Below are 72,089 nucleotides of genomic sequence, written 5' to 3'. Positions count from 1 at the left end.
TTCATTCCAACAGAAAAACGTTCCAAACTTCGAAACAGATCCATGGAAGGAATATTTGTTGGATATAGTGAAAATTGTAAAGGATATAGAATCCTAGATCCCAAAACAGACAAAGTTACGTTGAGTAACAGTGTGACATTCATTGAAGATTTAAATGAAGACATTATGATTTCAGTTGAAACAAAAAATGAGAAAAACAATAGTGACATAGCTGAAGAAATATCTGATGAGAAAGAAGAAGAAATTAATGAAGAACAAAATACTGAAAGTGAAGAATCACAACTACAAACAGACACAGAACCAAGACGTTCAATGAGAGAGAACAAAGGAAAACCACCAAAACGTCTCTCATACAAGACAAGCATAAGAAAAATCTATGAGCCTACCTCTTGGGAAGACATATCTAAACTTCCTGAAGAAGAAGCTAATAAATGGATAGAAGCAACAGAAACAGAAATTAAATCCATGCATGATTCAAATACATGGACACTAACAGATTTGCCAGAAGGAAGAAAAGCCATAGGATGTAAATGGATTTTTAAAGTAAAATACCAAACAGATGGCACAGCTGAAAGATACCAAGCAAGACTCGTAGCTAAAAGGTATTCTCAAAAATATGGAGAAGACTAAGATGAGACATTTGCTCCAGTTGTCAAACACACTACAATAAGAACTTTACTTACAGTTGCAGCAATGAAACAGATGGAACTGAGACATCTGGATGTAAAGACAGCTTTTCTGAATGGAGATTTAACAGAAGACATTTAAATGGAACAACCTCCAGGATTCAAAGATGAAAGAAATCCAAACAAAGTTTGCAAACTACAGAAAAGCATATATGATTTAAAGCAAGCAGCTAAAGTGTGGAATGACAAAATCACGGAAGTACTTACAAATGAAAAATTTCAAAGAAGCAAAGCTGATCCATGCTTATACACAAAAAGGCTGATTAATAGATGGATTTATGCACTCATATATGTAGACGACATTTTGATTTGTTTTAAACAAGAAAGGGATAAAGAAAACATTCTAAAAATCCTGAAGCAACATTTCGAAATCAAAGACTTGGGAAATGTAAAACAGTACCTAGGAATACAGGTAGAAAGAGAAGAAAACGGAAGTTTCCTACTGAATCAAAATCACATGATTCAAGACATAACAGAAAAATTTGGATTAAAGGATGCAAAAACAGTAAAGTCTCCAATGGAAACTAATTATCTCAAAGAGGTGAACAGTGAAAAAAATATGCTACCAAATAATGAAGAATACAGAACAGCAATAGGAAAACTACTGTATCTAGCGACCGTTACAAGACCAGACATCGCAGCAGCAGCAGGAATCCTGAGTATCAAAACCAAATAAAGCTGATTGGAATGCCGTGAAGAGAGTAATGCATTATTTGAAAGGAACTAGCAATGTTAAGCTGCAATTACCCACAAGTGATAATTGCATTTTAACAGGATATGTTGATGCAGATTGGGCTGGAGATCCAACTGACAGAAAATCTACCAGTGGACATATTTTTTTTCTCTCAGGTAGACAAATAAGTTGGACAAGTAAGAAACAGTCAATTGTGGCACTGTCTTCAACAGAAGCAGAATATGTTGCCGCAGCACATGCGAGTCAAGAAGTACTGTGGTTAAGACAATTGTTGACAGAATTAGGACAACCACAGTTGGAACCAACAAAACTGAAAGAGGACAATCAAGGATGTCTTGTTCTTGCTCAGATGGAAAGAGTCAATCCAAGAACCAAGCATATTGATGTGAAATATCATTTATTGAGAGATCATCAGGAACAAGGAGTCTTGAAGGTAGAGTATTGTCCTACTGAAGAAATGACAGCAGACATCTTCACGAAGGCGTTGAATGCTGATAAACACCAGAGACTAATAAAAAAGTTGGGTTTGATTGAATAAGTCCTTACTGTTGAGAAAGGGTGTTGGCATATGCAACAGATTAGGACTTATTATAAGTGAAAGGAGGACTTTATACTAACCAGACAGCAGATGGCGATAGTGTGTAAAGTTATATGCTTGCTGTAATGTGAGGAGGGAAGCTCTCAATTGTTGGTTGTTTTCTACTTCCTGTGTTCTTCTTTTTTCTTTCCTGAATGTGTTATGTCAGCAGCACACGGACTGTGTGACACTGAATTGTATCTCATGTTCATCCAGTATGAAGTAAATACTGTTTACTCAAGATATCTTGCTGATTGAAGCTCTCATAACTATAGTGGTGATTGTAAGAAGATGCACTCCGCGACAGTACGCACATAAGAACGGAATCTTTCTGATTCCCACCTCCCAATCCTCTTGATCACCTCCTCACTCAGCCCCCCTCTCCTGGCTGCCTCCATTGCCGCCCCTATCCTGAAGGAATGCTCACAGCAGTCCTTTGAGGGAATCCCACCCTTATCCAAACACCGTTTAAATATGGCTATAAACTGAAAACGCGAAAGAAATGAGACATCAGCGTGAACCAAAAGTGGGGAGTTGAAATCCCCGGACCCTCCACCAAAATTCCTGGCACAATGAGCTGGACAAAGCTCCGAACCATGCACTCTAAATAACACTACTCTACAACCCTTCCCATTTATGTCTGTTTTAGATGTATGGATAAAAAGCTCAATTCTATCATCGTAAATATCGAAGTCCTGCTTAACAACCCCCCTTTTTTGAAACATGAGGGGCTAACCAACTCTCCTATACGTAGTGCCCCAAAAAATGCCAGAGAAAAACCTAGTTTGAACAAAGCCACCTCCCACTCTCTAACACAAATGTTTTCCAACTGCTCCCCAAACGATAAAAGTAGCTTGTAAGAAACCGGTTGCCTCCTATCCAATACCTTCCATCCTCTCCTCCAACCCTTCAGTGCCTGGCGAACAAAAAATAATTTAGTTTGATCCTTAAGTCCTCTCGCTTTATAGCCAAATGCCAAACCTGCCAACAGGGTATTTATCCTTGAGACTGACCAACCCAGTTCCCAACCATGCCCCAAAAGCAATAACAACAAGAACTCCTACTCCGCCTCACTACTGAACACTAATTTCCACTCCTCCCACATACTCCATGCCTGGTTGTAATGCCCCCATGTCCTGTCCGCTAAGGATAAAAAGATCAATTCCCCCACTGCCCTGAAAGGACTTTCCATACATCCGTAGGACATTGCAGAAGCGCCAGACTGTCTTGTTCTGCCGAACTCCTCCAGTGTTCCCACTGAAAATGAGAAACATTATGACCAATAGGATTACCAGTCCTACCTCTGGATTCGGCTACAATCCACAAACTTAGTGACAAGCCTAACAATACTAAACGTTGCAGAACCCAAACCACTGGAGCTGAAGCTGTTGATAATAAATGAATTGCCCTCAAGGCCCCGTCATGCTCACTGAAGAATCAAATGTTTATAAAGCTGGATAAAGTGATGAGGAGCTCTTATGCCCACCGTTGCCAATGACAAACGCAGACAAAATGCTCTTCCCATTGGCAGAATCCTGCAGGCAAAGTTCAATTTTCCTAGCACCAACTGTAACTCTCTCAGTGTCACTTTCTTCAACTTACACACCCTTGATACCTCAGCTAAGAGATCACTCACTTTTTCAACGGGCAGCCTGCACTCCATCGCAACCGTATCTATCTTGATCCCCAAAAAACTAAAAAAAAGTAACAGACCCTACCGTCTTCTCCGCCGCTAATGGGACACCAAACCTCTTTGCTAAACTTTCCATTGTATGTAACAAAATGGAGCAATCCGAACTATGTGCCGAACCAATGTACAGGAAATCATCCAAGTAGTAGATGCAAGAATTTAAACCGGAAACGTCCTTGACTACCGACTCCAAAAAGGTGTTAAAGGTTTCAAAATAAGCACAAGAAAAAGAGCAACCCATGGGCAAGCAACGATCTACAAAAAATCCCCAATTGCATAAACAACCCAATAGATGTAAGCTATCCGGGTGAACTGGTAATAACCGGAATGCTGCTTCTATATCCGTTTTTGCCAATAGATCACCTTTGCCATAAACGCACCCATTCAATAGCGTAGTCAAAGGAAGAGTTGAGGGTTGAGGTCCCAGGAGGAGAGCAGAACCGTACGGTGGTGGGCCTTAGATTATCCAGATGCCACCTTTGACACCCTGAAGGACATGGCTATTAAGGGTCTACAGCCCCTGGAAACATCAGGGACTGCTATCCAGCGTTACCAGGGTGGGGCCACCCCAGTGGCCGCAGCACCCACTGCTCCTTCATTGACGGCTGAAACAAAGATGCAAACAGTGCCCCCTAGCGAGCTGGACAACCTGCGCTCTGAAGTGCGTCAGCTGAGTAAAACCCTGGCCACTGTCCTGAGCACCCTGCAGCTACAGATGGAGCCCGAGCCGGAGGGAAGGATCCTACTCGCCGACAGTCCTGAGGATGTCCCCTGGATGAGGAGAAGAAGGAGGACAACGCCACCCTGTAGGAGGACAATGCCACCACGGAGGAGGACAACACCACCCCGTGGGAGGACCAACGACCAACGTCGCCCTCCAGGAGACTTCATCTGCTACCGTTGCCACAAGGCAGGCCACACAGCGCGGAACTGTCCTTTAAACGGGCAAACCCAGGGGCCGAGGGCCGACACCCAGGAGTAAATCAACCAGGCCCATCAAGCTGGTACCATCAGTTCATAGGAGGAAGGCCTTTCCTGTCCACCGTGCTGGACGGCATAGCTACACCTGTGACGCGCCCCCTGGGCCGTGGGGTACCCGGAGCCGGGCCAGTAGATGCTGGGGGTTGTAGTCACAGTGGCGGTGACCCGGTCCGTGACCCAGGGCGGTCAATCCAAGGGTAATTTGTATGTATAGGTTTTATAATGTTCGACTACGCCACCTGTGGAGTGCGGCTAATGGAGGCCGCCGCTGCGGAACAGTCCTCTGAAGCTGATGGTTTGGCAGCAAGGGTGGTATAACTCCCCACAGGAAGAGTGTAGCTTCAGGGCAGTGTGTGTGGATGATGGTGGTTGTGCAGGGTGTCACGGTGCAGAAATAACCACAGAGTCCGTGCAGTGCAGTCCCAGGGTCTCCACTGATGACACTTTAAACAGGCCTGGACTGGAGTATTGGCTAGTGATAAGAGTCCGGTCAGTCTGGGAGCAAGCATAGAGTCCTCCTGGACAGGTGGAGTTGTAGGCCTGCCGTTCTTACTATACTCTTTGGCTATTCTGCTTGTAGCTGTGTTGTAGCCCACGTCCCTGAGTGTAACGTGCTGTGCTCACACGTATGGCTGGCAACTCGGGCCTTGTGGATGCCTCGCTCCTCCTTGGCGGTACTGGTCCCTCGATGCTGCTGAGCCTCCGTGCGTCTGATGGGGGCCAGGAGACCTGCAATCTCCTGCCCTACGGTATCTGCTGCTGGGTCTGGAATCCCACACAGCCTCGGACTCCGGTGTCCGGTTCTTTGTGTGCATCAGCTAGGACGAGCTATCTCCAGCTCCAGGGGTCCTCCCCTTGCTGGTATAGAGCCAGGAAGTGTTGCATGTGTTATGTTCCTGACCAGGAAACCCCTGCTTGCCTCCAGACATGGCATTACTTCTTTTGAGGGAAGCAATACCACTGTGGCAACCAGACCCTCTGGGGTGCCACATTCCCCCCTAGTTAATTTCAGTACTCCGGGACTGAACATATTTTTCAAAAGTAACAATAACATTAACAATAACAGGCACATTAGAATATTTACAAACATTACAGTCCTTAATAGGTTACAGTATAATCTGCAAACAGGTGTCCATTCCACTGTGCAAGGTGTAATTTGAGGGACCCGTCCAAAACCCTCCACGGAGGCCCTGGGGTGGCTGCAGGGCATAGATGATCCAGGTGTTGGACCACGTCTTCGGCCACCTCCAACGGGTTTTTGTTCAGTGGTCTTTTAATAAGGGGCACTCTAACAAGTGCAACTATTTATAAGGGAAAGTTCTTTGGTTATTCACCGTCCATAACCTAAAAGTCTCTGGATCCCTTTGGGGTAACTGGAAAAACACACATTTCAATACTATTACACTTTAAACTTTGCATTTTAAATTCTCCAACGAGCAGGGAGCTGACCTCTTGTACTTCTGGTGGATCTACGGAGTACACTATCTGTCACTGCTCTACCCTGGTCCCTTGTGTCTACCCCTGGTGTGGTGGGTTCAGTGTGAACTGCACTACTAGTATTTTGAGGTGACACTGGTAGGTTGGGCAACTTCCTATGGATTCTTTGGCTTACCGTGGCTACGACAGGTTCGCTATTAGCAGAGGGTAGATTCTCCTGGTCTGCTGTTGATGAAACTTCTGCCTCTGGGGCCAACTGTTCTTCCAACTCTTCTGGGACTTCTGCAGCTTCCTGAGGGGCTGGTTGGAGAAAGGTAAGGATTGGCACAACAATTGCATTGTTCACTTGTGTCCACGACCGGGGAAATTCTCCGAGTACTGTTTTGACCATTTCTTCCACTTCCTCTGTGGGTTGAGGGCTATCCTGGTCTTCTTTAGTGTGTTGTAATTGCTCGGGACATTTCTTCAAGTGGTCTCTTGAAACTGTTGCTGATGTTTCTCCTCCATCCTTACTAATGAGGCACACCTTGGTGTTATCATGACTCGAGGGTAGGATGGTGTACGGCTCTACCTCCCACTGGTCATCCAATTTGTGGAGTCGTCTCTTTCTCTTAAGGACTTGTTCTCCAGGTGACAATGGAACAGCAGGTGCGTGTTGATTGTAAGTCTTCTCTTATTTTTGTCTTGCTTGGGACAGACTTCTTTCAACACTCTCTTGCACTTTGCGATATTGTTGGTGCCGCTCAGTGTCCCAATCTGCATCTGGTGAGGCTGTCTCTGGTGTTAGGACTCCCATATCCAGGTCAATGGGCAGCTTACCAGGTCTTGCTCTCATCAGGTAAGCAGGTGTGTAGTTGGTAGAGTTCACTGGGATATGGTTGTAGAGGTCCACCAGATCTGGTAGCTTTTCCGGCCACAGGCTGCGTTCCTCAAGGGGCAACGTCTTCAACAGGTCTATCACCACCTGGTTCATCTTCTCACACAACCCGTTGGTCTGGGGGTGATAAGGCGTTGTCCTGATTTTCTTGCAGCCGTACAGGTTGCAGAATTCCTGGAACACCTCCGCTTCGAAGGCTGGACCTTGGTCAGTAAGCACACATTCTGGGTAACTGTGCGGGCGACAGAAGTGCTGTTGGAATGCTTTGGCTGCTGTCTGAGCCGTCTGGTCCTTTACTGGCACTACTACCAGGAACCGGGAGTAGTGGTCTACAATGGTGAGAGTGTAGACATAGCCTGATCTGCTTGGGGCTAGCTTCACGTGGTCCAAGGCTACCAGTTCAAGTGGCTGCTTGGTGATGATGGGCTGCAGGGGAGCCCTCTGGCTGTCACGGTCTTTTCTTCTCAGGTTGCATGGTCCGCATTCTCGACACCACCTCTCGATTGCTTTCCTCATGCCAGCCCAGTAGAACCGTTCACGTAGCAGGACTTCCAACTTCTTCCAGCCAAAGTGTCCTACTCCATCGTGGTACGCTTCCAAGACCATTGACGCATCCCGCCTCGGGACTACCACCTGCCAGACCAATTCATGTGTCTGGGAGTTGATGGCTCTTCGACACAGCTTCCCTTCATAGATGAATAGCTTGCCCTTCTCCTTCCACAGCTGTTTGGTCTCCTCTGGAGCATCTGGATCAGGGTATGAGTCAGCTCGTGTCAGCAACTCCTTGACTAGGCGGACAGCCGGGTCACTATCTTGTGTCTCTGCCCATCCATGGATGGGCATAGGGGTCCTATGTGCAAATGCAACATCACCTAGAATAAAGTTTTGAGTTGAAAACTGTTTGATTTCAGTTTGTAATAACCTGCTAATGTGTTACGGATCCGGGTGGTGGAACCTCTGTGCCGAGGTGCAAGGAGGGACCCAGAGGGGCGTGACTAAGTATCCACCCGAACCAACCCTGATCATACGGCAGCAAACGACACCGTGACCAGGGAGGATCCAGGCTGAGGGACCAGGTGCTACTCTGGGGACGACCTTGTAAGAGAGCAGGTGGCTCCCACGGGTCAGATGGCTGGGACTGACCGGTATGGCGGATGGACACGGCAAGCAGGCGGAAGTCTCTGGTAGCTGACAGGTGGTCACAGTTGGAGAAAGCAGGGCAAGTAGCAGTCTTTAGGTTTACCAGGAAGGTGGTCACAGCAAGTGACGGCAGGATCTCCAGGCTGGCTGGCAGGAAACAGGCAGGTGCTCCCAGGTGAGCGGGCAGACAGATGAGGCGGGTAACTGACAGGTAACTGGTGGGCGCTCCCAGGTGAGTGGGCTGACGGACACAGTAGGTAACAGGCAGGTAACTGGTGGACGCTCCCAGGTAAGCGGTCTGACAGACGAGGCAGGTAACAGGCAGGTAACTGGTGGACGCTCCCAGGTGAGCGGTCTGACAGACAGGGCAGGCGGATGCTCCCAGGTGAGCGGACAGATAGCCAAGGCAGGTAACAGGCAGGTAACAGGTGAGCCCTCCAGGTGAGCAGGCTGGCAGGCTCGGCAGGTAACGGGCAGATAACAGGCTGGCAGGCAGGACGAGAAGTCAGGCTATCAGCGGGACCTGAGGGCTGAAGTACAGATCAGACACAGTGCAAACAACTTTGCTCGGGCACCTCCATTTTGGAGGAGGTGCCTTATATATGGGAAGTCCTCCGGCAATTGGCCGGGGACTCCTTAGGACGACGCGCGCGGCCCCTTTAAGAGAGGGCGAGCGCGCGCGCGCCCTAAGCACAGTGCCCGGGAAGGAGCGCGCGCCGGCAGCAGCGAGGGAAGGAGCGCTGGAGGACGCCGCGCGCTGAACAGGAAGGTGAGAGGGACGGCGTCTCTGCCTAGCAGGAGGCAGAGACGTCGATGCTACATAATGCTTATAATTTCAAAAATGACCCATTTTTTTGTTCTTTATTAAAATGAAAAGGTTGAAAACTCTGCTGTGCATAATAATTTGGAACATGCATTTTGAGTGCAGTTTGAGTTTTTTATTTTTTTAAAAATATACTGTTATCATAGGCAGTTTGTACAAAAACCTTTCAATTGTACTCTAATAGTTATTTGACTGGAAAATTACAATGACTGCAATTCATATAGGGAATTTGGGAAAATCTGAGAAAATATTATTTGCATAATAATTTGGAACACAGTGTAGAATTGTGGCTGACGGTGAATAATTTGGCAAGGGTAGCATACCGGGGCAAATGGACTTCTTTCTCCCCAATATTTAGGATGCGGACTGGCACTCTCCCATGGCGGACATCAACTACCCCCCGGGCTGTCAAGATGGTGGGCCTACTGTCAGAGTATACGGGCTCTACCAGGGCCTGGTAATCTCGACCCCTGAGACCGATTGCTGCCCGACACCATATCAACATTTCACTTCTTGGGGGCATGGCAATGGGGAACGGGTCACTCATCCTGACACTGCCAATTTCACCACCAGACAGTTCTACCTGTTGTCTTCTCATCAGGGCTCTGATTTCTCTCTGCAGAACCCGCTGCTGACTGGAACTGGCAGTCTCTGCAACCTGCTGTAACAAGACAATAATTTCTGAAAGACAATTTTCAATAACATTAGTGCCTAAGGTTATCATGGGGTGACTTTCTCGGCGATCAATGTCAACAATTATCATTCCTTGCGCCGGTAATTCCACTTTGCCAACCTTTATGGTCACTTCTTTATACCCCACTTGAGGTACAGGTTGACCATTGCTGGTGACGCGCCCCTGGGCCTGTGTCGCGCTGCGTTGCGCACGCGGGAGCTTACCCGGAGCCGGATCTCTTGAGGGTTGTAGTCTCGTGGCGGTGACCCGGTCCGTGCCCAGGGAGTCAAACTGAGCGGCGATGTAACAGCGGTAGATGTAGGACGACTACGCCACCCGTTGAATGCAGCTATGGAGCTGCCGCTGCAGGACAGTCCGCTGAGGCCGGTGGATGGATGGTGCAGCGTAGATGGTATAACCCCCAACAGGAGGGGTATGGCCTCAGGGCAGCAGATGGATGATGGGGGTAGCAGGAACCACTCAGAGACGGTGCGGTGTAATTCAGGGTCTTTACTGGTAACAACGATAGACCCTCCCGGAGTACTTGCTAGTGAACGGGGCCTGGTCAGTCCTTGAGCAGATGGGATCTCCCCTGGCCAGGCGGAGTTGTAGGCCTCCCAAACTGACTGCACTCTTCTGGCTACCTTGCTAGAAGCGGATATAAGTAGCCCACGTCCCTGAGTGTACCGTGTGGTGCTCACCCGTATGGCCGGTGACTCGGGGCCTTCTAATGGCTTCCGCTCCACGATGGCGGTGCTGGTCCCACGCGTGTGACCGTGCCTTCGGGTTTCTGGGCCTGAGGACCTGAAATCCCCTGCCGGTCGGCTTCTGCTGCTGGGTAAGAGTTAGTCCCCACAGCCTCGGACGCCGGGTCCGGTAAGAAAGCTTCTCAGTCAGGGCGAGCTCTGCAGCTGCCAGCCCCTGACTTGTAGTAGTATTGCTCCCACTGAGCTTCTGCTGTTTCTTCCTGTGACTGTTTCTTGTCTCTACTCTCCTTGACTACTCACCCTGCTTCAGCCCCGGGTTTATATAGGGGAAGTTCTTCCCCTCCCAAGACTGGGCAGGAGGTGTGGCATGCACAGGATCCCTGACCAAAGGACCTCCCACCTGCTCTCAGACGTAATATCTCTATCACTGTGGCAACCAGACCCCTGGGGTGTCACATTCCCCCCTAGTGAAATTTAGTACTCCGGGACTAAACATATTTTTTAGAAAAACATAACAAGGTATAACAATAACAATACAATAAGAAAAACACATAAGATGGTTGCGGCGTGTCCGCAACCGGGTGCAGTCTTTGAAGAAAGCAAGGTGTCCATTTCACCAAAACAGGGAGACGTAACCAGGTAGGGGTCTGTCCTACCCCGAGTCCTTAACAGTCTCTAGTCCATCCTGGGTTACGCTCCAACTATGTACAAGGATTCCCGGTAAATCCACCAAGGACTCCTAAAAATAACGCCGGAGAGTTCCACCTGTTGCCGTCGCATCAGTGCCCGGATCTCTTTCTGGAGCACCCGCTGCTCGCCGGAACTGGCGTTCTTGGCAACCTGCTGTAGAAGGAAAATCACCTCTGCAAGACAATTTTCAATTACATTAGTTCCTAGAGTTATTTTTGGGTGACTCTCATGTTTGTCAATATCTACAATGATCAGTCCCTGTGCTGCCAGTTCGACTCTACCGATTTTGATGGTCACTTCTTTAAATCCGATCTGTGGCACGGGCTGGCCATTGCTGGCGATGATACTCAAGTCGTCGTCAGGGTAGCGGGTAATATCCGAGTCATTCCAGTATTGCTTAAAGAGCACGTACGGGATGGTGGTGACCTGTGACCCGGTGTCCAGTAGGGCACTCATGGGAATGCCATCCAGTACCACAGGCAAGACTGGACGTCCTCCCACATATCTGTCGCGCCAGTTCGATGGGCCTGGTGATCTTTTTCCTGGGGGTTGGCCCTCTACCCCAGGTTGTGCCCGTTTAAAGAACAGTACCTTGCCATATGTCCGGGTTGATTGCAGCGGCGGCAGATGGGTCGTCCGTCCTCGCTGTATCGGTCACTGGGTCTTCCTCTGGCCGGTGGGGTCCTCCTTGGTCGACGCCACGGGATGTCCTCCGGTCCGGATGCCAGCTGGATCTTCCCTGGAGTGGAAACCTGTAAAGACTGCACAGTTCGGGTTAGCGCAGCAACGCTCTTAGCTAGCTCTTGGACCTGATGGTGTAGGTCTGGAGCCGGGTCATTGTCCAAAGCCTGCGCATCAGCTCCCACAGGCCCTGCCGACAAGGGCGCCGCCTCCTGGTGGTAAGTGGTAGTGGGGCGCCTGTGGGTCACAACGCCACCTGGTGCCGGTTCTCGGAGCACCCGGATGGCTCTGTCCTTGAACTGTGCAAATCCCAGATGGGGATCCTGCAAGGCCATTGCCCGCAACTGGGTTCGGTGGGTATTACAATATAGTCCCTCTATAAACTGTTCGGTCAACAGCCTGTCCTCGTTTCCCACTCCATCAGGGTCGGTCTGCTTAATGGCCCTCAGGGCCTCTTGTAGGTTTAGTGCATAGTCCCTTATACTCTCATGCGCTCGCTGCTTGCACCCGTAGAATCTAAGCTTAATCTCGGCTGAGGTGCGGGTATCAAAGGTGTCCTTCAGCCGGGTTAGTATCCCTGCGACAGTCTTCCTCCCAGGTGGCCAGGATTTTACTTCCCTTTTGGCTGCCCCGGTTAGTTGGGCCACCAGGATGCTCACTTTTTGCTCTTCTGTGAGGGGGTACACCTGGAAGAGGCTATCCAGCTTTTCTCTAAAGTCATGCAGGGTATGTGACTCCCCTGAGTACTGGGGTAGCCAAGCTGCTCCCGGGATATAGGGCATGGTGAAGGGCATAACTGCAGCAGCGGTAGCGCCGGCGGGGGTTGAGGCAGTGAAGCTCTCCTCCGTATCCGACATCTTCCTCCCCCCTAGTGGACCGTGGCCTACCTTGCGATGATCCTCTTCCGTAGGCCGCGGCTCCGCAGTGGATCGTCAGGGTTGAGGACCTTCCGTCGCGCTCCTGTGACGTCGGCGTCTGCTGGGCTCCTTCCAGGACCTTACGCAACGACCGGACGTGAGGCGGGGCTTCAGTTCTCGCGCGCTTTCGGAGTCCACGCCCCTCTTCTTCCCGCGCGGCGTCCTCAAGATGGCGTCCAATGGCGGGAAAACTCCACGGATGGCGGGAAGAAGGCAGAAGATGGCGCCGGATGGCGGGAAACTTCACCGATGGCGGGAAGAAGGCTGAAGATGGCGCCGGATGGCGGGAATCTTCACCACAGGTAAGTTTGAAAAGTCTCTTTTTCAGGCACGCAGTACCCGGTGGTTGCGGGCACGAAATCCTGCCGACTACGCCAAAGTTGACGCGCCCCTGGGCCTGTGTCGCGCTGCGTTGCGCACGCGGGAGCTTACCCGGAGCCGGATCTCTTGAGGGTTGTAGTCTCGTGGCGGTGACCCGGTCCGTGCCCAGGGAGTCAAACTGAGCGGCGATGTAACAGCGGTAGATGTAGGACGACTATGCCACCCGTTGAATGCAGCTATGGAGCTGCCGCTGCAGGACAGTCCGCTGAGACCGGTGGATGGATGGTGCAGCGTAGATGGCATAACCCCCAACGGGAGGGGTATGGCCTCAGGGCAGCAGATGGATGATGGGGGTAGCAGGAACCACTCAGAGACGGTGCGGTGTAATTCAGGGTCTTTACTGGTAACAACGATAGACCCTCCCGGAGTACTTGCTAGTGAACGGGGCCTGGTCAGTCCTTGAGCAGATGGGATCTCCCCTGGCCAGGCGGAGTTGTAGGCCTCCCAAACTGACTGCACTCTTCTGGCTACCTTGCTAGAAGCGGATATAAGTAGCCCACGTCCCTGAGTGTACCGTGTGGTGCTCACCCGTATGGCCGGTGACTCGGGGCCTTCTAATGGCTTCCGCTCCACGATGTCGGTGCTGGTCCCACGCGTGTGACCGTGCCTTCGGGTTTCTGGGCCTGAGGACCTGAAATCCCCTGCCAGTCGGCTTCTGCTGCTGGGTAAGAGTTAGTCCCCACAGCCTCGGACGCCGGGTCCGGTAAGAAAGCTTCTCAGTCAGGGCGAGCTCTGCAGCTGCCAGCCCCTGACTTGTAGTAGTATTGCTCCCACTGAGCTTCTGCTGTTTCTTCCTGTGACTGTTTCTTGTCTCTACTCTCCTTGACTACTCACCCTGCTTCAGCCCCGGGTTTATATAGGGGAAGTTCTTCCCCTCCCAAGACTGGGCAGGAGGTGTGGCATGCACAGGATCCCTGACCAAAGGACCTCCCACCTGCTCTCAGACGTAATATCTCTATCACTGTGGCAACCAGACCCCTGGGGTGTCACACTGGCATAGATGCTTAAATGTTCATCTGGACTGCGGGTAATGTCTGAATCAGTCCAGTAGCGTTGGTAGAGAATGTAGGGGATAGTGGTCACCTGGGATCCAGTGTCCAGCAACACGCTCATCGGGATGCCGTCAAGCACGACAGGTAGGACCGGTCGTCCCCCCACATACTTGTCTCGCCAGTTGTGTGGGCCTGGTGGTCTTATGCCTGGGGGTTGGCCCTCTGCCCCAGGTTTTGCTCGTACCTTGCATAATGTCCTGGCTTGTGACAGCGGCAGCAGATGGGTTGTCCGTCCTGGTCATAGCGGTCACTGTTCCTCCCTCTGGTTGGTGGAATCCTCCTCTGTTGTCGCCACGGGACGTCCTCCGGACTGGAAGCCAGCTGGATCTTCCCTTTGGGGGACACCTGCAAGGACTGCACAGTTTTGGTTAGTGCAGCTACACTTTTAGTCAGCTCTTGGACCTGAAGGTGCAGGTCTGTAGACGGATCATTATCCAGAGTCTGTGCATCAGCTCCCACAGGCTCTGGGGAAAAGGGTGCCACCTCCTGGTGGTAGGTGATAGCTGGGCGCCGGTGAGATGTAGCGCCACCTGGTGTTGGTTCTCGCAGCACCCGGATGGCTCTGTCTTTAAATTGTGCAAAGTCTAGATCAGGGTTTTGCATAGCCATTATGCGCAGCTGTGTCCGGTGACCACTGGACAGTAGACCCTCAATAAACTGCTCAGTTAGCAATCTGTTCTCATCATGCACACTGTTGGGGTCTACCTGTTTGATGGCCCTCAGCGCCTCCTGCAGGTTTAAAGCATAGTCCCGTACACTGTCCTGCGACCGTTGTTTGCACCCATAAAACTTCATTTTTATCTCAGCTGTAGTACGGGTGTCAAAGGTGTCCTTTAGGCGGGCCAGTATCTCTTTCACAGTCCCTTTGTCTCTGGCTGACCAGGACTTCACTTCTCTCTGGGCTGCTCCAATTAACTGGCCTATGAGGATGCTCACTTTCTGCTCCTCGGACAGGGGGTACACTTTAAACAAGCTGCTCAGTCTTTCTTTAAAGTCACTCAGGGTGTGTTACTCTCCTGAGTACTGGGGCAACCATGCCACCCCCAGTATATATGGCATGGAGAATGGCATTACCGCGGCAGCGGCCGCGCCTGTGGCTGAAGTTCCCTCCATATTGGGCATCTTCCTCCCCCCTAGTTAACCGTGGTCTACCTTCTTTCACTTTGCTTCCGTAGGCCGCAGTTCCACAGGCGATGGTCTCCTTTGAGGACCTGGAGTCGCTTGCTTCTGACATCAGCGCTTGCTGGGGCTCCTTCCAGGACCTGGTGCTGCGTCAGTGCGTGAGGCGGGGCTTGGGCTTCACGCTCTTCCAGCGGTTATGCTCCTCTTCTTCCCACGCGGCGACCCGGAAATGGCGGACAATGGCGGGAAACAGCGGTAATTGGCGGGAAACTTCGCCACGGTATGTGACACAGTTCGTGAAGGCGCACAGTACCAGGTAGTAACGCGCACAAAATCCTGCCAACTACGCCAAAGTTGACGCGCCCCCCGGGCCGTGGGGTACCCGGAGCCGGGCCGGTAGATGCTGGGGGTTGTAGTCACTGTGGCGGTCACCCGGTCCCTGACCCAGGGCCGTCAATCCAAGGGTAATTTGTATGTATAGGTTTTATAATGTCCGACTACGCCACCTGTGGAGTGCGGCTAATGGAGGCCGCCGCTGCGGAACAGTTCTCTGAAGCTGATGGTTTGGCAGCAAGGGTGGTATAACTCCCCACAGGAAGAGTGTAGCTTCAGGGCAGTGTGTGTGGATTATGGTGGTTGTGCAGGGTGTCGCGGTGCAGAAATAACCACAGAGTCTGTGCAGTGCAGTCCCAGGGTCTTTACTGATGACATTTTAAACAGGCCTGGACTGGAGTACTGGTTAGTGATAAGAGTCTGGTCAGTCTGGGAGCAAGCATAGAGTCCTCCTGGACAGGTGGAGTTGTAGGCCTGCCGTTCTTACTATACTCTTTGGCTATTCTGCTTGTAGCTGTGTTGTAGCCCACGTCCCTGAGTGTAACGTGCTGTGCTCACACTAGCTCCTCTCTCTTCAATGTCCTAAACTCAACTCCTCCTACTAAACTAAACTAACCCCGCCTCCAGATCCAGTTGCCAAGGGGAGGGTCCTCCCCTTTCTGGTCTAGAGCCAGGAAGTGTTGGATGTGTTATGTTCCTGACCAGGAAACCCCTGCTTGCCTCCAGACATGGCATTACTTCTTTTGAGGGAAGCAATACCACTGTGGCAACCAGACCCTCTGGGGTGCCACACCTGCGTTACTGGACACTGGCTCACAGGTAACCATCATACCTGATGTACTCTACAAAAGGTACTGGTCCATAGATGAACTCCACCTGCAAGCCCCGACGTGACAGTGAAGGTGGGGAGAGTGGAACAAAAGGACCAAGGACTAATTGTCATAGAATCTAAGCCTGGTGATACAGACTTGTATATGATAGTTGGTACAAATATTGTTGGTAACTGTTTGGGAGAAGTGTTGTTTTTGCTCCAACAGATTGCTGACACTACCAGACCAGGGCACAGGAAGGTGCTCCAGAGAGAGTTTCGAGCCCTCCTGTACCAGCAACAGGTAAAGCTAACAGGTGGTGAGATTGGTAATGTACGGGTGACAGACCCGATACCCATTGTGATTCCCCCAATGATTGAGATGCTGATTTGGTGTAGGGCAGCAATAGGTCTCAAGGGACAGAACTACCAGGCGGTAGTGGAGCCCATTAGCTCGGAGCACAGACCTACACTCTTAACTGCTAGAGGGGTAGTGGATGTACGCAATGGGAGGGTACCCATACGTCTCCTAAATTGTGGGGAGGAGGAAGTTAAATTACCAAGATACGCCACTGTTGCCAGATTGTATACTGTGAATGATGATGCCGTACACACAGTGGAATACTTGATCCCACCAGATACAGTGGAGGACAATGACTCCGAAGCTCAGCTGGAGGATTGGTGTCAACAGCTCCATGTTGGGACTGACGCCACTCCTGTCCATCAGAAACACGGTGTTTACAGAGTGGTTCAGGAATATGAACAAGTGTTTAGTAAACACCCACTTGACTTTGGAAGGGTTAAAGGGGTACAACACCACATACCCACCGGTAACCATCCACCCATTAAGGAGCGTTACCGACCCATACCACCAGCACATTATCAGCAAGCCAAGGAAATGCTACTTGCTCAAGCAGAAGGTTCAGTACCTGGGGCACATAGTCAGCTCGGAGGGAGTAGCACCAGACCCGGAGAAGGTCACTGCCATCCAGAAGTGGCCTGAACCGAGAAGCATCAAAGAAGTATGGCAGTTCCTGGGACTGGTCGGGTACTACAGGAGGTTCATAAAGGACTATACCAAAAAGGTAGCACTTCTACAAGACCTCCAGGTAGGACAGTCCAAAAGAGGAAAGAGTCCCCCATTCCAGTGGGGCAAAGAACAGGCTGAATCCTTTGCAGTAATGAAGGAAATCCTGACTGGTGAAGAAATCCTGGCTTACCCTGACTACAGTCAGCCTTTCCTGCTGTACACCGACGCCAGCAACGAGAGACTGGGAGCTGTGTTGTCCCAGAAGCAAAATGGAAGAGAGAAGGTAATTGCGTATGCCAGCAGGAAGCTACGCCCTACCGAGAGGAACCCGGAGAACTACAGTTCCTTCAAGCTGGAGTTCCTGGCCTTGGTCTGGGCTATTACTGAAAGGTTCAAGCATTACCTAGCCTCAACTAAGTTTACAGCTTTTACTGACAACAATCCCTTGACACACCTGGAGACAGCCAGGTTGGGAGCCATGGAACAGCGTTGGGTGGCCAGACTGTCAAATTATCAGTTCACCATCAAGTACCGGGCAGGTCACAAGAACACCAATGCTGATGCCCTGTCAAGGATGCCTCACCAGTCAGACACGAAGAATGAAGTGGATGATTTAGAGGAAGTTGAACTACCTGCTTTCCACCGAAGCGGAGTGGTCCATGAGCAACACATCACCAGAAGACGTCAGGGATGGATGCTGAATCCTCTACTCCACCACAGTTGGAAGGAGACCCAGGACAGTGACCCGGTTGTCAGCCTCATCAAAAGACTGATCACCCAGGAAGGTTCTCACCTGGAGAAGGATGCTCCTCCACAAGCCAAGCAACTGTGGAATGAGAGAAGCCGGCTGTTCATCTATAGAGAGAAGCTGTGCAGAAGATATGTCAACCCCAAGACCCATGAAATGGTGTGGCAGATTGTTGTACCCAGAACGGATATCCAGATGGTGTTGGAGGCCTACCACGATTAAGCAGGTCACTTTGGCTGGAAGAAGCTGGAAACCCAGCTGAAGGACCGGTTCTATTGGGTTGGATTGCGGAGCTCCATAGAGAGGTTGTGCCGGAATTGTGGGTCCTGTAGCCTCAGAAGGAAAGACTACGGCAGCCAGAAAGCACCCTTGCAGTCCATCAAAACAACCCAGCCCCTGGAGATTGTCGCTCTGGATCACGTCAAGCTGTCACCCAGCAGGTCAGGCTATTCCTATGCACTGACCATGGTGGATCATTATTCCCGGTTCCTGGTGGTAGCCCCTGTCAAGGATCTGACAGCAGAAACTGCAGCAAGAACATTCCAAGCATACTTCTGGAGGCCCCATGGATACCCGGACAAAGTGCTGAGGGACAATTCTGTCATCTGTATGGGTGCAAGAAGATCCGGACTATGCGGTATCACCCTCAGACTAATGGTTTGTGTGAGAAAATGAACAACATCGTCATAGACCTGCTGAAAAGCTTACCCTTGGAAGAAAGGAACCAGTGGCCAGACAAACTACCTGACCTGGTAGATCTGTACAATCACATACCTGTGAGTTCTACTAATTGTACCCCAGCGTACCTCATGAGAGCAAGACCCGGAAAGTTGCCCATTGACCTGGAACTTGGAGTGGTAGAACCTAAAGCAGATATGTCCACTGAAGACACGGATACAAATCGGCAAGAGCAGTACAGGAGAGTACAGGCCTGTGTCGAAGACAGTCTAAACAGAGCAAGGGAAAGACAGGAAGAACAGTACAATAAACATGCACCAGCAGAACCCTTGGCACCCAGAGAGATAGTGCTAAAGCGGAAGAGAAGAAGTCACAAGCTCGATGACCAGTGGGAAAGAGAGCCCTACACTGTGCTAAACTCCAGATTTGACAACAGTAAAACTTGCCTGATTAGCAAAGAGGGAGGAAAAACAACTGCAACAGTCTCAAGAGACCACCTGAAAGTGTGCCCAGGTCTACTGAAGACAACGGAGGAAGAAGTACCTCCTATAGCACCAGAGGAACCCAAGGAAGAAGTGCTTCACACAGTTCTAGGAGATTTCCCTGCGGACTGGCCTCAACTAGATGGAGCAGTTATAATACCGGTGATACACTTCTATCAACAACCAGAAGAACCTGTAAGCACCCCGGAAGAGCCTGCTCAGGAACAGGAAGAGTCCCCAGAAAGAAGAGAAGCACCAGTTGAAGCAGAGCCTGCAGGCCCAGTGGACAGTGCACTTGCCAGTCCCATAGAGAGATTAAGGCAGTTCTATAATCTACCAGCACGTACACCTGCTAGATTAACAGAAAGGGTACGCACAGATACTAGTGACACCCCATTGCTACGAAGGTCCACACGCAGCACACAAGGACAGATCCCTACCAGATTTAGGGAATAAGCACAAAGTGCCTACACTATAAATAGTTACCCAGTGGGTATTACTACTGTTATTGTTTATTATGTAAACTGAAATAAATGTGTGCCTGTAGTTACCCGTCAGGGTATAGAGACTTGTAGGCTGAGGACTGTGAGCAGCCAAAAACTTTATTTGTAAATAGTTGCACTCATCAAAAGTGCCCCCTTATTAGACCACAGAACAAAAACCCGTTTGGCGTGGCCGAAGACGTGGTCCAGCACCTGGATCACTTATGCCCTGTAGCCACGCCCAGGGCCTACGTTGAGGATTTTCAGGCGGGTCCCTCATGTTTCTCATGTTCTTTCTTCGGTGAAATGGGCACCTGGTTACGGGACATACTGTAGCTTAATTGTTATTATAATTATTTTTGTTATTGTTTTTACCTGTTTTAACAAAATGCTTCAGTCCAGGAGTACTGAATTGTACTAGGGGCGAATGTGGAAACCTGCTGTGCACAGGTACCACAGGACCAAGGGTGCATGGACGGACTTCTCCACAAGAGGCCCTTATTACATACAAACACCTCCACCCTTCCACCTTCAACCTCACACCACCAGAGTGAGCCCGTTAGGGATATATATATGGAGGGTGGAGCCAGGCAGTTCAGTTAGTAGATCAGTCAGACTGAGAGAGAGTCTGAGAGCGTGCTGACGCTGAGAGCAGCGAAGACGCAGCTCGTCTGCTGCTGAGTTCTGAGGGCCCCGAGTGTGGCCGACGGCAAGGAGCAAAGGAGAGAGGAGTTGAGGGGGCAGAGGAGCATCATAGGCTCACCCCGATATACAAACTGGGTCCGCGCCTACAGGGTCCTTTATACCCAGTAGGGATCACCGGCATACCAGGAGGACTACAAGTCCCTGGCCGACCTGAAGCTAAACCCATCACAGGACCAGGAACCACGAAGGCCCCAGCGTTACCAGGGATAGTGGTTGCCAGCAGAAGGTCCTACTACCGAGCGACAGGTGAAGGAACAACACGACACATAAGCTAGGCCCAGTTGCAGGCTGGCCAGGAGCATACAGAGAGGCAGACACGGACCAGGAGGCCTTATACCCGTTCACTGGGGAGAAGTCCTGAAGTGCACCCATCCTACTGAGTACCCTGGACCGTACCTGAGATCCGCACGAGTAAAGGTATTGAAGCAAATCCCCTGTCTCTGTCAATTACTCCTGCTGCGCCATCCCGCCTGCACTACAAGCCCCAGCATCACCACCCACCATCAAACTCCACACTGCCCCGGGTGCCAGCTCCACCTGTGGGGAGTAGAAACATCCCAGCTGCCGTCCTATCACCCCCCGGAGGTCTGCAGCAGCGCTGGTAATCCTTACCATGTACCACAGGTGGCGTCACAAACTATTTACTTTATCTTTATTTTCTATCCAAGTTATAATCCCCCTTTTTGGTTGACCGCCCTGGGCCACGCACCGGGCCAGTCACTGTGACATACCCCCCCAGCATCCATAGGCCTGGCTGCCAAGTACCCCATTGCCCCGGGGGTGCGTCACCAGGTACTTGAGGTAACCAAACTCCTGACCAACTTCAATGTGGTACTGAAACCAGATCCCACAACCACCGGGGCCTCTTGGTCTGCAGCTGCTCCGTAACCGGCGCCGGCTCCCGAAACCGGTCCCACTGGAAGAGAGACAGAGCATCAGCAATAGAATTCTGTACGCCTGGCACATGGGCAGCATGAAACCATACATTATAATCTAGACATCTGAGCACCAGATGTCGCAGCAAGGACAGAACCGTCGCAGAATCCGCAGACAAGTTGTTAATGCAATGGACCATGCTTAGATTATCACAGAAGAAATACACGTTTTTATTCCTCAGTTCCATGCCCCAGACCTCCAGAGCCACCACAATTGGAAACATCTCTAGCAAAGCCAAATTCCTCGTCAAACCAGAATCCTTTCATGTCTCAGGCCACTCGCCCACACACCATCTGCCATTGAAAAATACCCCAAAACCACAAGAACCGGACACATTGGTATACAAAACCAAATTCACGTTCGACGTTTCCTGATCCAACCAAACGGATTTGCCATTCTACAGATGAAGAAAATCTGCCCAAGCATCTACGTCGGCCTTGTGATCCGCATTCAGTCTCACAAAATGCAAAGGGTGTTTTACGCCTGCCGTAGTCTGGGACAACTGACTCGCCCCCAGGGCCGTGGGGTACTCGGCAGCCGGGCCTTATGGCTGCTTTTGGGGGAGATCACGGTGGCTGGCCCGGTCCGTGACCCCGGGCGGTCAGTGCAAAAAGGGGATATTTGTAGGGGATTTGTCGTGACGCCACCTGTGGTGTCTGGTGAGGATCACCAGCGCTGTGACAGTCCTCTGAGGCAGATGATAGGGCAGCTAGAGATGGAACGGCTCCCCACAGGTGGAGCAGGCCTCAGGGCAGTGTAAAACAGTGCAGGTTGCGCTGGGCGTTGTGGTGCAGGGGGAGCGATGGCGCCGCCGAAGTAACGGACAGAGACAGGGGATTTGCTTCGTTACCTTTACTGGTGCAATTGTTAGGTACGGTCCAGGGTACTCCAGGTGAAGGGCGCACTTTTGGACTACGCCCCAGTGAGCGGGTATAGGGCCTCCTGATCCGTGTCTGTCTCTGTGTATGTTCCTTGCCAGCCTGCAACTGAGCCTAGACTATGTGTCCTGCTTTTACTTCACCTGTTGCTCAGAAGTAGGACCTCTGGTTGGTAACCACATTCTCTGGACGTCGGGGCCTTCGTGGTTCCTGGTCCTGTAGGTGTCTAGTTTCAGGTTTGCTAGGGACTTGTAGTCCTCCTGGGATTCCGGTTAACCCTACTGGGTGTAAAGGGTCCCTGTAGGCTCGGACCCGGTGTCCGGTTTGTATAATGGGGTGAGCTTACTATGCTCCTCTGCCCCCTTAACTCCACTCTCCTTTTCTCCTCGCCATCAACCACACTTGGGGCCCTCACTACTCGGCAGCTGGCGTGCTGTGTCTTCACTGCTCTCTGAGCGTCGGCATGCTCTCGGCTCACTCTGAGCTGTGTTCCTATCTGAACACTCACTAGACTCTGACTCTAGACTTCTCACTAACTTCTCACAGACTGAACTGAAACTGACCACACAACTCAACTGAGCTGCCTGGCTCCACCTTCCCTTTTTATATCCCTATCAGGGCTCCCTCTGCTGGTATGAGGTGGAAGGTGGAGGTGTGTGAATGTAGTGAGGGCCTCTTGTGGAGAAGTCCATCCATGCACCCTTCTGGGATCTGTGGCACCAATGCGCAGCAGGGCGCCACATTCCCCCCTAGTAAAACTCAGTACTGCTGGACTGAAGCATTTTTTTCAAAACAGGTTAAACAATAATAATAACAATTACAATAATAACAATATGGTTACAGCAAGTCCCGTAACCTGGTGTCCTTTTCACCGAAAGTGGATGAGTAGCATGAGGGACCCGTCCGAAAACCCTCAACGTAGGCCCTGGGCGTGGCTGCAGGGCATAGGTGATCAGGAGTTGGACCACGTCTTCCTCCACGCCAAACAGGTATTTGTTCAGTGGTTACTTACAAGGCACTCCAGGGAGTCCAATTATGTACATGAACAGTTTTAGTGTTAGAACCTTGCTCTTAGGTGTTTTCCTTTGCTGGTCACATGACCTTGTTGGCCTATTTAATCCTGCTCCGCCCTTCTGGCTTTGCTGGACTTCATTGTATAACTACTTTCTAGCTAGCCTGTGCTCTGTATCTATCTCTGTTGGTTTGCTTGGTCTACGGACCTCTATGTTCTATATATTTTGTTTGTTCGTCTGTCTGCTACTATTTCTGTTAGGAGGTGTCCCATTTTCCTCCCAGTCCTTAGTACTTGTAGGGATTCCTTCCCCACATCTATAGGTCTCCGTACAGACTAGCTTAGGACTTTAGCAGGTCTGATCGCAGGATCAGGTTCCCTGTTACATCGTAGGGATTCAGCTGAGTTCTATCGTAGGGACAGATCTCCTCTCTTTCCTTAGCTCTGGTAGCAGAACATAACAGTAAGTCCAGCCTGCAAATTCTCTAAGGAAAGATTTTTCTGTTCCATCATGGTGTCGGTTCAGGATTTGGCTCATCGCCTGCAGGGACTCTCTCTGGAGGTGACCGAGCTCCGTCAGCACGTGAGTAACTGTCCTGGAGCACATTTCTTGGAGCCTAAGGTATGTTTGCCGGATTTATTTTTTGGTGAACACCGAGAATTTTTTTCATTTAAAAATGCTTGCTTATTGTATTTTCGTTTGAGACCCAAGTCCTCTGGGGATGAATCCCAGCGCATAGGGTTCATAATGTCACTTTTGCGCAAAGAGCCTCAGGAGTGGGCCTTTTCTTTGCAACCTAGTGATACATGCTTCAGATCAGTGGATAGTTTTTTTTCTGCTTTGGGACTATTATATGATGATCCTGACTGTGTCGCATCAGCTGAGACTGAGTTGAGACGTTTGAAACAGGGATCAGGTAATGTGGAAAAATATTGTACTCATTTCCGTCGTTGGTCTACTCAAACAGGGTGGAACGATTCTGCTCTGAAAAGTCTATTTCTTGCTGGGCTCAATGAAAGGGTTAAAGACCTGCTAATTGCTTATCCTACACCTGAAGATTTGCAACAGGCTATGCAATTAGCTATACGGGTGGATAGGAGACTGCGTGCAAGGGTTAATGAGAGCAAATCCTCTGCTATGTCAGTTTCTGGTTATGAGAATGTGTGTACTAACAGTGGTGAACCGATGGAGATTGGATCGGTGGCACCTCGCTCTCAAGAAAAAGACCGTAGATTTTCTGAAGGCTTGTGTTTCTATTGCGGAAAATCTGGTCATTTGATTAAAGGCTGTGAGCTTCGTATGAAGAAAGAAAAAAAAATGGTCAGTCATGCCCGTATTGCCTGTTTAAATTCCAAGGGTGTATTTTTAGCTGCTTCCACGATTGCTCAAGAAAAATTAATGGAATTTCGGGTGTTTGTTGATTGTGGGTCTACTCTGAATGTAATTGATGGGGGATTCTTGGAAAGACTCAATTTAAAACCCGAACCTTTATCATCCCCCATTGCTGTGGTTTCTGTGGATGGTTCCCCTTTGAAGAATATTACTCTCAAGGTCTGTGAATTTCCTCTCACTATTAATGGTGTTCACCATGAGAAATTGGATTTGGTAGTTTTGAATAACTTGCCTTCTCCAGTAATATTGGGATTGCCCTGGTTAAAATTTCACAATCCTGTACTGGATTGGTCTACCAGTGAAATTAAATCCTGGAGCCATAAATGTTATGACAAGTGTTGTAACGGGCGTATTGCAGCTTTGGATAGGGGAGAATTGCCTGTTCCTATTCAGGATTTTTGGAGAGTTTTTTCTGAGAAGGAATCGCAGGTTTTGCCTCCCCATAGAGACTATGATTGTTCTATTGAATTTGTCCCTGGAGCGACTCTTCCTAAAAGTCGTTTATTTAACCTTACTATTCCTGAGAGGAAGGCTTTGGAGGAATACATACAGACAAGTTTGGCCGCCGGTCACATTAGGCCCTCTAAGTCTCCTGTGGCGGTTGGATTTTTTTTTGTAAAAAAAAAGGATGGCGGTTTACGTCCTTGTCTGGATTTTCGTGAGATTAACAAAATTACTGTACGCAATCCTTACCCACTGCCATTGATTCCTGATCTGTTTAACCAGTTAATGGGGGCCAAGTGGTTCTCTAAAATTGACCTTAAGGGGGCATACAATCTGTTGCGCATGAAGGAGGATAACTCTTGGGTGAGGTCAGATGATGTTTCCGCGTCCAGACTTATCAGAGGGTTTCACAGGAGATTTCCTGATAAGCCTGGTCCTAGGGGATCCGGAGGATCCTCTTAGAAGGGGGGGTACTGTTAGAACCTTGCTCTTAGGTTTTTTCCTTTGCTGGTCACATGACCTTGTTGGCCTATTTAATCCTGCTCCGCCCTTCTGGCTTTGCTGGACTTCATTGTATAACTACTTTCTAGCTAGCCTGTGCTCTGTATCTATCTCTGTTAGTTTGCTTGGTCTACGGACCTCTATGTTCTATATATTTTGTTTGTTCGTCTGTCTGCTACTATTTCTGTTAGGAGGTGTCCCATTTTCCTCCCAGTCCTTAGTACTTGTAGGGATTCCTTCCCCACATCTATAGGTCTCCGTACAGACTAGCTTAGGACTTTAGCAGGTCTGATCGCAGGATCAGGTTCCCTGTTACATCGTAGGGATTCAGCTGAGTTCTATCGTAGGGACAGATCTCCTCTCTTTCCTTAGCTCTGGTAGCAGAACATAACATTTAGGGCTGCTCACAGTCCTCAGCCACAGAGTCTTTTTATATATACCCTTACGGGTAACTAAATGCAATGCCAAGTGTCCATGTCACCTAAATTGTCCATTAGCAAGGCAAAACACATCAATAATTAAATACATGAAAATTACACAAGAATAACATACCCCAGGGGCAACTATTTATACTATCAGAGTTTCTCTTTTTACTCTCTGTATCTGACAGGGGTCTGACCTTGTGTGCTACGTGTTGACCTACGTAGTACTGGGATGCGTGTGGTACTGGTGTTTGTACTACCTCTCAATCTGTCAGTTCTATGTGTGGAGGGGCTGCAAGACTGCCTTAACCTCCCTACGGGACTGGCAAGTGTACCATTGGCTGGGCATTCTTGCTCTGCTCCAACCTGGGATCCTTCTTCCGGGGATTCTTCCTGAGCAGGCTCTTCTGGAGCACCTACAGGTTCTACTTGCTGTGGAGGGTCTTCTGGCTGTTGGTAAAAGTGGATCACAGGTATTATCACTGCTCCTCCTAGTTGGGGCCAATCTGCCGGGAAATCTCCTAATTCAGTATGTATCACTGCTTCTTTAGGCTCCTCCGGTACGATGAGAGGCACTTCTTCCTGGGGCTTTAGCAGACCTGGACACAACTTCAGATGGTCTCTAGATACCGTTGCAGTTGTTCTTCCTCCGTCCTTGGTAATTAAACAGGTCTTCCTGTTATCAAATCTTGAATTTAAAACAGTGTAGGGTCCCCTCTCCCACTGGTCATCAAGTTTGTGGTTTCTTTTTCTCTTTAACACAACCTCTCCAGGTGAAAAGGGTTCTGCTGGTGTGCTCTTGTTGTACTGTGCTTCCTGCTTGTCTCTTACCCTATTCAGACTGTCTTCGACACAGGCCTTTACTCTCCTGTACTGCTCCTATCGAGTCGTATCCCAGTCCTCAGTGGACACATCTGCTTCGGGTTCTACTACACCAAGCTCCAGGTCCATGGGCAACTTTCCGGGTCTTGCTCGCATGAGATATGCTGGAGTACAATTGGTGGAACTCACAGGTATGTGGTCGTACAGATCTACCAGGTCAGGTAGCTTATCTGGCCACTGGTTTCTTTTTTCTAGCGGTAAGATCTTCAACAGGTCGATGACGATGTTATTCATCTTTTCACATAACCCATTTGTTTGGGGGTGGTACGGTGTAGTCCGGATCTTCTTACACCCGTACAGATGGCAGAATTCCTTGAACAATTCGGCTTCAAAGGCAGAGCCTTGATCCGTTAGCACCTGCTTCAGGTATCCATGGGGCTTGCAGAAGTACGCCTGAAACGTCTTCGCCGCAGTTTCTGCCGTCAGATCCTTGACGGGGGCGACCACCAGGAACCGGGAGTAGTGATCCACAATGGTCAGGGCATAGGAATATCCTGACCTGCTGGGTGACAGCTTGACATGATCCAGGGCCACGATCTCCAAGGGTCGAGTTGTCTTGATGGGTTGCAGGGGTGCCTTCTGGCTGCTGTAGTCTTTTCTTCTGAGGCTACAGGGTCCACAATCCCGGCACCATCTCTCTATGGAACTGCGCATTCCAACCCAATAAAACCGACCTTTCAGCAGGGTTTCTAGCTTCTTCCAGCCAAAGTGCCCCGCTTGATCGTGGTAGGCCTCCAACACCATCTGGATATCCATCCTGGGCACTACGATCTGCCACACCATCTCATGGGTCCTAGGGTTGACGTACCTTCGGCACAGCTTCTCTCTATAGATGAACAGCCGGCTTCTCTCATTCCACAGTTGCTTGGCTTGTGGAGACGCGTCCTTCTCCAGGGAGGAACTTTCCTGGGTTATCAGTTCTTTGATACGGCTGACAACTGGGTCGCTGTCCTGGGTCTCCTTCCAGCTGTGGTGAGGCAAAGGGTTTAACGTCTTACCGCGATGCCTCCTGGAGGCTCGTTGCTCGTGGACCACTCCATTACGGTGGAAGGCAGGTAGCTCAATCTCCTCCAGATCATCCACTTCTTCTTCAGTGTCCGACTGGTCAGGCATCCTGGACAGGGCATCGACGTTGGCATTCTTGCGGCCTGCCCGGTACTTAATGGTGAACTGGTAGTTTGACAGCCGAGCCATCCATCGTTGTTCCATGGCTCCTAACTTGGCTGTTTCCAGATGAGTCAAGGGGTTATTATCAGTGTAGGCAGTGAACTTACTGGAGGCTAGGTGTAGCGCTGGCGTCCCTGCCCTCTGCTAGGCAGGGACGCTGCTCCCCTCACCGCTCTGCTCCGTGCCCGGCGTCCTCTCCCCGCTCTGCTGTCAGCGCGCGCTCCTTCCCGGCGTCCTCCTCCCGCTCTGCTCTCTGCGCGCGCTCCTTCCCGGCCCCTGTGCTTAGGGCGCGCGCGCGCGCGCTCCCCTCCTCTTAAAGGGGCCGCGCGCGCCGTCCTAAGGAGTCCCCGGCCAATGGCCGGAGGACTTCATCATATATAAGGCACCTCCTCCAAAATGGAGGTGCCCGAGCAATGTTGTTTGCACCTGTGTCTCACCTGTGCTTCAGCCCTCAGGTCCCGTTGCCAGTTTCCTGTCAGTTACCTGCCAGTTTCCTGCCAGTTACCTGCCTGATTCCTGCCTGAATACTTGTTACCTGTCTGCCAGTCTGAGGTCCGACGGTCTGCCTTACTACTCCTGTCAGTCTGTCTAAAGGACCAGCCTGCCCGCTCACCTGGGAGCGCACATCAGCTACCTGCCTACTTTCCTGAGGTCCGACGGTCTGCCTTACAACTCCGGTCAGTCTGTCTATGGACCAGCTTGCCCGCTCACCTGGGAGCGCTTCTCCGTTACCTGCCTGCTTGCCAGCCCGGAGGCTCCGTTGTCACGTGCTGTGACCATCAGCTACTTCAGACTCTTGTCCGCTCACCTGGGAGCGCTTCTCCGTTACCTGCCTGCTTGCCAGCCCGGAGGCTCCGTTGTCACGTGCTGTGACCATCAGCTACTTCAGACTCTTGTCCGCTCACCTGGGAGCGCTTCTCCGTTACCTGCCTGCTTGCCAGCCCGGAGGCTCCGTTGTCACGTGCTGTGACCATCAGCTACTTCAGAGACTCTTGCCCGCTCACCTGGGAGCGCTTCTCCGTTACCTGCCTGCTTGCCAGCCCGGAGGTTCCGCCGTCACGTGCCGTGACCACCTGTTATTCCAGAGACTCTCGCTTGCTCACCTGGGAGCACACATCTACCATCTGCCTGCTAGCCTACCCGGAGGCTCTGCCATCACAGGTCGTACCTACCCTTTACCCAGAGACTGCCCTGATCACTTGCCGTATCTCCCTGTCCGTTCATCCAGAGACTGCCACCCGCTCCCTTACAAGGGCTGCCCCCTTGTATAGTAGCTCAGAGGTTCCGCCTCCCAGACCCGTTACAGTTTGCTAGGGCCATGGAACCCGGTGGCACCCAAGCTCCCTCGCTCTCGGACCTCTGTCTTGAACTGTCCCGTCAGAGGTCCCAACAGGAAGCCATCCTGGGTCACCTGCGGAATGTTAATACTCGCCTGAACACTCTGTCTGATCCACCAACAACCTCCGCCAGTGCCATATCTTGCAATCCGGCAGCTCCGCTGCCCACTAATACCATGGTTTCCTACCCCGGACCCCGGCTTTCTGCACCTCCTCGCTTCGGAGGCGACTCCGTCCAGGCTCGGGGCTTCATAAATCAGTGCACCCTGCATTTTGAACTTTTGTCCTACCAGTTTAACTCCGACCGGGCCAAAATTGCCTTCATCATGTCCCATCTCACCGGGGAGACCCTGGCCTGGCTAAATCCTCTATGGGAGAGAGGAGACCCCCTGGTGTCCAACTTGCCTGCTTTTCTCACGGCTTTCCGGAAAGTCTTCGACGAACCCGGACGGAAGACCTCATCTGCATCATCGTTGCTACGCCTCCGTCAGGGGAGTCTCACCGTGGGCCAATATGCCATACGGTTCCGTACCCTTGCCTCGGAGCTGACCTGGGATAACGACGCTCTGGTTTCCGTCTTCTGGGAGGGTCTGTCCGGCCGTATTAAAGATGAACTTGCCGGTCGGGACACTCCTACCACTCTCGATGACTTAATAACTCTTGCCACCCGGATTGACCTACGGTTCCAGGAGCGTGCCAGAGAGGTCACCCGTGAGAGGAGGTTACCACGTCTAGCTCCTACTTTTCAGAAACCCGTCACTCCTTCTGTCTCTAACCAGGTACACCCTCCTGAGCCTATGCAGGTCGACCAGACCAAGATGGTCAAGACCCGTCAGGACTTACGCCGTGCCGAGGGGACCTGCTTCTACTGTGGCAGTAAGGAGCACCAGATCCGTGCCTGCCCGGAAAGGTCGGGAAACGCCTGTGTCTAGGTTCGCTCAGAGAGGTCCACCTAGACAAGAATAAATCCTCTCCATCCCTGCTGTTGTCAGTTTCAATCGTCTACGGGGAGAACCGTTATTTCGAACTAGCCCAACTGGACTCTGGAGCAGCCGGGAATCTTATTTCACAGTCCCTGGTAGAGAAATACCGCATCCCCACCAAACCTCTGGCTGTACCCTTGTCTGTGGCTGCCGTGGATGGGGGGCTCTTACCACGCCCCATCCAACTCATCACCGAATCCATTACTCTGCAGGTGGGAATGCTGCATTCTGAGAGTATCTCCTTTCATGTTCTGCCTGGACTCTCTCACGCCCTCTTGCTAGGTCTGCCTTGGCTCCAGAGACATGCACCCGTGCTTGACTGGCAAACCGGAGAAGTCCTTCGCTGGGGACAAGACTGTCATAAGACCTGCCTGGTTCCCGTCCATCCCGTCCGTCCCTCTCCTACCCCAGCTAATCTACCTGGACTTCCAATTCCTTATTGGTCTTATGCTGATGTCTTTAATAAAAAGGAGGCAGAGACATTACCCCCTCATAGACCATACGACTGTCCCATCGACCTGTTACCCGGTACTACTCCTCCCCGTGGGCGTATTTATCCTTTATCCGCTGCTGAGACCCGGTCGATGTCCGAATATATTGAGGAGAATCTGGCCAGGGGATTCATCCGGAAATCTACCTCCCCGGCGGGAGCAGGCTTCTTTTTCGTTAAAAAGAAGGACGGCTCTCTCCGTCCCTGTATAGACTATAGAGGCCTAAACCAGATCACGGTGAAGAATAAGTACCCCCTTCCGCTCATTCCAGAATTATTTGATCGTCTGAGGGGGGCTAGAATCTTCACCAAACTAGACCTCCGTGGGGCGTACAACCTGGTTCGTATCCGTCAAGGGGATGAATGGAAGACGGCATTCAACACCCGGGACGGCCACTATGAATACCTGGTAATGCCCTTTGGTCTCTGTAACGCTCCTGCCGTTTTTCAAGAGTTGGTCAATGACATCTTCCGGGACCTTCTCTACTCCTGCGTAGTGGTGTACCTGGACGACATCTTGGTCTTCTCTCCGGATCTCCAGACTCACCGGAGGGACGTTCGTCAGGTCCTGCTCAGGCTCAGGCAGAATCACCTCTTCGCTAAATACGAGAAGTGCCTCTTTGAGCAGACCTCGCTTCCGTTTTTGGGCTACATTATTTCTCAGACCGGCCTACGAATGGATCCAGAGAAACTGTCTGCCATCGAGAAATGGCCTCGACCGGAGGGGCTGAAGGCCATTCAGCGGTTCCTGGGCTTCGCCAACTACTACCGCCTCTTCATACCACACTTCTCTTCCCGGACTGCCCCAATTTCCGCGCTCACTCGTAAGGGTACTAATCCCAAAGAGTGGCCGCCCGAAGCAGAAGAAGCCTTTCTTTCCTTAAAACAGGCCTTCTCTTCCGCCCCGGTGCTGCATCGCCCGGACGGCAACAAGCAGTTCTTCCTGGAAGTGGACGCCTCCTCCTCTGGAGCTGGAGCGGTACTTACTCAAAAATCTTCTTCCGGGAGGATGGTAACTTGCGGCTTCTTCTCTAAACTCTTCTCCTCCTCAGAGCGCAATTATTCCATAGGAGATCGAGAGTTATTGGCCATCAAACTGGCATTGGAGGAGTGGCGTTACCTGCTTGAGGGGGCTCTTCACCCGGTAATAATTTACACTGACCACAAGAACTTGGCTCATCTCCAGCATGCCCAGAGACTTAACCCGCGCCAAGCCCGGTGGTCCTTGTTTTTTGCTCGTTTTGATTTTGTCCTTCATTTTCGCCCGGCTGACAAAAACGTCAAGGCGGACGCCTTGTCTCGATCCTTTCTGGTATCTGATCTCGAGGAAGATCCGAAACACATCATCGATCCCGCCAGAGTAATGCAGGTGGCTCCCGTGAGTCTAAATCGTCTTCCTCCCGGAAAGACGTTCGTATCAGTACCTGATCGGGAGAAGATCCTTCACTGGGGTCACTCGTCTAAACTGGCTGGCCACGCTGGTCAGAAGAAGACCCTCCAGCTTATTTCCCGGCACTACTGGTGGCCTACCCTGCTCAAGGATGTAATAGACTTTGTTTCTGCCTGTGTGTCCTGCGCCCGCAACAAGGTTCCGAGACATCTGCCAGCCGGTCGCCTCCTTCCGCTCCCAGTACCTGCTGCCCCCTGGCAGCATATTGCAATGGACTTCATAACTGACCTCCCACTCTCTGCCGGTTGTACGGTCATTTGGGTGGTCGCTGACCGCTTCTCCAAGATGGCTCATTTCGTTCCCCTGCCAGGCCTCCCGTCTGCACCCGAGCTAGCTAGAGACTTTATTCGTCACATCTTCCGTTTTCATGGCCTGCCCCTCCACATCGTGTCGGATCGTGGGGTACAGTTCACCTCACGCTTCTGGAGAGCCACTTGTAAACTACTAGACGTCTCCCTGGACTTCTCTTCCGCTTACCACCCACAGTCCAATGGTCAAGTGGAGCGGATCAATCAGAACCTGACCAGTTACCTCCGGCACTTCGTTAATGCCCACCATTCTGACTGGGTGGATCTCCTACCATGGGCCGAGTTCTCTTACAATAATCACGAGAGCGAATCCTCCTCCAAATCCCCGTTTTTTGTAGTCTTTGGTCAGCATCCTCGGATTCCTTTTCCTGTCTCCACCTCGGTGGACAACCCGGCTGCGGAATCTCTCGTTAGCAAATTTTCCTCCATTTGGGAGAGTACCCGATCCGCACTCCTTCAGTCTTCCGAGCGTATGAAAAGACACGCCGACAAAAAACGTCTGGACCCTCCTCAATTCCGTCCTGGGGATAAAGTCTGGCTCTCGTCCAAATATGTCCGGCTCAAGATCCCTTCCTATAAGTTAGGGCCTCGGTTCATCGGTCCACTGGAGGTCATCAGTCAGATCAACCCGGTGGCCTATAAATTGAAACTCCCGGCCAACTTACGGATCCCTAACTCCTTCCATGTATCTCTCCTCAAACCTGTGGTACTTAACTCTTTTTCCAAGTCTACAGGTACGCCTCCTGCTCCGGTTTCTGCTGTGGACGAGTTTGAGGTAGAGAACATTCTTGCCACCAAAAGGGTAAGAGGAAAGACCTTTTTTCTGGTAGATTGGAAGGGGTTTGGTCCTGAGGAGAGAACGTGGGAGCCCCGGGAGAACATCCATGCCCCTCTCATCCTAGCTAAATTTCTGTCTGGCCTAAAAAAGGGGGGGCCTAAAGGGGGGGGTACTGTAGCGCTGGCGTCCCTGCCCTCTGCTAGGCAGGGACGCTGCTCCCCTCACCGCTCTGCTCCGTGCCCGGCGTCCTCTCCCCGCTCTGCTGTCAGCGCGCGCTCCTTCCCGGCGTCCTCCTCCCGCTCTGCTCTCTGCGCGCGCTCCTTCCCGGCCCCTGTGCTTAGGGCGCGCGCGCGCGCGCTCCCCTCCTCTTAAAGGGGCCGCGCGCGCCGTCCTAAGGAGTCCCCGGCCAATGGCCGGAGGACTTCATCATATATAAGGCACCTCCTCCAAAATGGAGGTGCCCGAGCAATGTTGTTTGCACCTGTGTCTCACCTGTGCTTCAGCCCTCAGGTCCCGTTGCCAGTTTCCTGTCAGTTACCTGCCAGTTTCCTGCCAGTTACCTGCCTGATTCCTGCCTGAATACTTGTTACCTGTCTGCCAGTCTGAGGTCCGACGGTCTGCCTTACTACTCCTGTCAGTCTGTCTAAAGGACCAGCCTGCCCGCTCACCTGGGAGCGCACATCAGCTACCTGCCTACTTTCCTGAGGTCCGACGGTCTGCCTTACAACTCCGGTCAGTCTGTCTATGGACCAGCTTGCCCGCTCACCTGGGAGCGCTTCTCCGTTACCTGCCTGCTTGCCAGCCCGGAGGCTCCGTTGTCACGTGCTGTGACCATCAGCTACTTCAGACTCTTGTCCGCTCACCTGGGAGCGCTTCTCCGTTACCTGCCTGCTTGCCAGCCCGGAGGCTCCGTTGTCACGTGCTGTGACCATCAGCTACTTCAGACTCTTGTCCGCTCACCTGGGAGCGCTTCTCCATTACCTGCCTGCTTGCCAGCCCGGAGGCTCCGTTGTCACGTGCTGTGACCATCAGCTACTTCAGAGACTCTTGCCCGCTCACCTGGGAGCGCTTCTCCGTTACCTGCCTGCTTGCCAGCCCGGAGGTTCCGCCGTCACGTGCCGTGACCACCTGTTATTCCAGAGACTCTCGCTTGCTCACCTGGGAGCACACATCTACCATCTGCCTGCTAGCCTACCCGGAGGCTCTGCCATCACAGGTCGTACCTACCCTTTACCCAGAGACTGCCCTGATCACTTGCCGTATCTCCCTGTCCGTTCATCCAGAGACTGCCACCCGCTCCCTTACAAGGGCTGCCCCCTTGTATAGTAGCTCAGAGGTTCCGCCTCCCAGACCCGTTACACTAGGTAGTGCTTGAACCGCTCGGTGATGGCCCAGACCAGGGCCAGGAACTCCAACTTGAAGCTGCTATAGTTCTCTGGGTTCCTCTCGGTCGGGCGGAGCTTCCTGCTTGCATAGGCGATCACCTTCTCTCGGCCATTCTGCTTCTGACTTAACACAGCTCCTAATCCCTCGTTGCTGGGATCAGTGTACAGCAGGAACGGTTGGCTGTAGTCAGGGTAGGCTAGGATCTCTTCGCCGGTCAGGATCTCCTTCATCACCTTAAAGGATTCAGCTTGCTCCTTACCCCACTGGAACGGGGGGTTTCTGCCTCTCCCGGACTGTCCTACCAGGACATCTTGCAAAGGCGGCCCTTTCTTGGTATAGTCCTTCACAAACCTCCGGTAATACCCGACTAGTCCCAGAAACTGACGTACCTCCTTGAGGCTCTTCGGCTCCAGCCATTTCTGGAATGGCAGTGACCCTCTCTGGGTCCGGTGCTACTCCTTCTGGACTGACGATGTGCCCCAGGTACTGTACCTTTCGCTTGAGCAGGTGGCACTTGGAAGGTTTCAGCTTCATCCCATACCGGGACAGCGACTCAAATACCTCTGCCAGGTGCATCAAATGGTCCTCGTACATTTGGATCTGGCGGGTGAAGTTCGTCTATGGACCAGAACCTTTTGTAGAGGACATCAGGCATGATGGTTACCTGAGATCCTGTGTCCAGCAGGTCAGGTGTCGCGATGCCATCCAGCACGATGGACAGGAAAGGTCTTCCTCCCACGAACCGGCGGTACCAGTTTGATGGGCCTGGTTGGTCTACTCCTGGGTGTCGGCCCTCAGCCCCAGGGTTTCCTCGTTTAAAGGGCAGGTCCACGTGGTGTGGCCTGCTTTATGGCAGTGGTATCAGATGAAGTCTTCTGGAGGGCGCCGTTGGTCGTTGGTCCTCCCACGGGGTGGCGTTGTCCTCCTCCGGGGTGGCGTTGTCCTCCTACCGGGTGGCGTTGTCCTCCTTCTACTTCTCATCCAGGGGACATCCTCAGGGCTGTCGGCTAGCAGGATCCTTCCTTCCGGCTCAGGCTCCGTCTGTAGCTGCAGGGTGCTCATGACAGTGGCCAGGGTTTTACTTAACTGGCGCACTTCAGAGCGTAGGCTGTCCAGCTCGCTAGGGGGAACTGTTTGCATCCTTGTTTCAGCCGTTAGTGAAGGAGCGGTGGGTGCTGCGGGCACTGGGGTGGCCCCATCCTTGTAACGCTGGATAGCAGTATCTGTTGTTTCCAGGGGCTGCAGGCCCTTTATAGCCATGTCCTTAAGGGTGTCAAAGGTGGCATCTGGATGGTCTAAGGCCCACCACCGTACAGTTCTGCTCTCTTCCTGGGACTTCAACCCCCGGATGAATTGTTCCGTCAGCATTTTACTTTCCTCATGGATACTGGCTGGACTAACCTGTTTCAGGGCCCCCAGGGCCTTCTGTAAGCGCCAGGCATAGTCCCGGATACTGTCCTCGGGTTTATGGACACACTGGTAGAACCTCATCCGGAGATCTGTCTCAGTGCGGTTTTCAAACGCTGTTTGCAATCTTTTAAAGATGATGGACACTGATTCTTGGTCTGCGGCTGGCCAGGTTTCAATGTCTCGCTCAGCGGCACCAGTCAATTGCCCTAACACTACAGCGGCTCTCTGCTTGCCAGTCATAGAATACATATCCAGTATGCCGCATATTTTCCTCTTGAATCCGGCCAGTGTGTCCAGTTTACCATTATACTGGGGGAACCACTTTGCTCCAGGGATATACGGCAGGGCCATAGGTATCAACGGAGTTACGACCCCTGCTGGTGGAGCGGGCGCAGGCTGGGCCTCACGAGCGCTAACCGGCGCTCCGGCGGCTTGCGGGTCGTCGGCCATGGTTGCGCCCCCCCTAGTGAACCGGAGCCTACCTTCTTCACTTTCTTTTCAGGTAGGTCGCAGCTCCACGGGCGACGGTCTTCTTTCAGGACCTTGCGTCACTCGCGTCTGACGTCAGAGCGTCCTCTGGCTCCTTCCAGGACCTGACGCTTCCTGATTCGACATTAGGGGTGGGGCGTGTCCTAGGCTTCGCGCGCTTCCAGCGGTTACGCCCCTCTTTTTCCCGCGCGGCAACAGGAAAAATGGCGGATATGGAGGGAAAACTTCAGGATTGGCGGGAAAACTTCACCACAGTAAGGGTTACAGTCTCTTAAGGCGCACAGTACCCGGTGGCAACGGGCACGCAATCCTGTTCGTGACGCCAAGATCTGACTCGCCCCCAGGGCCGTGGGGTACTCGGCAGCCGGGCCTTATGGCTGCTTTTGGGGGAGATCACGGTGGCTGTCCGTGACCCTGGGCGGTCAGTGCAAAAAGGGGATATTTGTAGGGGATTTGTCGTGACGCCACCTGTGGTGTCTGGTGAGGATCACCAGCGCTGCGACAGTCCTCTGAGGCAGATGATAGGGCAGCTAGAGATGGAACGGCTCCCCACAGGTGGAGCAGGCCTCAGAGCAGTGAAAAACGGTGAAAGTTGCGCTGGGCGTTGTGGTGCAGGGGGAGCGATGGCGCCGCCGAAGTAACGGACAGAGACAGGGGATTTGCTTCATTACCTTTACTGGTGCAATTGTTAGGTACGGTTCAGGGTACTCCAGGTGAAGGGCGCACTTTTGGACTACGCCCCAGTGAGCGGGTATAGGGCCTCCTGATCCGTGTCTGTCTCTGTGTATGTTCCTGGCCAGCCTGCAACTGAGCCTAGACTATGTGTCCTGCTTTTACTTCACCTGTTGCTCAGAAGTAGGACCTCTGGTTGGTAACCACTTTCTCTGGACGTCGGGGCCTTTGTGGTTCCTGGTCCTGTAGGTGTCTAGCTTCAGGTTTGCAAGGGTATTGTAGTCCTCCTGGGATTCCGATTATCCCTACTGGGTGTAAAGAGTCCCTGTAGGCTCGGACCCGGTGTCCGGTTTGTATAATGGGGTGAGCTTACTATGCTCCTCTGCCCCCTTAACTCCACTCTCCTTTTTTCCTCGCCGTCAACCACACTCGGGGCCCTCACTACTCGTCAGCTGGCGTGCTGCGTCTTCACTGCTCCCTGAGCGTCGGCACGCTCTCGGCTCACTCTGAGCTGTGTTCCTCTCTGAACGCTCACTAGACTCTGACTCTAGACTTCTCACTAACTTCTCACAGACTGAACTGAAACTGACCACACAACTCAACTGAGCTGCCTGGCTCCACCTTCCCTTTTTATATCCCTATCAGGGCTGCCTCTGCTGGTATGAGGTGGAAGGTGGAGGTGTGTGAATGTAGTGAGGGCCTCTTGTGGAGAAGTCCATCCATGCACCCCCTTCTGGGATCTGTGGCACCAATGCACAGCAGGGCACCACACAACCTTCACGAAACACTCTACCCATAGGCAATATCCTACAAGCAAAATTAAGCTTCCCTAAAAGAGATTGCAATTGCCGCAATTGCATCTTTCTAGCCTGTAATGCTTCCTGAACACACTTCCTTAAGTCCAACAGTTTCTCCGCCGGCAACCTGCATTCCATCTTTTCAGAATCCAATTCAATGCCTAAAAACCGTAAAAAAACGTTGACGGGCCTTCTGTTTTATCAGGGGCCAAAGGGATACCAAAGCTAGCAGCAACCTGCTGAACAAACCAAGGACCCAGCTGGCCCAATGCACAAAAAATCATCCAGATAGTGTAAGATAGAATCCAAACCTGATTCCTCCTTCACTACTCATTCAATGAAACAGCTGACCTTTTCATAGTATGCACACGAAATCGAGCAGCCCATTGGCAAACAGCAGTCCATATAATATCTACCATCCCAATGACAACCCAAAAGATAAAAACTCTCAGGGTGCACTGGAAGCAAACGAAAAGCGGCCTCGACATCCGTCTTTGCCGTAAGGGACCCCTTGCCTAATCGGCGAATCCACTCGACCGCCCTGTCAAAAGAAACATACGAAACAGAAACTAAATCTGGATAAATCCCATCATTTACCAAACTGCCATGCGGATATGACAGGTGGTGTATCAACCTGAACTTGTTGGGCTCCTTCTTGGGCACCACTCCCAATGCGGAAACATGCAAGTAAGGCAAAAGTGGCTCCACAAAAGGACCCGCCATGCGGCCCAAACTTCCCCAACTTTTCCGTAACCACCGTTGCATGCATTAGCGCCAACCGCAAATTTTTAGGCCGCGCTACGCAAGGTTCAATAGACGACGGGATTCTAAAACCAAAACTAAAACACTCAATCAACAGAGCCGCCGCCTCGTTATCCGGGTACCTGTTTAGAAACGGCAGCATCCGATCTATTCTCACCGGTGTCATCCCTTTTTGCTGCAGATTCGCTCGTCTTTCCTTTCCCTTTCTTAAAGCATTTTGAGTTACTGTGGGACCCTCCATAACCTGAGCTCCCCCGGCACCCCCACGAAAGGACTGTGAGGACTACCTAGGTGCCGCCATCAACCGCCTCCTCAGACTAATATCTTTATGTAAGAAAATAATTTTGGTGAGTCCCAAAAATAATTAAAATCCTCAATTTATTACAAAATAATTTAAAAGATCATACAGGTTGGGAATACATCTCAACGTGTTTCTGGTTAAAAGCCCCTTTTTGCCAGAAACGCATTGAGATGTTTTCCCAACCAGTATGATTTTTTAAATTATTTTGTAATAAATTGAGGATTTTAATTATTTTTGGGACTCACCAAAATATTTTTTTTATGTGAAGCCGTAAGTCACGGCTACTGGTTGGGGACCCACAACATTGTAAGACGGACTGAGTCATATAAATAGGACACGGTGAGGCTGCTTTTTTGTTTATTTAATATCTTTATGATCCCACCTTAGAGACAGGCGGACAGCTTTCCTCTCCCTGAACTGTTCATCGTAGCGGAGCAAAGCTGTTCCGCCATAAACACGGTACGCTTCCCCAATCGAATCCAAATAACAAAATAAGGCTGAACAATTTTCAGGTGCCTTCTCACCAATCACACTCGCCAAAGTAGTAAACGCCTTGTAATGCAGCAGCTTGCTGGCATTACTATAAATGGGCCAGTGTGTGTTTTTGGCTGACCATATACCTTTCCCTCAGGTGACTGGTCACATGACTGTGACATAGCACAGGTCCTGCGCGCACAGAATGTCTGTCTGATCACATGACTGTGACATCAGCAAGGTCCTGTCAGTATGTGTGTGTGTGCACGGGATGCATATATAAACCCTGCTTGATGGGAGACAGGTGTGTTCTGTGAGAGGCATGAAGCCTGTTCCCGTGTGTGTGGGACACCGACCGTGTGAGGCCTAGTGAGGCCGAGTGAAGCCTGGTGCCTGAAAGGTCGAGACTGGATCCTGTGTGGATGCTAGTGGCCTTGGAAGGCAGAGGCTTGAGGAAGAGTCCTGAAAGGCAGAGCCTGGATCCTGTGTGGATGTCAGTGGCCTTTGAGGGAGCGACGGCTAGAGACCCCCACCTGGAAAGCCGCAAAGCCACAGTGGTGGCGGATTAAAGGACTGCAGCAGCAACTAAACCCGGCTAAGGTAATACACTTTGTTATATGGACATCGCTATGGACATTGCTATATGTTATTACCTTGCTGAAGGCTGTACCTGTAGCAAGTGGGCCAGTCTGCCACTTGGCTCGTGAACATTATATATATATGTGTATCGGCGTGCCACTGAGTTGGACCCGGTGAACTGTGGTTTATGAAGTGCAATAAACTGCAGCATTGTGAAATACCGGAAGGACATTGCACGTGTGCCTAATTTACCCGGTGCAGCGAGTATCCCCCACTATGATGACTAGTGCTGCCTTACATATGGTTCGAGAATGCGGGCAACTGCAGCCCGGTTGCTAGCGGCAACGACAACCCGGTTGCTAGGGGCAACTGCAGTCCGGTTGCTAGGGGCAATGGCACAGGACGAGTGGGGATTAAAGCATCTGGCTGCAACTCGGTGGGGTTGCGAAGATTGGCGTCGCACTCAAACCTGGTTTGCTGTGGCTCGGCGGGGCTCACGAAGTTTAAAGCATCTGGCTGCAACTCGGCGGGGTTGCGAAGGTTGTCGTCGCACTCAAATCCGGATTTGCTGTGGCTCGGCGGGGCCACGAAAATTTTCGGGGAGAGCGGTGTAAAGTGTCTAGTGTGTATCGTGTTGGCCATGAATGGTGCAGTATCTCCAGACTGAATGGAGAAGGAGGTAGATGACCGTGTGCAATCGCTCTTCGGCATAATGGAGTTTCCTGAAGAAATGCAGGAGCAGATAATGATGGCTGTGAAGGGAGCAACAGATGAGTCTGAAGCTGTTGAGCGATTGAAATGCCTGTTGGAGTCGCAGCAGCAGGCATTGGAGAAACAACAACAGGACTCGCAGCAGGCATTGGAGAAACAACAACAGGACTCGCAGCAGGCATTTGAGAAACAACAGCAGGTATGGGAGAAACGACAAGAGGTCGTGGTGCAGAAAGGGCAGGAGCTGTTGGCCCTTTACAGAAAGGCGGTAGCGGACCATTCCTTGAACTCTCCGGGGGCGCCCTTGTTGTCCCAGAGTGCCCGGGGAGGTGGTAAGAGCTGTTGTGAACTGAGTCCTAAGACTATTGTTGATTTTTCTTGTAAAAATTCCCCTGCCGGTGTGGTTGTTGAAAAGGGGGCGGAGTCAAAAAAGGGGCGGTTGTTCAAAACAGCATGGAGGATAGAAAATAAAAAAAAATTACTGTTGGTGGGTTGGTACCTCCTAAAAATGACAATGTGACCGTTGATAACGGGGTAGCTCCAGTAGATGGGGGTGACGTCAAAGTGGGAGGTGACCTGTTAGTCCACAACACCATGGAGAGTGACACAGACCCCGTAGCTGACTGTGACACTATGAAAGTAGAGAGAGAGTTCAGTCAGGAGGGGTTAGACGAGGTGAGAGAGTCCCCCTCTCGTCGTCGACGGCGCAAGGGCCACAAAAAGGTTGCTCCTGTAGACTTGGCTGAAAATGAAAATAAAGAGAATGTAGTACTGTGTGCCTTTGCTTCAAGTGTGGATCCTCCATTAGAGGTAGAAGAGGAGGGGACGTTGCCAGTAGCAACCTCCGGTACGGTACCGAGTCAGAAGGATCTGACAGTCCTGAAAGAGGAGGCGGCCAGTCGTGACCAAGAGCTGGAGCCTATCAGCCAGCAGTGTCAGAGTGACGTGCAGCAACAATGTGGAAACCTGGAGATCGTGTCCTCAGACCAGCCGAACCTGGAGTCTGAAAGGCAGAAATTATACCAGGTTGTGAGGAATTTACAGCGAGACCTGAAGGGAAGCAACGAGGAAATTAACCAGTGGAAGGAAATGTTCTATGCAATTAAGGAGGACCGCCGCAAAATCAAGGAAGAGATTTTGCAGTTGAAGCTTGAGAAGGAGGCGTGGCAGGATGGTGTTTCTGGACGCGAACAAATCCTAGAATGACTGCGCAAACAGCTCAACCAGGAGCTGTGTGACTCCAAGAAGGAGTGTGGTGAACGCAGTAGGGAACTGCAACAGAGTAAGAGAGATTATGTGGATCTCCTCAAGGTGAAGGAAAAAGTAGAGGAGGATAAGGCGGGTGCAGAGCAAGTGCGCCAAGTGGTTGAGACCACTCTGCAAGACACCCGTGAGGAGAATGATGATCTCCGGGGAAAGACCCTAGATCTGGAAGCTCAGGTGAAGGAGCTACAGATGTCCTGTAATACTCTCCAGAAGGCGGAGACGTACCTTAAGGAAACAGTCAGCAAGATGGAAGCTGAGCGAGAGAGGATGGAGGAGTCCATCGGAAAAGCCACAGACCAGGGCCAGGAGTTGACCGCTGGTGATGGGAGGTATGAAGCAGATACCTCCTCGAGTGATGTGGGCTCGGAGGGTTCGGTGGATGTCGGAGCCGAGATCAAGCAGCTCAAGGAGTTGCTACAAACCCAGTTGACGCAAGAGAAGCGTGAGAGACTGGCTATTGAGAGCCGAGTGGGCGCATTGGAGACGGAGAGGTCTGAGAGAGCTCTGCTGCTGGAAGAGCAGTTGAAGCAGGAAGAGCTTCAGAGACGGGCCGCTGAGAGGCGAGTGGCGGAGCTAGAGGAAGAAGTTTCCGGGCTCAAAAGTCGCCTGACAAAGTATCACTCAGTGAACGAGGCCTTCTTGGAGAAGGAAAAGGGCGAACACTTTGCACTCACTCCCTTATACCATGAGAAGGTGGACCTGAGGAGAGCTAAGAGAGTGTTAACCACAGATAAATATGAGATGGAAGTGGTCAAGACAAAAATTCGTGAATTTGTAGCTGTGAGTCAACTCAGGGGAAGCATACAGGGTGAAGAAGCTGGAGGTCAGTTGCCCCTGAAACCTGAGCTGGTTGTTCGTCTGGAAACCACTGGTGAGACCGAAACGTCTCGGTACAAGTGCCTTGTAGATGTACCCGAGGATTTGAGGGAAGAATGAACCAGTGAGTCCGTGCATGAGGAGTTTAAGAAGGACGTGGGAGCCTGTAAGGTGTACTTGACCTCAGAAGCTAAACAGCTGGTGGTCCTGTCCACGACCGAAGTCACAGTGAAGAGGGTGGCTATCCTAAGTGACATGCACTGGTGATGTATTCGCACGAAGCGGTTTCTCCGGTTGAAGACGGAACAAGCCGTTAGACAACTGGAGTTGATGAGGAAAGCTCACAGTATGCGTGAAGAGGTCATCCGGGTGCCTCATGTTCTGGTGAGGAAACTCATTGGGAGAAATGGTCGAGCCATGAAGGTGATGGTCAAGAAGTCTGGTGTGGTGAAAGTAAGCAGTCCACGTGATCGTCAGGACTGGATACCAGACGAAGACTGCATGGTATCATTCTCCGCTGTAGGAACAGAAGAAAGCCTGGGATATATGCGCATGCTGTTGGAGTACCGAGTGACCTACCTGCGAGAGGTGGAACAGTTGAATCTCGCTAGACTGCGAGTGGATAGACAGCATCATCTGAGTAGCAGAAGATGGCAGCCGTCTAAAAATTATGAGACCAGACAGAGAAAGGGCCCCCTAAATAACAGAACAGCTATAGCTGGAGTTAGGGACCTTTCAAGATGTCCTGAGAGTAGTGGGCGTGGGTTTAGAGGTAGTGAGACCTCCAGTAACTCAGGTTTGAGCAGCCCATACAGATGACCCGGTAGAGGACGGAACAGTACGGAGTCGAACCGGACCTTAGATACCAGGGCATGTGAGTCACACCGCTGTATGACTGACCGCTGGGAGCGGGGGAGACCTGACAAGGTTACGACTGACCGCTGGGAGCGGGGGAGACCTGACAAGGTTACGACTGACCGCTGGGAGCGAGAGAGACCTGACAAGGTTACAACTGACCGCTGGGAGCGGGGGAGCTCTGACAAGGTTGCGACCCGGAAAGGTGACCTGACGAAGTCAGTGACAGTGACAAATGGTAGGTCCCTAAGGAATGGGCTAATGTCATTGACTAATATTCCAGGGGCTGGACAACGCAAGTGTCAAGTACATGGTCTCGGTGTGAACTGTGGGTTGTAGTGGTTTGTGTAGATTGTGTGTTCAACCCCACAAGTTTGAACAGAGGGGGGGGGGGATATGTAATGCAGCAGCTTGCTGGCATTACTATAAATGGGCCAGTGTGTGTTTTTGGCTGACCATATACCTTTCCCTCAGGTGACTGGTCACATGACTGTGACATAGCACAGGTCCTGCGAGCACAGAATGTCTGTCTGATCACATGACTGTGACATCAGCAAGGTCCTGTCAGTATGTGTGTGTGTGCACGGGATGCATATATAAACCCTGCTTGATGGGAGACAGGTGTGTTCTGTGAGAGAGGCATAAGGCCTGTTCCCATGTGTGTGGGACACCGACCGTGTGAGGCCTAGTGAGGTCGAGTGAAGCCTGATGCCTGAAAGGTCGAGACTGGATCCTGTGTGGATGCTAGTGGCCTTGGAAGGCAGAGGCTTGAGGAAGAGTCCTGAAAGGCAGAGCCTGGATCCTGTGTGGATGTCAGTGGCCTTTGAGGGAGCGACGGCTAGAGACCCCCACCTGGGAAGCCGCAAAGCCACAGTGGTGGCGGATTAAAGGACTGCAGCAGCAACTAAACCCGGCTAAGGTAATACACTTTGTTATATGGACATTGCTATGGACATTGCTATATGTTATTACCTTGCTGAAGGCTGTACCTGTAGCAAGTGGGCCGGTTTGCCACTTGGCTCGTGAACATTATATATATATATGTGTGTCGGCGTGCCACTGAGTTGGACCCGGTGAACTGTGGTTTATGAAGTGCAATAAACTGCAGCATTGTGAAATACCGGAAGGACATTGCACGTGTGCCTAATTTACCCGGTGCAGCGAGTATCCCCCACTATGATGACTAGTGCTGCCTTACAGCCTGTAACCAATTATGAAAAGTATGAGGAATAAGGCGACAACGCCTGCGTTCCTCTTCATCCTTCTTACTGTCGTCCGGTTTTAACCTGTCTAAATTGAACTTCTCGAGGGGCAAAATAGAAAAAATATCCACGTACTTGTGGCACCCCAGTAGTCCGGTTGCCACAGTGGCATTGCCTCCCTCACAAGGGGTGATGCCATGCCTGGAAGCAAGCAGGGGTCCCCTAGTCAGGTATACTAGCATGCAACACTTTCCTGGCTCCAGACCAGCAAGGGGAGCTCCTCCCCTTAGCAACTGGGATCTGGAAGCGGGGTTAGTTAGAGTTAGTGAGAGGAGTTGAATACAGGACAGCAACGAGGAAAGACCTGGGGAGTGGAGCTGCACGGCAGCTCACCCCAGAGAGGAGTGTAAAAGAACTGGACACCGGGGTCCGAGGTTGTGGGGCACTGAAGGCCCAGCAGCAGAAACCGGACGGCAGGAGACTGCAGGTCTCCTGGCCCCATCAGACGCCCGACGACACAACAGCACCATAGGGCCCAATAGCACCGCCACGTGGGAGCGACACTCCAGGAAGGCCCGAGCTGCCTGCCATACGAGTGAGCACAAAGACGTTTTACTCAGGGACGAGGGGCGCAGCACAGCTATAAGCAGCAGGGCCAAAGAGAATAGCGCAGAGAGAAGGCCTCCAACTTCACCTGGTGAGGTGGATTCCCAATTTGCTTCCAGACCGCCCGGACCTCTACTACCAGCTAGTACCCGTGCCCCGGTCTGCCTAACCACCGCAAGAAAAGATAAGAGGAAACCGCCATTAAGTTGTGGACTGATTATTAACTGCGTCATCCCCTGCACTACACGGCACAGCAACATCTATAACATCATCATTTCCTGCCCTGGAGCTAAGCTCTGCCTGTGGAGAGCTGAACCAACTCTGCTGCGTCACAATCAGCTCCAGAGGATCTGCACCGCAGCGGCGGCTCCATATAGCCGCATACCACAGGTGGTGTCACGAACATTAAAGGCTAAAAACTATAATCCCCTTTTATTGACCGCCCTGGGTCACGGACCGGGTCACCGCCACTGTGACATCCCCCAGCATCGACCGGCCCGTCTACCGAGTACCCCACGGCCCAGGGCCGCGTCATACTCATCTTTCCATATTCTTTCTCCTACTTCCTGCTTCAAATGAGCCCCCAAGGGGCCATCGAAGCACACATAAATTTCACCTCTAGCCCTGTCATCCAGCCGAACCGTATCCACCATCGCTATGGGTGCTGGCGATGCTACTGATGATCCGCCAACCACACCCGCCGGCTCCACTGCATGCCTGCAGCCCGCATCCCTGGCAACGATCTGCCCTCTCCTGGAACTGCTTGCCGCACAGCCCCTCCTGGAATTGCTCCGCGCCATTTTCCGTCTTTTACCCTGTGTCCTGTGTCCCATTCTGCGCCGCGATCCTGGTGCAGTAAGAGGAGGGAGAACCTCCCCGCTGTGATCAGCAGCTGTCTGGGCCCTGCTGCGCAGGCCACACTTCCGGGTTCTTGCCCCGATCATGTGACTCCCGTGACCAGGGCCGGCGTCAGCACCCGTTGCACCCGGGCAGGTGTCGGGGCCCTGAGCAGGCGAGGGGCCCACTCATGGTCAGGCAGCACCCTGCCAGGCTATGAGCGGAGGCACAGCCGGATACTTACCTCTCCCCGTGCCTCCACAGATCTGCTGTCTTCCTGCTCTGAGCTCCCTGTGATGTCTCAGGTCAGAGGGTGCGGTGATGTCTTTCCACCGCGCCCTCCCCTGAGCTATCACAGGCAGCACAGAGCGGGATAACTACGGTGACGCTGGAGTCCGGACCTGAGCAGCAGCAGGTGAGGAGGCGTGAGGTGAGTATTTGATTTTTTTTTTTAATGTATGGAAGCATGGGGCATTATATGGGAGGGGAGAGGTGACATCCTGCATAGGGCATTATATGGGGGGAGAGGTGACATCCTACATAGGGCATTATATGGGGGGGGTGACATCCTGCATAGGGCATTATATGGGGGGTGACATCCTGCATGGGGCATTATATGGGGGGGGACATCCCGCATGGGGCATTATATGGGGGGTTGACATCCTGCATGGGACATTATATGGGGGGAGAGGTGACATCCTGCATGGGGCATTATAAAGAGAGGGGTGAAATCCTGCATGGGACATTATATGGGGAGGTGACATCCTTCATGGGACATTATATGGGGGGGTGACATCCTGCATGGGGCATTATATGGGGGGGTGACATCCTGCATGGGGCATTATATGGGGGGGTGACTGTTGGCATATACAACAGATTAGGACTTATTATAAGTGTAAGGAGGACTTTATACTAACCAGACAGCAGATGGCGATAGTGTGTATAGTTATATGCTTGCTGTAATAGGGGAGAAAAGCTCTCAATTGTTGGTTGTTTTTACTTCCTGTGTGTTTTCTTTTTTTCCTGAATGTGTTATGTCAGCAGCACACGGACTGTGTGACACTGAATTGTATCTCATGTTTATCCAGTATGAAGTAAATACTGTTTACTCAAGATATCTTGCTGATTGAAGCTCTCGTAAGTACAGTGGTGACCGTAAGAAGATGCACTCTGCGACAGTGATGTCCTGCATGGGGCATTATATGGGGGGTGACATCCTGCATGGGGCATTATATGGGGGGTGACATCCTGCATGGGGCATTATATGGGGGGGGTGACCTCCTGCATGGGGCATTATAAAGAGGGGGGGTGACATCCTGCATGGGGCATTATAAAGAGGGGGGTGACATCCTGCATTTGGCATTTTAAAGAGAGGGGGGTAATATCCTGCATGGGGAATTATATGGTGTGGGAAAGGGACATCCTGCATGGGGCATTATATGGGGGGAAAAGGGACATCCTCCATGGGGCATTATATGGGGGGGAGAGGTGACATCCTGCATGGAGCATTATATGGGGGGAAAGTGACATCCTGCATGGGGCATTATATTGGGGGGGGGAGGGACATCCTGCATGGGGAATTATATGGGGGGGGAGGGACATCCTGCATGGGGCATTATATGGGGGGGAAAGGGATATCCTGCATAGGACATTATATGGGGGGAGAAGTGACATCCTGCATGGGGCATTATATGGGGGGGAGAAGTGACATCCTGCATGGGGCATTATATGGGGGGTGACATCCTGCATGGGGCATTATATGGGGGGGAGAAGTGACATCCTGCATGGGGCATTATATGGGGGGTGACATCCTGCATGGGTCATTATATGGGGGGTGACATCCTGCATGGGGCATTATAAGGGGGGAACAGCCTGCATAGGGCATTATGTGGGGGGAACAGCCTGCATGGATCATTATATGGGGGCCAGTATCCTGTATGGAGCATTATAAGGGGACCAGTATCCTGTACGGAGCATTATACGGGGGCCAGTATCCTGTACGGAGCGTTTTATGGGGGTCAGTATTCTGTATGGAGCATTATATGGGGGCCTGTATTCTGTATGGAGCGTTATATGGGGGTCAGTATTCAGTATGGAGCGTTATATGGAGACCAGTATCCTGTATGCAGCGTTATATGGGGGCCAGTATCCTGTATGGAGCTTTATATGCGGGCCAGTATTCGGTATGGAGCGTTATATGGGGACCAGTATCCTGTATGGAGCGTTATATGGGGGCCAGTATCCTGTATGGAGCGTTATATGGGGGCCAGTATCCTGTATGGAGCGTTATATGGGGGCCAGTATCCTGTATGGAGCATTATATGGGGGCCAGTATTCGGTATGGAGCGTTATATGAGGACCAGTATCCTGTATGGAGCGTTATATGGGGGCCAGTATCCTGTTTGGAGCATTTTATGGTGGCCAGTATACTGTGTGGAGCGATTCGCCGGTTTCTGAGCTATTGTGGAATTTACAATAGATATCGCTCATGTAATGTAAGAAGTGAAATCTTTGGCATTGTACTATATCTATATATTTCTCTGTGGTATCTGTGCATCATGAATCGTGGTGTGTGTTAAAGGGGCCCACTGAGACTCTTTCGCCCGGGGCCCAGAAAAACCTGGAGCCGGCCCTGCCCGTGACGTCATGCTGCTGTCGCGACCTGACGATGAGTGGGCAGAGCCGGCAGCCCCATTATCTCTCTCTTCCTGGCCGATCCGAAGCTGTGGATTCCTCCCAGGGCGACTGGAGGCCGGCGCCATCCGGGTGCTTACCGTTGCGTCTGGAGTGTCCCCGGAGGAGCTCCTTAGCCGGCGCCGGGTGATGGGGGTCACATTCGGGCTAAGCCTCTCCGGAAGCCTGGATCTACTCGTGCGCAGCTGAGGTGCTGCGGCCGCAGCACTCCCACCACCTGGCTCTGCAGCGCTGAATGCTGCCAGCTGGCCCTAAATCCATTGCTGGCCACGGGATTCAGCTAATGACCGGAGTTCTTATAACAGGTGCTCCATTTTCAAGATCCTGCACTGAAGTGATGACGTTTCACCTCTCAGCTCAACAATAGAATGACCATCCCCCAAAGGCACCCCCTTTTATCTGGGTCCCCGCAGGACCACCCACCAGTCTATCAGGTAAGCCTATTCAAAACAGCTACCTACTGCTCTTTCCCCAAGAACTCCCCCACAAACCCCACTCTTGAACACTTTAACCCCTAGCTGCCAGCTATTCGGGCCTAGCAGTCCTACTAAGTCATGTGGCCTTCCTTTTAGCCCCTTGTTAAGGGATGCAGTCCAGGCCATTACTTGATCACAGTTTTTTTCTTGTTTCGCCATGGTTTCTATTTAGCAATGTCCTTCCAGTTATTGTCCATAGCATATCCGTCTGTGTGATTACTCATCTTTTATATTAATTGCATCATGCTTGTGTTACTGTGGAATATCACATACACAAGCAGATCTGGAGTTCTTTTCTCCAGACCTACAGAAACAATGAATGCCTCAGCAATAGTGATGAGCGAGTATGTTCTGTTAACCCTTTCGGCAAGCATGCTCTCTCTCTCTGTGTATGATTTGCAACTGTTTGACAGCTTTAATACATGTAAGGAATGCCTAAGAAACAGACATTCCTCACATGTATTAAAGCTGTCAAACAGTCGCAAATCATGCACACAGAGAGACTGAAACATAACACTCGAGCATGCTGAAGATACTCGGTGTTCGCCCGAGCATGCTCGCCGAAAGGCTTAACAGAACCTACTCGCTCATCACTACTCAGCAAGTCAAGTATTTAAACCCCAGACCACACCCTGAGGTGGAGATATGGAGAACAACCTCCCGCCAGCTCAATGGTTGTTTTCATAAAAACAAGCCCTTTTACAAATGGTGGCCTAACCCCTCTCAGCAAATAACATGCTGGAGGAAACTTAACGGTTTTAATTCACTGAGGCTAAAAACCTCAGCGAAACATAGCACTTTACCAATGACTTTGTCACATATCCCCGTCCCCTGCCCAAAGTTCTCTCCTCTGGGCCAAACCCCTTCCAATCCACCAGAAATAAGGTTTTTCCTCTTACCCTCTTGGTGGCCAGAATGTTCTCTACCTCATAGACATCCTCAGCGGAGACCGGAGCTGGGGAGGTGCCTGGATTGTCGTAAAAAGAATTAAGCACAACTGGTTTGAGGAGAGATACGTGGAGTTGGGAATCCGTAAGGTGGCCGGGAGTTTTAACTTGTAGGATACTGGATTGATTTGCTTGAGGACTTCAAATGGACCGATGAACCGTGGACCCAACTTATAGGAGGGTATTTTGAGACGAACATGTTTGGAGGAGAGCCAAACCTTGCCTCCCGGACGGAATTGAGGTGGGTCCAGGCGTCTCTTATCAGCATGTTTCTTCATCCGCTCGGAGGATTGAAAAGTGCGGATCTAGTGTCCTCCCAAATGGTGGAAAATTCGCTGACCAGAGACTCCGCGGTAGGGTTGTCCACTGAAGCGGAGACGGGAAACGGAATCCGGGGATGTTGACCGTAGACCACAAAGAACGGGGAACTGGAAGAAGATTCGCTCTCATGGTTGTTATAGGAGAACTCTGCCCATGGTAGGAGCTCTACCCAATCGGTATGGTGAGCGTTGACGAAGTGCCAGAGGAAGCTGGTAAGGATCTGGTTGATACGTTCCACTTGGCCATTGGACTGTGTGTAGCGTCGGCGTCCCTGCCTCCTGCTAGGCAGGGACGCTGTTCCCCTCACCTCTCCGCTCCGTGCCCGGCGTCATCCTCCCGCTCTGCTGGCAGAGCGCGCTCCCCCTCTCTTAAAGGGGCCGCGCGCGCCGTCCTAAGGAGTCCCCTCACCATATACTGTATAAGGCACCTCCTCCAAAATGGAGGTGCCCGAGCAATGTTGTTGCATAGCCTATCACTCTGCTTCAGCCCTCAGGTCCCGTTACCAGATACCTGCCAGTTACCTGCCAGTTACCTGCCAGATTCCTGCTTGATACCTGCCTGATACTTGTCTATCTGCTTACATTCCTGCGGTCCGACAGTCTGCCTACCAGCCCTGCCAGTCTGTCTATGGATCTGTTTGCCCGCTCACCTGGGAGCGCTCACCTGCTACCTGCCTGCTATCCTACCTGGAGGCTCTGCCGTCACGTGCTGTGACCACCTGCCTGTCCAGAGACTCTTACCCGCTCACCTGGGAGTGTCCACCTGCTACCTGCCTGCTAGCCTACCTGGAGGCTTTGCCGTCACGTGCTGTGACCACCTGCCTGTCCAGAGACTCTTACCCGCTCACCTGGGAGTGTCCACCTGCTACCTGCCTGCTAGCCTACCTGGAGGCTCTGCCGTCACGTGCTGTGACCACCTGCCTGTCCAGAGACTCTTACCCGCTCACCTGGGAGTGTCCACCTGCTACCTGCCTGCTACCCTACCTGGAGGCTCTGCCGTCACGTGCTGTGACCACCTGCCTGTCCAGAGACTCTTACCCGCTCACCTGGGAGGGTCCACCTGCTACCTGCCTGCTAGCCTACCTGGAGGCTCTGCCGTCACGTGCTGTGACCACCTGCCTGTCCAGAGACTCTTACCCGCTCACCTGGGAGCGTCCACCTGCTACCTGCCTGCTAGCCTATCTGGAGGCTTAGCCGTCACTTGCCGTGACCACCCGCCTGTCAAGAGACTGTCCCCGTCACTTGCCGTGACCTCCTGCCCTTCTACCCACAGACTGTCCCCGTCACTTGCTGTGACCTCCTGCCCTTCTACCCAGAGACTGTCCCTGTCACTAGCCATGACTACCTGCCCGCCTACCCTGGGAGCCACCCGCTTCCTTACAAGGACTGCCCCTTTGTATAGTTGCTCAGAGGTTCCACCTACCAGACCCGTTACAGTTTGCTCGGGCCATGGAACCCGGTGGCACCCAAGCTCCCTCGCTCTCGGACCTATGTCATGAACTTTCCCGTCAGAGGTCCCAACAGGAGTCCATCCTGAGTCACCTGCGTAGTGTTAACTCCCGCCTGGACACATTGACTACCTCTTCGGGAGCTGCCTCCACTCGCACACTTACTACCCCGGCATCGCCGCAGCCCATCAACACCATGGCATCTCTTCCCGGTCCCCGCCTCTCCGCCCCTCCTCGTTTTGGCGGAGATCCCAGCCAGGCACGGGGCTTCATTAACCAGTGCACTCTGCACTTCGAACTGTTGGCACACCAGTTTTCCACCGACCGAGCCAGAGTAGCCTTCATCATGTCCCATCTCACGGGAGAGGCACTGGCTTGGCTAAATCCTCTATGGGAGAGAGGAGACCCCCTGGTGTCCAACTTGCCAGCCTTTCTCACGGCTTTCCGGAAAGTCTTCGACGAACCAGGACGGAAGACCTCATCCGCATCATCTCTGCTACGCCTCCGTCAAGGAAGTCTCACCGTGGGCCAATATGCCATACGGTTCCGTACCCTTGCTTCGGAGCTGGCCTGGCATAACGACGCCCTGGTGTCTGTCTTTTGGGAGGGTCTGTCCGGCCGTATTAAAGATGAACTCGCCGGTCGGGACATTCCTACCACTCTCGACGACTTAATAACACTTGCCACCCGGATTGACATCCGGTTCCAGGAACGCGCCAAAGAGGTCACCCGTGAGAGGAGGTTTCCACGTCTAGCCCCTACCTTCCAGAAACCCGTCACTTCTCCCGTTACTCCCCAGGCGCACTCACCCGAGCCTATGCAGGTCGACCAGACCAAGATGGTCAAAACCAGTCAAGAGTTACGCCAAGCCGAGAGGAGCTGCTTCTACTGTGGCAGTAAGGAGCACCGGATCCGTTCCTGCCCGGAGAGGTCGGGAAACGCCTGTGTCTAGGATCGCTCAGAGAGGTCATCCTAGACAAGAGCAAACCCTCTCCATCTCTGTTGCTGTCGGTCTCTATTAGAGATGAGCGTTGTTCTACTCGAACTGTTCGCCAATCTCAAATTCGAGCTGTTTTGGGCGGTGTTCGAGCCGTTCGGCGAACACGAACGGTTTGAGAAAAATTCGGCTGTTTGAGGTTATGTTCGATAACTGTTCGTGCACCAAAATCATAACTGGATTTTTTCTCAGTAATGATGAAAATTAATGTTAATACGCAGTTTGAGTGTACAGCGGGGCGGGGGGAGGGGCAGGGGATGGATCTCTGCAGGAATAATGAAGATCTCCATTTTTTTTTCTCTTTCCCGCATTTGCAGTGGGGAGGTGCAGTCTGTCAGCCTATCAGCAGCGCAAACACGGAGCGAACTGCTGTTTTTCACACAACCAAGGGCATGTGTCATTGGCAGTGTATGTCACATGTCCTTGCCCTATAAGACCAAGCCATTTTCCCCGTCGCCACCATTTTCTCACTGCTGCAGCTGCGTGTTAGACGGCACCGCTGTTGCTGTGTGCGCTATACCTTGTTAATTTCAAGCCAATTTTCGCACAAATCTTCAGATAGCTTGGGAGTAGGGAATAGTTGTGATTGCAGTCCTTTTAAGGACTAGGTTACAGCATTTCCTACGACTTTTATCAGGCAGGTCTGTGCTCTTAAATAGATAGATTGTGGGAATAAAGACTAATTGTAATTGCAGTCCTTTTCAGGACTAGGTTACATCAGTTCCTATCAGTTTTTGCCAGGCAGGTCTGTGCCAGTGCTGTGCAAGTTTTTTTCACAGCATTTGGCTGAATCTAGCAAAGCTAATCCTTTTTGGCCTATTGCAGAGTGTGTTAGTCAGTGGAGTAGCCTATCTGTGTTGCAAGATATACCACCTGTGTATAGAATACCAATTTTTTTACTGCACCTAGTGAAGTAAAATCTTTTGGGCATAGCATCATTCTATTAGTCCATCTATACTGACCTCCATCAGGTTGCAAATTGAATATAATTTTTTTCTACATCTAGCTCTGAAAAAATATTTGGGCTTCTAGCAGTGTGTGGGACTTGGTCTATTAGTCCATCTATACTGACCTCCATCAGTTTGCAAACTGAATATATTTTTTTTCTGCATCTACCTCTGAAAAAATATTGGGCTTCTAGCTGCGTGTGGGACTTGTTCTATTAATCCATCTATACAGACCTCCATCAGGTTGCAAACTGAATATAATTTTTTTCTGCATCTACCTCTGAAAAAATATTGGGCTTCTAGCTGTGTGTGGGACTTGTTCTATTAATCCATCTATACAGACCTCCATCAGGTTGCAAACTGAATATAATTTTTTTCTGCATCTAGCTCTGAAAAAATAGTTGGCCTTCTAGCAGTGTGTGGGACTTTCTCTATTAGTCCATCTATACTGACCTCCATCAGGTTGCAAATTAAAAATAATTTTTATCTGCATCTAGCTCTGAAAAAATATTTGGCCTTCTAGCAGTGTGTGGGACTTTCTCTATTAGTCCATCTATACTGACCTCCATCAGGTTGCAAATTAAAAATAATTTTTATCTGCATCTACCTCTGAAAAAATATTTGGGCTTCTAGCTGTGTGTGGGACTTGTTCTATTAGTCCATCTATACTGACCTCCATCAGGTTGTAAACTGAATATAATTTTTTTCTGCATCTAGCTCTGAAAAAATAGTTGGCCTTCTAGTAGTGTGTGGGACTTTCTCTATTAGTCCATCTATACTGACCTCCATCAGGTTGCAAATTAAAAATAATTTTTATCTGCATCTAGCTCTGAAAAAATATTTGGTCTTCTAGCAGTGTGTGGGACTTTCTCTATTAGTCCATCTATACTGACCTCCATCAGGTTGCAAACTGAATATAATTTTTTTCTGCATCTACCTCTGAAAAAATATTGGGCTTCTAGCTGTGTGTGGGACGTGTTCTATTAATCCATCTATACAGACCTCCATCAGGTTGCAAACTGAATATATTTTTTATCTGCATCTACCTTTGAAAAAATATTGGGCTTCTAGCTGTGTGTGGGACTTGTTCTATTAATCCATCTATACAGACCTCCATCAGGTTGCAAACTGAATATAATTTTTTTCTGCATCTAGCTCTGAAAAAATAGTTGGCCTTCTAGCAGTGTGTGGGACTTTCTCTATTAGTCCATCTATACTGACCTCCATCAGGTTGCAAATTAAAAATAATTTTTATCTGCATCTACCTCTGAAAAAATATTTGGGCTTCTAGCTGTGTGTGGGACTTGTTCTATTAGTCCATCTATACTGACCTCCATCAGGTTGCAAACTGAATATAATTTTTTTCTGCATCTAGCTCTGAAAAAATATTTGGCCTTCTAGTAGTGTGTGGGACTTTCTCTATTAGTCCATCTATACTGACCTCCATCAGGTTGCAAATTAAAAATATTTTTTATCTGCATCTAGCTCTGAAAAAATATTTGGCCTTCTAGCAGTGTGTGGGACTTTCTCTATTAGTCCATCTATACTGACCTCCATCAAGTTGCAAATTAAAAATAATTTTTATCTGCATCTACCTCTGAAAAAATATTTGGGCTTCTAGCTGTGTGTGGGACTTGTTCTATTAGTCCATCTATACTGACCTCCATCAGGTTGCAAACTGAATATAATTTTTTTCTGCATCTAGCTCTGAAAAAATATTTGGCCTTCTAGTAGTGTGTGGGACTTTCTCTATTAGTCCATCTATACTGACCTCCATCAGGTTGCAAATTAAAAATAATTTTTATCTGCATCTACCTCTGAAAAAATATTTGGGCTTCTAGTTGTGTGTGGGACTTGTTCTATTAGTCCATCTATACTGACCACCATCAGGTTGCAAACTGAATATAATTTTTTTCTGCATCTAGCTCTGAAAAAATATTGGGCTTCTAGCAGTGTGTGGGACTTGTTCTATTAATCCATCTATACAGACCTCCATCAGGTTGCAAACTGAATATATTTTTTTTCTGCATCTACCTCTGAAAAAATATTGGGCTTCTAGCTGTGTGTGGGACTTGTTCTATTAATCCATCTATACAGACCTCCATCAGGTTGCAAACTGAATATAATTTTTTTCTGCATCTAGCTCTGAAAAAATAGTTGGCCTTCTAGCAGTGTGTGGGACTTTCTCTATTAGTCCATCTATACTGACCTCCATCAGGTTGCAAATTAAAAATAATTTTTATCTGCATCTAGCTCTGAAAAAATATTTGGCCTTCTAGCAGTGTGTGGGACTTTCTCTATTAGTCCATCTATACTGACCTCCATCAGGTTGCAAATTAAAAATAATTTTTATCTGCATCTACCTCTGAAAAAATATTTGGGCTTCTAGCTGTGTGTGGGACTTTTTCTATTAGTCCATCTATACTGACCTCCATCAGGTTGCAAACTGAATATAATTTTTTTATGCATCTAGCTCTGAAAAAATATTTGGCCTTCTAGTAGTGTGTGGGACTTTCTCTATTAGTCCATCTATACTGACCTCCATCAGGTTGCAAATTAAAAATATTTTTTATCTGCATCTAGCTCTGAAAAAATATTTGGCCTTCTAGCAGTGTGTGGGACTTTCTCTATTAGTCCATCTATACTGACCTCCATCAGGTTGCAAATTAAAAATAATTTTTATCTGCATCTACCTCTGAAAAAATATTTGGGCTTCTAGCTGTGTGTGGGACTTGTTCTATTAGTCCGTCTATACTGACCTCCATCAGGTTGCAAACTGAATATAATTTTTTTCTGCATCTAGCTCTGAAAAAATATTTGGCCTTCTAGTAGTGTGTGGTACTTTCTCTATTAGTCCATCTATACTGACCTCCATCAGGTTGCAAATTAAAAATAATTTTTATCTGCATCTAGCTCTGAAAAAATATTTGGCCTTCTAGCAGTGTGTGGGACTTTCTCTATTAGTCCATCTATAATGACCTCCATCAGGTTGCAAATTAAAAATAATTTTTATCTGCATCTACCTCTGAAAAAATATTTGGGCTTCTAGCTGTGTGTGGGACTTGTTCTATTAGTCCATCTATACTGACCTCCATCAGGTTGCAAACTGAATATAATTTTTTTCTGCATCTAGCTCTGAAAAAATATTGGGCTTCTAGCTGTGTGTGGGACTTGTTCTATTAATCCATCTATACAGACCTCCATCAGGTTGCAAACTGAATATATTTTTTTTCTGCATCTACCTCTGAAAAAATATTGGGCTTCTAGCTGTGTGTGGGACTTGTTCTATTAATCCATCTATACAGACCTCCATCAGGTTGCAAACTGAATATAATTTTTTTCTGCATCTAGCTCTGAAAAAATAGTTGGCCTTCTAGCAGTGTGTGGGACTTTCTCTATTAGTCCATCTATACTGACCTCCATCAGGTTGCAAATTAAAAATAATTTTTATCTGCATCTACCTCTGAAAAAATATTTGGGCTTCTAGCTGTGTGTGGGACTTGTTCTATTAGTCCATCTATACTGACCTCCATCAGGTTGCAAACTGAATATAATTTTTTTCTGCATCTAGCTCTGAAAAAATATTGGGCTTCTAGCTGTGTGTGGGACTTGTTCTATTAATCCATCTATACAGACCTCCATCAGGTTGCAAACTGAATATATTTTTTTTCTGCATCTACCTCTGAAAAAATATTGGGCTTCTAGCTGTGTGTGGGACTTGTTCTATGAATCCATCTATACAGACCTCCATCAGGTTGCAAACTGAATATAATTTTTTTCTGCATCTAGCTCTGAAAAAATTGTTGGCCTTCTAGCAGTGTGTGGGACTTTCTCTATTAGTCCATCTATACTGACCTCCATCAGGTTGCAAATTAAAAATTATTTTTATCTGCATCTAGCTCTGAAAAAATATTTGGCCTTCTAGCAGTGTGTGGGACTTTCTCTATTAGTCCATCTATACTGACCTCCATCAGGTTGCAAATTAAAAATAATTTTTATCTGCATCTACCTCTGAAAAAATATTTGGGCTTCTAGCTGTGTATGGGACTTGTTCTATTAGTCCATCTATACTGACCTCCATCAGGTTGCAAACTGAATATAATTTTTTTCTGCATCTAGCTCTGAAAAAATATTTGGCCTTCTAGTAGTGTGTGGGACTTTCTCTATTAGTCCATCTATACTGACCTCCATCAGGTTGCAAATTAAAAATAATTTTTATCTGCATCTAGCTCTGAAAAAATATTTGGCCTTCTAGCAGTGTGTGGGACTTTCTCTATTAGTCCATCTATACTGACCTCCATCAGGTTGCAAATTAAAAATAATTTTTATCTGCATCTACCTCTGAAAAAATATTTGGGCTTCTAGCTGTGTGTGGGACTTGTTCTATTAGTCCATCTATACTGACCTCCATCAGGTTGCAAACTGAATATAATTTTTTTCTGCATCTAGCTCTGAAAAAATATTTGGCCTTCTAGTAGTGTGTGGGACTTTCTCTATTAGTCCATCTATACTGACCTCCATCAGGTTGCAAATTAAAAATAATTTTTATCTGCATCTAGCTCTGAAAAAATATTTGGCCTTCTAGCAGTGTGTGGGACTTTCTCTATTAGTCCATCTATACTGACCTCCATCAGGTTGCAAATTAAAAATAATTTTTATCTGCATCTACCTCTGAAAAAATATTTGGGCTTCTAGCTGTGTGTGGGACTTGTTCTATTAGTCCATCTATACTGACCTCCATCAGGTTGCAAACTGAATATAATTTTTTTCTGCATCTAGCTCTGAAAAAATATTGGGCTTCTAGCAGTGTGTGGGACTTGTTCTATTAATCCATCTATACAGACCTCCATCAGGTTGCAAACTGAATATATATTTTTTCTGCATCTACCTCTGAAAAAAATTGGGCTTCTAGCTGTGTGTGGGACTTGTTCTATTAATCCATCTATACAGACCTCCATCAGGTTGCAAACTGAATATAATTTTTTTCTGCATCTAGCTCTGAAAAAATAGTTGGCCTTCTAGCAGTGTGTGGGACTTTCTCTATTAGTCCATCTATACTGACCTCCATCAGGTTGCAAATTAAAAATAATTTTTATCTGCATCTAGCTCTGAAAAAATATTTGGCCTTCTAGCAGTGTGTCGGACTTTCTCTATTAGTCCATCTATACTGACCTCCATCAGGTTGCAAATTAAAAATAATTTTTATCTGCATCTACCTCTGAAAAAATATTTGGGCTTCTAGCTGTGTGTGGGACTTGTTCTATTAGTCCATCTATACTGACCTCCATCAGGTTGCAAACTGAATATAATTTTTTTCTGCATCTAGCTCTGAAAAAATATTTGGCCTTCTAGTAGTGTGTGGTACTTTCTCTATTAGTCCATCTATACTGACCTCCATCAGGTTGCAAATTAAAAATAATTTTTTGTCTGCATCTAGCTCTGAAAAAATATTTGGCCTTCTAGCAGTGTGTGGGACTTTCTCTATTAGTCCATCTATACTGACCTCCATCAGGTTGCAAATTAAAAATAATTTTTATCTGCATCTACCTCTGAAAAAATATTTGGGCTTCTAGCTGTGTGTGGGACTTGTTCTATTAGTCCATCTATACTGACCTCCATCAGGTTGCAAACTGAATATAATTTTTTTCTGCATCTAGCTCTGAAAAAATATTTGGCCTTCTAGTAGTGTGTGGGACTTTCTCTATTAGTCCATCTATACTGACCTCCATCAGGTTGCAAATTAAAAATAATTTTTATCTGCATCTACCTCTGAAAAAATATTTTGGCTTCTAGTTGTGTGTGGGACTTGTTCTATTAGTCCATCTATACTGACCTCCATCAGGTTGCAAACTGAATATAATTTTTTTCTGCATCTAGCTCTGAAAAAATATTGGGCTTCTAGCAGTGTGTGGGACTTGTTCTATTAATCCATCTATACAGACCTCCATCAGGTTGCAAACTGAATATATTTTTTTTCTGCATCTACCTCTGAAAAAATATTGGGCTTCTAGCTGTGTGTGGGACTTGTTCTATTAATCCATCTATACAGACCTCCATCAGGTTGCAAACTGAATATAATTTTTTTCTGCATCTAGCTCTGAAAAAATAGTTGGCCTTCTAGCAGTGTGTGGGACTTTCTCTATTAGTCCATCTATACTGACCTCCATCAGGTTGCAAATTAAAAATAATTTTTATCTGCATCTAGCTCTGAAAAAATATTTGGCCTTCTAGCAGTGTGTGGGACTTTCTCTATTAGTCCATCTATACTGACCTCCATCAGGTTGCAAATTAAAAATAATTTTTATCTGCATCTACCTCTGAAAAAATATTTGGGCTTCTAGCTGTGTGTGGGACTTGTTCTATTAGTCCATCTATACTGACCTCCATCAGGTTGCAAACTGAATATAATTTTTTTATGCATCTAGCTCTGAAAAAATATTTGGCCTTCTAGTAGTGTGTGGGACTTTCTCTATTAGTCCATCTATACTGACCTCCATCAGGTTGCAAATTAAAAATATTTTTTATCTGCATCTAGCTCTGAAAAAATATTTGGCCTTCTAGCAGTGTGTGGGACTTTCTCTATTAGTCCATCTATACTGACCTCCATCAGGTTGCAAATTAAAAATAATTTTTATCTGCATCTACCTCTGAAAAAATATTTGGGCTTCTAGCTGTGTGTGGGACTTGTTCTATTAGTCCGTCTATACTGACCTCCATCAGGTTGCAAACTGAATATAATTTTTTTCTGCATCTAGCTCTGAAAAAATATTTGGCCTTCTAGTAGTGTGTGGTACTTTCTCTATTAGTCCATCTATACTGACCTCCATCAGGTTGCAAATTAAAAATAATTTTTATCTGCATCTAGCTCTGAAAAAATATTTGGCCTTCTAGCAGTGTGTGGGACTTTCTCTATTAGTCCATCTATACTGACCTCCATCAGGTTGCAAATTAAAAATAATTTTTATCTGCATCTACCTCTGAAAAAATATTTGGGCTTCTAGCTGTGTGTGGGACTTGTTCTATTAGTCCATCTATACTGACCTCCATCAGGTTGCAAACTGAATATAATTTTTTTCTGCATCTAGCTCTGAAAAAATATTGGGCTTCTAGCTGTGTGTGGGACTTGTTCTATTAATCCATCTATACAGACCTCCATCAGGTTGCAAACTGAATATATTTTTTTTCTGCATCTACCTCTGAAAAAATATTGGGCTTCTAGCTGTGTGTGGGACTTGTTCTATTAATCCATCTATACAGACCTCCATCAGGTTGCAAACTGAATATAATTTTTTTCTGCATCTAGCTCTGAAAAAATAGTTGGCCTTCTAGCAGTGTGTGGGACTTTCTCTATTAGTCCATCTATACTGACCTCCATCAGGTTGCAAATTAAAAATAATTTTTATCTGCATCTACCTCTGAAAAAATATTTGGGCTTCTAGCTGTGTGTGGGACTTGTTCTATTAGTCCATCTATACTGACCTCCATCAGGTTGCAAACTGAATATAATTTTTTTCTGCATCTAGCTCTGAAAAAATATTGGGCTTCTAGCTGTGTGTGGCACTTGTTCTATTAATCCATCTATACAGACCTCCATCAGGTTGCAAACTGAATATATTTTTTTTCTGCATCTACCTCTGAAAAAATATTGGGCTTCTAGCTGTGTGTGGGACTTGTTCTATGAATCCATCTATACAGACCTCCATCAGGTTGCAAACTGAATATAATTTTTTTCTGCATCTAGCTCTGAAAAAATAGTTGGCCTTCTAGCAGTGTGTGGGACTTTCTCTATTAGTCCATCTATACTGACCTCCATCAGGTTGCAAATTAAAAATTATTTTTATCTGCATCTAGCTCTGAAAAAATATTTGGCCTTCTAGCAGTGTGTGGGACTTTCTCTATTAGTCCATCTATACTGACCTCCATCAGGTTGCAAATTAAAAATAATTTTTATCTGCATCTACCTCTGAAAAAATATTTGGGCTTCTAGCTGTGTATGGGACTTGTTCTATTAGTCCATCTATACTGACCTCCATCAGGTTGCAAACTGAATATAATTTTTTTCTGCATCTAGCTCTGAAAAAATATTTGGCCTTCTAGTAGTGTGTGGGACTTTCTCTATTAGTCCATCTATACTGACCTCCATCAGGTTGCAAATTAAAAATAATTTTTATCTGCATCTAGCTCTGAAAAAATATTTGGCCTTCTAGCAGTGTGTGGGACTTTCTCTATTAGTCCATCTATACTGACCTCCATCAGGTTGCAAATTAAAAATAATTTTTATCTGCATCTACCTCTGAAAAAATATTTGGGCTTCTAGCTGTGTGTGGGACTTGTTCTATTAGTCCATCTATACTGACCTCCATCAGGTTGCAAACTGAATATAATTTTTTTCTGCATCTAGCTCTGAAAAAATATTTGGCCTTCTAGTAGTGTGTGGGACTTTCTCTATTAGTCCATCTATACTGACCTCCATCAGGTTGCAAATTAAAAATAATTTTTATCTGCATCTAGCTCTGAAAAATATTTGGCCTTCTAGCAGTGTGTGGGACTTTCTCTATTAGTCCATCTATACTGACCTCCATCAGGTTGCAAATTAAAAATAATTTTTATCTGCATCTACCTCTGAAAAAATATTTGGGCTTCTAGCTGTGTGTGGGACTTGTTCTATTAGTTCATCTATACTGACCTCCATCAGGTTGCAAACTGAATATAATTTTTTTCTGCATCTAGCTCTGAAAAAATATTGGGCTTCTAGCAGTGTGTGGGACTTGTTCTATTAATCCATCTATACAGACCTCCATCAGGTTGCAAACTGAATATATATTTTTTCTGCATCTACCTCTGAAAAAAATTGGGCTTCTAGCTGTGTGTGGGACTTGTTCTATTAATCCATCTATACAGACCTCCATCAGGTTGCAAACTGAATATAATTTTTTTCTGCATCTAGCTCTGAAAAAATAGTTGGCCTTCTAGCAGTGTGTGGGACTTTCTCTATTAGTCCATCTATACTGACCTCCATCAGGTTGCAAATTAAAAATAATTTTTATCTGCATCTAGCTCTGAAAAAATATTTGGCCTTCTAGCAGTGTGTCGGACTTTCTCTGTTAGTCCATCTATACTGACCTCCATCAGGTTGCAAATTAAAAATAATTTTTATCTGCATCTACCTCTGAAAAAATATTTGGGCTTCTAGCTGTGTGTGGGACTTGTTCTATTAGTCCATCTATACTGACCTCCATCAGGTTGCAAACTGAATATAATTTTTTTCTGCATCTAGCTCTGAAAAAATATTTGGCCTTCTAGTAGTGTGTGGTACTTTCTCTATTAGTCCATCTATACTGACCTCCATCAGGTTGCAAATTAAAAATAATTTTTTGTCTGCATCTAGCTCTGAAAAAATATTTGGCCTTCTAGCAGTGTGTGGGACTTTCTCTATTAGTCCATCTATACTGACCTCCATCAGGTTGCAAATTAAAAATAATTTTTATCTGCATCTACCTCTGAAAAAATATTTGGGCTTCTAGCTGTGTGTGGGACTTGTTCTATTAGTCCATCTATACTGACCTCCATCAGGTTGCAAACTGAATATAATTTTTTTCTGCATCTAGCTCTGAAAAAATATTGGGCTTCTAGCTGTGTGTGGGACTTGTTCTATTAATCCATCTATACAGACCTCCATCAGGTTGCAAACTGAATATATTTTTTTTCTGCATCTACCTCTGAAAAAATATTGGGCTTCTAGCTGTGTGTGGGACTTGTTCTATTAATCCATCTATACTGACCTCCATCAGGTTGCAAATTAAAAATAATTTTTATCTGCATCTACCTCTGAAAAAATATTTGGGCTTCTAGCTGTGTGTGGGACTTGTTCTATTAGTCCATCTATACTGACCTCCATCAGGTTGCAAACTGAATATAATTTTTTTCTGCATCTAGCGCTGAAAAAATATTTGGCCTTCTAGTAGTGTGTGGGACTTTCTCTATTAGTCCATCTATACTGACCTCCATCAGGTTGCAAATTAAAAATAATTTTTATCTGCATCTAGCTCTGAAAAAATATTTGGCCTTCTAGCAGTGTGTGGGACTTTCTCTATTAGTCCATCTATACTGACCTCCATCAGGTTGCAAATTAAAAATAATTTTTTTCTGCATCTACCTCTGAAAAAATATTTGGGCTTCTAGCAGTGTGTGGGACTTGTTCTATTAGTCCATCTATACTGACCTCCATCAGGTTGCAAACTGAATATAATTTTTTTCTGCATCTAGCTCTGAAAAAATATTTGGTCTTCTAGCAGTGTGTGGGACTTTCTCTATTAGTCCATCTATACTGACCTCCATCAGGTTGCAAACTGAATATATTTTTTTTCTGCATCTACCTCTGAAAAAATATTTGGGCTTCTAGCTGTGTGTGGGACTTGTTCTATTAGTCCATCTATAATGACCTCCATCAGGTTGCAAATTAAAAATAATTTTTTGTCTGCATCTAGCTCTGAAAAAATATTTGGCCTTCTAGCAGTGTGTGGGACTTTCTCTATTAGTCCATCTATACTGACCTCCATCAGGTTGCAAACTGAATATATTTTTTTTCTGCATCTACCTCTGAAAAAATATTTGGGCTTCTAGCTGTGTGTGGGACTTTCTCTATTAGTCCATCTATACTGACCTCCATCAGGTTGCAAATTGAATATAATTTTTTTCTGCATCTAACCCAGCCAATAGTTTTGGCCTAATACCACAGTTTGGCCACTCAGCTCTGCTCGGTTCCCATCCATTGTTTTTTTTGTGCAAACAACTCCAGAGTTGTGAATTAGTTAACCACCAAAATGAGTGGAAAAAGGCCTGCTGCTGGTGGAAAAGGGAATAGGCGTGTTGGGAAGGGGAAAAAAGGTTGTGTCCGTGGGGTAGGTGTTAAAGCAACAGTAACATCTGCAGAAGAAAGACCATCTTCCAGCCAAACTAAAATGTCTACTTCTTTTAGCGGACAATGTGATAAGATCCCTTTCTTATGGCCACGCCAATCGCTACAAATTCCAGATGAGGCACAAAAACAGCAGGTGCTTCAACGGATATCAAGTGCTCCTTTAAGTGGGCTCTCCTCCACATCAACTTCAACATCACAAATACTCCAGTCCTCAAAGGTGTCACCCCAATCGCACTTGCTTCCTCACAGCTCCCAAATCTCCAGCTGCCCATTTGAGTATGAGGTAGAACAGATGGTTGAGTCTGCAGAGCTGTTTACTCATACTATAGCCTGGGAATCAGAGGTCGACTCCAGCGCTTCTGTGAATCCAGACAAGGAAATGATCTGCACTGATGCCCAGAATCTTTATGAGTCGGATCCAGGACCAGACGCAGAAGGTTCTGACCATAATGTAGACCCTCATTCCCAAACTGTAACTCCTGTTGGTGGAGACAATGAGGAAGACGATGATGAGACTCAAATACCTGATTGGAGCGACAACTTTAGTTTTTTGTCAGGGCAGGAACAGGTTGGCTCTGAGGACGACGGGTGTGATAACGCACAGGGTGATGATGATGAGGTTGGAGATCCCACTTACTGTCAACCCACAGTCAGCCAAGAGATGAGGTCAGCAGAGGAGGTGGAGGAAGATGCTAGTGACGACGAGGTCAGGTTGCGCCTTCCTGGACAGAGACGTAGTACTGGAAGCACGTCAACAACTGCATCCTCAAACACAACTCTGCCTCTCACCACAAGTCGTGGTGGCTCTTCAGGTCGCATGGGTGCTAAGCCTTGCATAGCCTGGGCATTTTTTCAGATCGATAAAGATGACCCAACTCGTGTTATCTGTAACATTTGTCAGCAAAAGCTAAGTAGAGGCCAAAAAATACATAGTTTGAGTACTTCATGCATGAACCGGCACATGGACATGAAGCATAAGTTGCAGTGGGAAGCTCAGTGTGCTACAATGCGGCCTAGCCGGCCGGGCCAACCACCGTCTGCCATATCTTGTGCATCCGCGGCCTCTTCATCCTCTGTGACTGGGGGGACAGCAGTCACACCTGTTTTGGGGTGCAGACCTGCCACCTCTTTACCCGCAACAGCCAGCGTGATTGGCAGGTCATCATTTTCTTTGGAGGTGGTAACACCAGCTGGTGTTGAGCGCTGTCCGACATCGATAGCACCACCTTTGGATCAAGGCAACCTAACATGTCCGCCTGCATCTTCCTCACAGACCGGCAGTTTGCCGGGGACACCCTTATCAACCCCGTCTAAGCACAATAGCCAGCCCTCGGTCCCTCAGATGTGGACAAGTAAAAGACCATTTCCTCCTAGCCATGAGAAAGCTAAGAGGTTGAATTTCACCATCTGCAAGCTCTTGGCTACAGAAATGCTGCCTTTCCGCCTGGTGGACACAGAGGATTTTCGAGACCTTATGTCCATCGCAGTGCCCCAGTACCAGATGCCCAGTCGGCACTACTTCTCAAAGAAAGGTGTGCCTGCGCTCCACCAGCATGTCGCACACAACATCACCGCTTCTTTGAGAAACTCTGTGTGTGACAGGGTGCATTTCACCACAGACACTTGGACGAGTAGGCATGGACAGGGGCGTTACATGTCGCTGACTGGGCACTGGGTAACTATGGTGACAGCAGGACAAGGGGCTGCTGTCCAAGTCTTGCCGTCCCCACGAGTTGTGCGTCAATCCTCTTTATGTCAAAGTTCCTCCACTGCTTCTGCCTCCTCAACCTCCTCTCAGTCTTCCACCTGCACCCAAAGCCTGTCTGGTCATGCTACAAGCTTTCTAACTGTGCAGAAGGGATCCTGCACACCTCCTTACTATGCTGGCAGTAGGGCTCAACGTCATCAGGCGGTTTTTACTTTGAAATGTCTGGGAAATGTGAGTCACACAGCTGAGGAGTTGTGGTCAGCTCTGGAGAACCAATTTCATGAATGGTTGTCTCCACTGGACCTGAAACCAGGGAAGGCCGTGTGCGACAATGCTGCAAACCTGGGTGCGGCCCTTCGCCGGGGCAATGTCACACACGTGCCTTGTATGGCTCACGTGTTGAACCTGGTTGTCCAGCAATTTTTAGCCCACTATCCCAGACTAGATGGCCTTCTGCAGAGGGCACGGTCGCTGTGTGCTCACTTCCGAAGGTTCGCATCCCGCAGCTCAGCGACTTACATCTCTACAGAAGTCGTTGGGCCTGCCACTTCACCGGCTAAAATGCGATGTGCCTACCCGGTGGAATTCAACTCTGCACATGTTGCAGCGACTGTGGCAGCACCGACAAGCCCTGGTGCAATACGTTCTGACGTATAGCCTGGGCCAACGAGATCCGGAGGTGGGGCAAATCACGCTGGAGGAGTGGTCTCAGATCAGGGACCTATGCACCCTTCTGCACAGTTTTGAAATGGCGACGAAGATGTTTAGTGCTGACGATGCCATTATCAGCATGACTATTCCGGTGATTTACATGCTGGAGCACATGGTAAACAGAATTCGGAGTCAGGTGGTGGCACAAGAGGAGGTGGAGGAAGTAGAGGAGGAGGAGTTGTATGCGGAAGGGCTAATGACGCACCCCTGGGCCTGTGTCGCACAGCGTTGCGCATGCAGGAGCTTACCCGGAGCCGGATCTGTTGAGGGTTGTAGTCTCGTGGCGGTGACCCGGTCCGTGCCCAGGGAGTCAGACTAAGTGGCGTTGTATTAGCGGTAGATGTTGGACGACTACGCCACCCGTTGAATGCAGCGAAGGAGCTGCTGCTGCAGGGCAGACCGCTGAGGCCGGTGGTAGGATTGTGCAGCGTGGTAGTATCACCCCCAACGGGAGGGGTATGGCCTCAGGGCAGCCGACGTGGATGATGGGGGTAGCAGGAATCACTCAGAGACGATGCGGTGTAGTTCAGGGTCTTTACTGGTGATAAAGATAGACCCTCCCGGAGTACTGGCTAGCGATCGGGGCCTGGTCAGTCCTTGAGCAGATGGGATCTCCCCTGGCCAGGCGGAGTTGTAGGCCTCCCAAACTGACTGTACTCTTCTGGCTACCTTGCTAGAGGCGGGTATAAGTAGCCCACGTCCCTGAGTGTACCGTGTAGTGCTCACCCGTATGGCCGGTGACTCGGGGCCTTCTAGTGGCGTCCGCTCCACGACGGCGGTGCTGGTCCCACGCGTGTGACCGTGCCTTCGGGTTTCTTGGCCAGAGGACCTGAAATCCCCTGCCGGGCGGTTTCTGCTGCTGGGTAAAGATTAGTCCCCACAGCCTCGGACTCCGGGTCCGGTGATAGCTTCTCAGTCAGGGCGAGCTCTGTAGCTGCCAGCCCCTGACTCCTTATAGCACTGCTCCCACAGAGCTCCTGATGTTCATTTCCTATATCTGCTTCTCTTCTCTGTCTCTACTTCTTCTCTACTCACTAACCCTGCCTCAGCCCTAGGTTTATATAGGGGAAGTTCTTCCCCTCCCAGGACTGGGCAGGAGGTGTGGCATGCATAGGATCCCTGACCAAGAGACCTCCCACCTGCTCTCAGACGTAATATCTCTATTACTGTGGAAACCAGACCCCTGGGGTGTCACATTCCCCCCTAGTGAAATTTAGTACTCCGGGACTAAACATATTTTAGAAAAACATAACAAGGTATAAACAATTATAATACAATAAGAAAAACACATAAAGATGGTTACGGCGTGTCCGCAACCGGGTGCAGTTTTGAAGAAAAACAAGGTGTCCGTTTCACCAAAACAGGGAGACGTAACCAGGTAGGGGTCTGTCCTGCCCCGAGTCCTTAACAGTCTTTAGTCCATTCCTAGGTTACGCTCCAACCAATTGTACAAGGATTCCCGGTAAATCCACCAAGGACTCCTAAAAATAACTAGAAACACATAATTATTTACAAATAACAGACAGGTGACCACAATAAAACAATTTAAACACTTCAAATCCTCCAACGTGCGGGTAACTGGCCTCTAGTGGCCCTAGTGGACCTACGGAGCTGACTGTCTGGCCCTGAACTACAGGGTGTAGGAGCTGTCAAGGGTAAACTGGGCAGCTGTTTACGGGCTCTTTGGCTCACTAGGGGTACGGCAGGCTCACTATGAGCAGAGGGTTGATCCTCCTGTTCTGCTTGTGTGGAGTCTGCTGCCTCCTGGACCGGCTGCTCTTCCAGCTCTACCTGTTGCTCCGTAGGCACTTGGGATGCTGGTTGGAGGAACGTGAGGACGGGTACCACAACTGCACCATTGACTTGAGTCCAGGACCGAGGGAAGTCTCCGAGCACAGTACTAACCATATCTTCCCTTTCCTCTACGGGTCGAGGGTCTTCTTGCTCTCCTTCTGGGTTCCGTAGCTGTTCGGGACACTTCTTCAGGTGATCCCGGGATACAATGGCTGTGGTTTCCCCTCCGTCTTTACTGATGGTACAAACCTTCGGGTTGTCGTGGCTTGAGGGCAGTACGGTGTACGGGTCCTTCTCCCACTGGTCGTCCAACTTGTGGAGCCGTCTCTTCCTCTTCAAGACCTGCTCTCCGGGTACCAGGGGAACAGCGGGAGCATACTGGTTGTAAGTTTTCTCTTGTCTTTCCCTAGCGAGACAGAGACTTCGCTCCACGCTCTCCTGTACTTTCCGGTACTGCTGCTGCCTCTCTGTGTCCCAGTCTGCTTCCGGTGAAGTGTCCTCGGGTGTCAGGACTCCCATCTCCAGGTCAACAGGTAGCTTACCAGGCCTTGCCCTCATTAGGTAAGCCGGGGTACAGTTGGTGGAACCTACAGGGATGTAGTTGTATAGGTCCACCAGGTCGGGCAGCTTCTCAGGCCACAGACTGCGTTCTTCCAGGGGCAACGTTTTCAGAAGATCCATTACCACCTGGTTTATTTTCTCACAAAGTCCATTAGTTTGCGGATGATAGGGTGTCGTCCTTATCTTCCGGCAGCCATACAGATTGCAGAATTCCTGGAAGACCTCCGCTTCAAAGGCAGGTCCCTGATCCGTCAGCACTTGGTCCGGGTACCCATGTGGACGGCAGAAATGCTGCTGGAAGGCTCTAGCTGCCGTTTGAGCTGTTAAGTCCTTAACGGGGACGACAACCAAGAACCGGGAGTAATGATCCACAATGGTTAACGCGTAGACGTAGCCACTTCTGCTTGGGGTCAGTTTTACATGATCCAAGGCTACCAGTTCCAACGGCTGCTTGGTGACGATGGACTGAAGGGGGGTCTTCTGGCTGGCACGGTCCTTCCTTCTTAGGTTGCACGGGCCACAGTCTCTGCACCACCTCTCGATGGTTCCCCTCATGCCTACCCAGTGGAACCGCCCGCGCAGCAGGAACTCCAGCTTCTTCCATCCGAAGTGTCCAGCCCCGTCGTGGTATGCCTCCATCACCATGGCTGCGTCTCTTCGTGGCACCACTACTTGCCAGATTAGTTCATGCGTCCGGGAGTTAACCATTCTGCGGCACAACTTCCCCTTGTAAAGGAACAGTCGACTCTTCTCAGCCCACAGTTGTTTGGCTTCCTCCGGAGCGTCTGGGTCAAGGCGAGCCTCTGGCCGAGTCAGCATCTCCTTCACCAGTCGGACGGCAGGGTCACTGTCTTGCGTTTCCTCCCAGTTGTAGTGAGGCAAGGAGTTAAACGTAGCGGCTTGCTTACTCCTTACCCGATGGGAATACTGGATAGTCCCATGACGGTGGAACGCGGGGAGTTCGACTTCTTCCAGCCCCTCTGAATCTTCTCCTACGTCCGGTAGGTTTGGCATCCTGGACAGGGCGTCCGCGTTGGTATTGGAGCGTCCTGCCCGGTATTTGATTGTGAACTCGTAGTTGGACAGACGGGCCATCCATCTCTGCTCTAAGGCACCGAGTCTTGCCGTGTCCAGGTGTGTCAACGGGTTGTTATCCGTGTACACGGTGAACCGGGAAGAAGCGAGGTAGTGCTTAAAGCGTTCGGTGACTGCCCACACCACTGCCAGGAACTCTAGCTTAAATGAGCTGTAATTCTCAGGGTTTCTTTCGGTGGGTCGCAGTTTTCGACTGGCGTAAGCGATTACTCGTTCTTTCCCCTGCTGGATCTGGGACAGTACGGCTCCTAGCCCGATGTTACTTACGTCGGTGTAGAGGATAAAGGGCTGGCTGTAATCAGGGTACGCCAGGATTTCATCCCCCGTGAGGGCCATCTTCAGCTGGCGGAAGGACTCTTCTTCTAACTTCTCCCATTTGAAGGGCGGCTTCTGGTTCTTGGCCTTCCGGGACTGGCCTATCAGGAGGTCCTGCATAGGAGCTGCCTTTTTGGTGAAACCGGGGATGAATCTGCGGTAATAGCCTACCAACCCGAGGAACTGCCGCACTTCCTTTACACTGGAGGGACTTGGCCATTCCTTAATTGCGGTGATCTTATCAGGGTCGGGAGCCACTCCGTCAGCGCTCACCACGTGTCCCAGGTACTGCACCTTTGGTTTTAGGAGGTGACACTTGGAGGGTTTTACCTTTAGGCCGTAGTTTGCCAGAGCTTCGAACACTTCCGCCAAGTGTTTCAGGTGGTCCTCATAAGTCTTGGAATATACGATGACATCGTCCAGGTACAACAGGACCGTCTCGAAGTTTTTGTGGCCCAGACAGCACTCCATTAATCGTTGAAAGGTTCCTGGTGCGTTACAGAGTCCGAACGGCATGCAGGTAAACTCGCTAAGTCCCATCGGGGTGGTGAATGCGGTCTTCTCCCGGTCCGCCTCTGCTACAGGAACCTGCCAGTACCCACTAGTGAGATCCAAGG

The sequence above is a fragment of the Phyllobates terribilis genome, unplaced genomic scaffold (genome assembly GCF_046119375.1).
Source record: "Phyllobates terribilis strain yellow unplaced genomic scaffold, ASM4611937v1 Scaffold_7__3_contigs__length_470593459, whole genome shotgun sequence".
Taxonomy (NCBI): domain Eukaryota; kingdom Metazoa; phylum Chordata; class Amphibia; order Anura; family Dendrobatidae; genus Phyllobates; species Phyllobates terribilis.
The sequence above is the reverse complement of the archived record's forward strand: the minus strand, read 5'-3'. Positions refer to the sequence as shown.